Source organism: Coregonus lavaretus (genome assembly GCF_964263955.1).
Source record: "Coregonus lavaretus genome assembly, chromosome: 22".
Classification (NCBI taxonomy): Eukaryota; Metazoa; Chordata; class Actinopteri; order Salmoniformes; family Salmonidae; genus Coregonus; species Coregonus lavaretus.
The window spans coordinates 31,742,323-31,799,446 of NC_140009.1; the positions used below are offsets into that span (position 1 = coordinate 31,742,323).

Here is a 57,124-nt window from a genome sequence, read left to right on the forward strand (position 1 = left end):
CATTTGGCAAAGGGTCAGTGCAATAACATCTACTTGAGACGTCCATACCCTAAAACCTAACCCTAACCCCTACCCTAACAATAACACTTACTTAACCATAACCCTTACCTTAACCCTTTAAATGTTAACTTCAATGGGGTAGGGACGTTCCAAGGATCACGGGATAGCACGGGCCTTTGGCACAGTAGGTGGCGGCATGCACCTTATACGTTTGTTTGTGGACCGTCACTGAACCAAAGAAGAAGAAGAAGAAGAAGAAGAAGACGAAGAAGAGCATTTGGAGGCTGTACCAGAGAGGAAGAGTCGAAGCGAGAGGGATAACTGCGCCCAAAATCGGTCCCTCACCAAGCGAGGAGTTTTTGTAAGGTCAATGTGAGAGTGTCGAATTTGGTGAACAACAAATGTAATGGCTTATTTGCTACGTGTGGCTTATTTGATCAAATATACGTTTCGTAATGATTAGGTTGTTACGAGTGTACTGATATAAGTAAGAGAGGTGACATCCCGGCCACTTTGAAAAAAAAAACAGCTTTAGATGGGAGTTGTCGTCACTAGTTACCATAGTCACAAAGTAATCTTCCTAACCCTAACCTTAATCACGATGCTAACCTTATGCCTAATCCTAACATTAAATGAAGACGAAAAAGCACATTTTTGTTTTCATTAATCTTTACGATATAGCCAACTCTGAATTTGTGTCTGTGTAAACCGTTGTGCCTGTTGTTCACACGCTTCTGCCCTCTCATTGGCTAGAATGGTCCCACCTGATCTTGCCGCCTCCCAACTGCCTTCCATTTTTGAAGACATCCATTTTCATCGTTAGAGCGGGCACTAGAGTATCTGGGAAATATAATGGGTAATCTGTGGCTGTCCCAATTCTTCACACGATTTGGAATCATGGCGCAGATGACTGGAGAAGAGAAGCAACATCAAAGTTTATTTTCAGATAGGAAATGTAAACAACTTTAAAGCTTTTTAAACTATAACCCATTCGTTGACTAGAAGACGTTACATTTGGTAAGTGTATTTACTTAATGATTTATATATTTTATGTCTGGGAAGAAGGTTGTGTTTTTCCTCGATGGAAAGGAGACCGTCGTGATTGGACAGTATACTGATACGTTATAGCTAGACTCTTTGTTTCTCCTATGTATTGCTGTTATATCCCATAGATAAAGACAAGGGTAACTCGTAGGCTACCTGTCAATTTTTAATAGTTTTCCTTGTTGATGATTAACATAATCTAATGCGGATTAGGCTACTCATGGGCGACATGCACCCCAAGGTTCGGAGGGGGCACAAAGTGAAGTACGAGAGAATGGCTGGGTTGTAGCTCCCGTCCATAAATTGTAAAATGTTCCATTCAAACACCTGAAACAGCTTTTTCTTGCAATGTAGAGCCGTAATCATTATGCTTCATTCTATGTAAAAAAATAAATTTAAAAAAAGTATATTTTTCTGCATATCTAAGCATACCTCTTGAGCTTTCTGTATCCTCCTGACTGGTGGTAATTTTTTTAAATAAGAAACTAAATATGCTTATCAGCATCTCTGCTAAAATCTGGGTAAAAGTTTGAAAGGAATTTTAGTATGAATCAGTAATGTTACATTTAGCAGGGTTCGCGTTAAAACAATTCTGCGTTTTTCACACAGAAAAAAATATAAAACGCATAAGAAATATCTTGCTCGGTTTTGTAAACACAGATCTAAAACGCTTCTTATTGTAATTTCTGCTCGGCATCAGACTAATTTTGTGCTTCAGTTACACTTCTCCACTCTGATGAGAATTCACCAACTGGCATTCTATTAGCTGACAGCGCTCTGACTGATGTGTACCTACTTTTCTCTGGTACTTTTCTCTCAGTGTAGCCTACTTGTCTCCGGTAAAATGCAAGATTAATTTCAGCCAAAACATTAAGAAATGTAGCTGGCTACATTCTTTCTATGATAAACATTAGAAATATGATGGCCGTGCATGGTTTTTGCAAAAAATACCTTGCTTTTTCATTGTAAGCTCATGTGTGGCTGCTAGCCAAATAGTGATAGATAATAGAAACTAATGAAAATTAAACTATTTTCAGCCGAATGTGTTGCACTAATGTATTATGTTTGAAGGAAAATTATAGTTGCACGCCCCTGATCACTTGGTTGAAGCAAAACAATTAATAAATGATTTTTGACTTTCAATATAAAACACAGGTGAAATGGTTAAAAACATTTGATTAGCTGTTCAGGAGTTTTATGGCTTGGGGGTAGAAGCTGTTAAGAAGCCTTTTGGACTTAGACTTGGCGCTCTGGTACTGCTTGCCGTGCAGTAGCAGAGAGAACAGTCTGACAAGGGTGGCTGGAGTCTTAGACAATTTTTAGGGCCTTCCTCTGGTATAGAGGTCCTGGATGGCAGGGAGCTTGGCCCCAGTGATATACTGGGCCGTACGCACTACCCTCTGTAGTGCCTTGCGGTCGGAGGCCGAGCAGTTGCCATACCAGGCAGTGATGCAACCAGTCAGGATGCTCTTGATGGTGCAGCTGTATAACTTTTTGAGGATCTGAGGACCCATGCCAAATCTTTTCAGTCTCCTGAGGGGGAATAGGCTTTGTTGTGCCCTCTTCACGACTGTCTTGGTGTGTTTGGACCATGATAGTTTGTTGGTGATGTGGACACCAAGGAACTTGAAGCTCTCAACCTGCTCCACTACAGCCCCGTCGATGAGAATGGGGGTGTGCTCTGTCCTCTTTTTCCTGTAGTCCACAATCATCTCCTTTGTCTTGATCACGTTGAGGGAGAGGTTGTTATCCTTGCACCACACGGCCAGACCTTTGACCTCCTCCCTAAAGGCTGTCTCATTGTTGTCAGTGATCAGGCCTACCACTGTTGTGTCGTCGGCAAACTTAATGATGGTTTTGGAGTCATGCCTGGCCATGCGGTCATGAGTGAACAGGGAGTACAGGAGGGGACTGAGCACACACCCCTGAGGGGCCCCCGTGTTGAGGATCAGTGTGACTGATGTGTTGTTACCTACCCTTATCACCTGGGGGCGGCCCGTCAGGAAGTCCAGGATCCAGTTGCAGAGGGATGTGTTTTGTCCCAGGGTACTTAGCTTAGTGATGAGCTTTGAGGGCACTATGGTGTTGAACGCTGAGCTGTAGTCAATGAATATCATTCTCACGTAGGTGTTCCTGTTGTCCAGGTGGGAAAGGGCAGTGTGGAGTGCAATAGAGATTGCTTCATCTGTGGATCTGTTGGGGCGGTATGCAAATTGAGTGGGTCTAGGGTTTCTGGGATAATGGTGTTGATGTGAGCCATGACCAGCTTTTCGAAGCACTTCATGGCTACTGACGTGAGTGCTACGGGTCGGTAGTCATTTAGGCAGGTTACCTTAGTGTTCTTGGGCACAGGGACTATGGTGGTCTGCTTTTCAACATGTTGGTATTACAGACTCGGTCAGGGACATGTTGAAAATGTCAGTGAAGACACTTGCCAGTTGGTCAGCGCATGCTCGGAGTACACGTCCTGGTAATCCGTCTGGCCCTGCGGCCTTGTGAATGTTGACCTGTTTAAAGGTCTTACTCACATCGGCTACGGAGAGAGTGATCACACAGTCGTCCAGAACAGCTGATGCTCTCATGCATGCTTCATTGTTGCTTGCATAGAAGTAATTTAGCTCGTCTGGTAGGCTCGTGTCACTGGGAAGCTCGGGGCTGTGCTTCCCTTTGTAGTCTGTAATAGTTTGCAAGGCCTACCACAACCAACGAGCGTCGGAGCCGGTGTAGTACGATTCAATCTTAGTCCTGTATTGACGGTAGGTTCTGTTGCTTGTATTTTCAATCTATTGACGCATTGCACAATATTACACCTTTCAAACCAAGACGTTTTTCCGCCAACTTTAGCATCCCGCCAACTTTTTGCCGACTTTTCTTTTTAAATGAAAGGTATTGCCGGCAACAAAGCCTTTACTTTTATTTCCGCCAACTGACCTAGTCATTATTGCGGTAAAGTTCTGCCTACAGCTTAGTATGAAATGTAGCCTTACTGCTTAATTGGCACGCACTACGCTCTTAAGCTCTTAATGGTTGCTAGCCATGTTACTTCACCCATCTCTTCGTATAGCCCACCACATGCACTGTTTTCTTAACCACAACTGGATGGATCCGTAAATAATTACTGTGGGAATAAATATCACTGAATGACAAAAATATTGGATTATTAGTATTACTGAAACTCCCAAAGTCATCCAATTGTTATAATACATGTGAAGCAATAGCCTACCCGCGTGTGGTCAACTATTTCAGCGCCGTTTCACGCTGCTTTGAGACAAGCATGGGGACTCAATGTCAGATTTTTATTTTCAATGAATCTCCGTTTGGAAATTGGTTAGACTACAATTAGGCTGTAGAAATGTTAGCTAAGTTGAGGTGAGTTATGCTCATGATCATCTTGTCTAGTTGGCTCATTTATTAGCCCTGATCAGAACATTTTGCCAGCATGTTATGTAGCTTAACAAGTGGATTATTTTGCTCTTCACTTGCAGTCGCTTAGTAACCTAGGCCTACTCCTGAGTGGCGCAGTGGTCTAAGGCACTGCATCGCAGTGCTAACTGTGCTACTAGAGATCCTGGTTCGAATCCAGGCTCTGTCGCCGCCGGCCGCGACCAGGAGACTCATGGGCGGCGCACAATTGGCCCAGCGTCGTCCAGGGTAGGGGAGGGAATGGCCGGCAGGGATGTAGCTCAGTTGATAGAGCATGGCGTTTGCAACGCCAGGGTTGTGGGTTCGATTCCCACGGGGGGCCAGTATAAAAAAAATATGTATTCACTAACTGTAAGTCGCTCTGGATAAGAGCGTCTGCTAAATGACTAAAATGTAAATGTAAATGTACTCCCGACCAAAAGCCTGTGACTTGTCTTAATCAATCAATGTGATTTTGTTTAACTGAATCTCTGTCTGTATATTTGGTTAATTCTCTGAGTGGGCAAATAAGTGGAGGTGGTATTGCTCATTTATTCGTTTGCGCATCTATCTCTAATCAGAAACATTTACCATGCAATAATGTAGTCTAAATCAAGTGTAGGCCTATTATTTTGCTTGATCGCGTAAAGGCAACCCCAAAAGCCTGCAGAGGTTGTGAAATATGAATACGAGACTCACGTGCTTTTGAAAATATAGATTGCTATTATTTTCTTTCAGTATCATGATGAAGATACTCTCAATGTAAGACCCTACGCTTGCTCCATAAAAAAGTGGAGTGAGAGTAGGAAAGATGTGAAACGTGGATCAAAAAACGTGGGCTTGCCTTGGGCTCTGTTTCCAAATATCACTTTTTTATATGACAGCGGTTCCACACGTTGCCGTGATGCAAGTTGTTTGTGAAAAATATTTGTATTTTATTCTGTTATATTTCATTGTATAATATAGCCTACTATAAAATGCTGTATGTGTGACTGTGATCAGGGTGGCCTAAGTGTGTCTTGTATATTTAATGAACAAAATAACTATTGATTTCATGTGCATGGCGCAGACATGGAGCATATAGGCTGCACAGACCAGTAACATAATTAAACTCAAAATATGCCATTCTAGTCTTTTGAAAATAAATGTTATTAGTCTTATAATGTTTCTTAGGACCTGCCTAAAGCTAATTAATAATGTATTCAAATCGATGTTCTCCCACATCGGCCCACGTCTACTCTCACTCCTAAACTTGCTGGCATGTGCACGGGAGATAGAAAAGGCTTATCCCGGCAAGATTGTGGTAAAAATGGGACTGTAAAGAATTGGGCCCTAAAAAACATTCCCTGATATTTTTACAGGCAACATACCGTAATGTCTGTCTGTAAAGAGTATATGTAAACAATAGCCGAATGTAACCGAACGTAGTCGACCGAAGCACGTTTCCTCGCAATCAGCAGGAAGTGTTTGCGGTTTGGTTCGGCACGGCCATATTGTGCAAGTGTTTGTCATGTGCGAATTGCATCAGTATTGAAAATGAAAACCGGAAATACAAACCGATATACAGACCAGCGAACTGAAGGTCGGGTTGATAACACCTCCGTGTGGATATTTTGTATCAGATTACCTCTGACATAGTCAAAATTGGCGGACAACAGGTAAAGTAATTTTAAATGAAGTTTGTTCAACATTCCTGAGCCTACATGTTAGAGACAAGTGTTTAAGTATTTCACTCTTAGATTCTAAAAGAGGCTAACAAGCTGGCTACTCTAACTTGCCTGAAATAGCCTATTGGAGCTAGTTATGAGTTTGGGAGATTGGGAATCTGTCTGGGCTAGCTAAAGCCAACTTCATAAAATTGCTAAGTGGCTAGGAGTTAGTATTACAGAGAGAAAAAAATAAGTAATAAAAAAATATTATATTTTTTAACAGGACAAATCTGAGGGGCAGTTGCCTCTGCCCCCTGTGGGCATGACGCCTCTGGGCCTACCGTCTGTACTGCCAGAGTTTTGAATTTATTCATGCCATGGGGTTTATGATATTGCAGTAATGTGGACTTTTTTGTATCATAAATTGAAACACTTACATGGATTTGGGTTGGTGAACTACATTGTAAACAGAGAGAGGTTCACTGAAGTCTGAACTGGAAGCGGGGAATTGATCCAAGTGCTAAAGTATTTTTGTTGCAGGTACTGTACATGTGCATTTAGGAGGAACAGTTAGCTGTAGATATACAGTACCAGTCAAAAGTTTGGACACACCTACTCATTCATGGGTTTTTCTTTATTTTTACTATTTTCTACATTGTAGAATAATAGTGAAGACATCAAAACCATGAAATAACACATATGGAATCATGTAGTAACCAAAAAAGTGTTAAACAAAATCGAAATATATTTTATATTTGAGATTCTTCAAAGTAGCCACCCTTTGCCTTGATGACAGCTTTGCAAAACCCTTGAATGAGTAGGTGTGTCCAAACTTTTGACTGGTACTGTATATGACCCTGACTATGAACATTATTCAAATCCATCACCCATTCACTCACCATCACGCACACACCCACCACTTATGCTGCTGCCATACTGTTTATTATTATTATTATTATTATTATTATTATTATTATTATTATTATTATTATTTATCTTGCTACCAGTCTCCTAATCCCTGCCTATAGCTACCTCAATACTCCAGTATCCCTGCACATTGCAAATGTGGGATTGGCACAGACCCTGTATATATCTTCCTTTCTTATATATTGTGTTTTTAAAATTAATTTTATTTTCTTATTAGTTATACTTTTTTGATATTGAATACTGAACTGTTTGGTAGGGCTTGCAAGTTAAGCATTTCACTGTACTTGTGCATGTGACAAATAAAACATGAACTTGAACTCACCTTTATGGAAAAGTACTTTAAGGTTGGTGAGCAAAGACAACGTGCCATCAGTCAGCATACCAGGCTTTGCCCTCCACCTCTCCACCCAGTGTTACTCTTATCTAAGTAACCCCGCCACATTCAGGGCTCCAACTGGCCCTCTTCTCTCCATATTGAATGTGATGAGTGGTTGACTGGGTTTGTTGCCTTTTTTAAGCCAGGCTGCATGGGGATCAGCTGTGGAGAACCCGGAGCTTTAGCTCGCTCCACTCTGTTGGTTCTCCAGTCCCCTGTTATGCAGGCCCTGCAGCAGCTGTGTTGTCATGGACATTTGCCTACCAGGTACAATATTAGCCTGGTCCCAGCTCGGTTAGTGCTGTCTTGCCAAACCATATGATGATGTGGCAATTAGAGAGCACTAACAGATCTGAGACCAGGCTTATATTGGCCTTCTGGTGGCTAGTACTTTTTAGAATGTATCCTGGGTTTCTAATCACTGTTCTTTATTTTCTATATTATTTATAATGGGTGTCTGTGTTAGCTCAGTTTAAGTGATGACTAGGCACTTTATGGAACCATGGTTTTGGTGTTGGTTTTGAACTGAGAGTAATTAGGTATATGATGTTGCTTATTTGGTGTTTACCAGGGCCTACCAGCAGGGGCCAACAGAATATGTTGTTTTGGCTGAATAGTGAAGTAGGACCCACTGTAAGGAAAACAGTTCAGTCTGGTTTTGATTTACCCCAACCATGTACACAGAATAGGCCTAGCTTCCATATAAACATTTCATAGCTGGATTCGAGGACTTTCTGAAACCACACTTCATATCATAATGACTCTTTTGGCTGTAGGCACACATTCATGGAGATCAATGTACTTCTTTCTAGGATCACTGGGGAGAATTTTTTTTTAACCTTTTGTTTACGTTTTCACCCTGCAGCTTCAGCACGTGTGACATATTATGTTTATAGAAAAAGAGCGTAAAGAAGACTTTCAGGCTGAAAGTGAGGCCTTGTCCTCTGTAGCTCAATTGGTAGAGCATGGCACTTGTAACGCCAGGGTAGTGGGTTCGATCCCCGGGACCACTCATACGTAAAAATGTATGCACACATGACTGTAAGTCGCTTTGGATAAAAGCGTCTGCTAAATGGCATATTATATTATTATATTATCTTCTTGACAAATTGTTTGTGACCATGTGGTCTGACATTTACCTCTTGGTATTTTAGAAGGAAATGACACCTAGCAATTTGTCTATTACCACTATATTACCAAGCTTAGCTCATCAGCCATTCCCCATTTCCACCCAAGACTACTGTAAATAGTCCAGCAACCTATTAGATGACTGGCTTTTTTATTGAGAACTATGACTGACCGTGTTGGCCCTATCTTAGGGGGTTTCTCCAAGGAGGTCATACTCCCTAACTATAGAGCATGATTCAAGTTCCTAGTTCCTGGGCCAGCCACACAGGCTACTTCTGTTATGAAAAGTGGTGAGGGTGGTGGCATGCATTGTCCACGTTTGCCAATAAACATAATATGCTTCCTGTGTGGGTTGGTGGGTAGGTTCTAGTCACATGGTGCCTGATGGTCACACTACTCTCTCTGTATTCCTCTCCCGGTCCTGACATACCAGTCAGTTAGTCCACCGACCTCTGCTCTTTCCTTCCACCCACCTCTGCTCTCTCCCTCCCTCTGAGTGAAGGCTATCACTTTCACTCTGCTATTCTAGGTTGGTAAACACTACCCGTAAATTGCTTAATACCCCTCGGGGGTCTTTGGAAATCACTTACCTACTCGCTATAGTTCTAACATGTATGTTTGTTTTTTGACAATGTTGTTCATGTACAGTTACAGAGTACCCAGCTAGCACATAACGTTCGAGCTTGGTGAGAGCGTGGTTGTCCTATGGTTATTTTGCATACAACCTTCCCACAACGTTCTGGGAATGGTGCAGAATAGTTGCTTGGCTTTGGAACATTCTCAGCACATTTAAGGAACTGAAAAATATATACAGTACCAGTCACAAGTTTGGACACACCTACTCATTCAAGGGTTTTTCTTTATTTTTTACTATTTTCTACATTGTAGAATAATAGTGAAGACATCAAAAAAATGAAATAACACATATGGAATCATGTATTAACCAACCAAAAAACTGTTAAACAAATCAAAATATATTTAATATTTGAGGTTCTTCAAAGTAGCCACCCTTTGCCTTAATTACAGCTTTGCACACTCTTGGCATTCTCTCAACCAGCTTCATGAGGTAGTCACCTGGAATGCTTTTCCAACAGTCTTGAAGGAGTTCCCACATATGCTGAGCACTTGTTGGCTGCTTTTCCTTCACTCTGCGGTCCAACTCATCCCAAACCATCTCAATTGGGATGAGGTCGGGTGATTGTGGAGGCCAGGTCATCTGATGCAGCACTCTCCTTCTTGGTCAAATAGCCCTTACACAGCCTGGAGGTGTGTTGGGTCATTGTCCTGTTGAAAAACAAATGATAGTCCCACTAAGAGCACACCAGATGCGATGGCGTTTCGCTGCAGAATGCTGTGGTAGCCATGCTGGTTAAGTGTGCCTTGAATTCTAAATAAATCACTGACAGTGCCCCCAGCAAAGCACCCCAACACCATCACACCTCCTCCATGCTTCACAGTGGAATCCACACATGCGGAGATCATCCGTTCACCTACTCACCTACTCTGCGTCTCAGGATCAAGGGAAAGATGAACGAAGCAAAGTACAGAGAGATCCTTGATGAAGACTTGCTCCAGAGCGCTCAGGACCTCAGACTGGGGCGACGGTTCACCTTCCAACAGGACAACGACCCTAAGCACACAGCCAAGACAACACAGGAGTGGCTTCGGGACAAGTCTCTGAATGTCCTTGAGTGGCCCAGCCAGAGCCCGGACTTGAACCCAATCGAACATCTCTGGAGAGACCTGAAAATAACTGTGCAGCGACGCTCCCCATCCAACCTGACAGAGCTTGAGAGGATCTGCAGAGAAGAATGGGAGAAACTCCCCAAATACAGGTGTGCGAAGCTTGTAGCGTCATACCAAAGAAGACTTGAGGCTGTAATCGCTGCCAAAGTTGCTTCAACAAAGTACTGAGTAAAGGGTCTGAATACTTATGTAAATGTGATATTTCCGTTTTTTTATTTTAGCAAACATTTCTAAAAACCTGTTTTTGCTTTGTCATTATGGGGTATTGTGGTTAGATTGATGAGAGGGAAAAACAATTTAATCCATTTTAGAATAAGGCTGTAATGTAACAAAATGTGGAAAAAGTCAAGGGATCTTAATACTTTCCGAATGCACTGTGTGTGTGTGTGTGTGTGTGTGTTTTATTTATATATATGTGTGTGTGTGTGTGTGTGTGTGTGTGTATATGTGTGTCAGAGATGGAAGAGATCCACAAAAATACATCCTGTTCCTCACATGTGGTCAGGTACAGTTGATGTCGGAAGTTTACATACACTTAGGTTGGAGTCATTAAAACTAGTTTTTCAACCACTCCACAAATTTCTTGTTAACGAACTATAGTTTTGGCAAGTCGGTTAGGACGTCTACTTTGTGCATGACAAGTCGTTTTCCCAACAATTGTTTACAGACTGATTATTTCACTTATAATTCACTGTGTAACAATTCCAGTGGGTCAGAAGTTTACATAAATTAAGTTGACTGTGCCTTTTAAACAGCTTGGAAAATTCCAGGAAATGATGTCATGGCTTTAGAAGCTTCTGATAGGCTAATTGACATCATTTGAGTCAATTGGAGGTGGACCTGTGGATATATTTCAAGGTCTACCTTCCAACTCAGTGCCTCTTTGCTTGACATCATGGGAAAATCAAAAGTAATCAGCCAAGACCTCAGAAACAAAATTGTAGAGCTGCACAAGTCTGGTTCATCCTTGGGAGCGATTTCTAAATGCCTGAAGGTACCATGTTCATCTGTACAAACAATGGTACGCAAGTATAAACACCATGGGACCATGCAGCGGTCATACCGCTCAGGAAGGAGACGCGTTCGGTCTCCTAGAGATGAACGTACTTTGGAGCGAAAAGTGCAAATCAATCCCAGAACAACAGCAAAGGACCTTGTGAAGATGCTGGAGGAAACAGGTACAAAATTATCTATATTCACAGTAAAACAAGTCCTACAGTGGGGAAAAAAGTATTTAGTCAGCCACCAATTGTGCAAGTTCTCCCACTTAAAAAGAAGAGAGAGGCCTGTAATTTGCATCATAGGTACACGTCAACTATGACAGAGAAATGGAGGGGGAAAAAATCCAGAAAATCACATTGTAGGATTTTTAATGAATTTATTTGCAAATTATGGTGGAAAATAAGTATTTGGTCACCTACAAACAAGCAAGATTTCTGGCTCTCACAGACCTGTAACTTCTTCTTTAAGAGGCTCCTCTGTCCTCCACTCGTTACCTGTATTAATGGCACCTGTTTGAACTTGTTATCAGTATAAAAGACACCTGTCCACAACCTCAAACAGTCACACTCCAAACTCCACTATGGCCAAGACCAAAGAGCTGTCAAAGGACACCAGAAACAAAATTGTAGACCTGCACCAGGCTGGGAAGACTGAATCTGCAATAGGTAAGCAGCTTGGTTTGAAGAAATCAACTGTGGGAGCAATTATTAGGAAATGGAAGACATACAAGACCACTGATAATCTCCCTCGATCTGGGGCTCCACGCAAGATCTCACCCCGTGGGGTCAAAATGATCACAAGAACGGTGAGCAAAAATCCCAGAACCACACGGGGGGACCTAGTGAATGACCTGCAGAGAGCTGGGACCAAAGTAACAAACCCTACCATCAGTAACACACTACGCCGCCAGGGACTCAAATCCTGCAGTGCCAGACGTGTCCCCCTGCTTAAGCCAGTACATGTCCAGGCCCGTCTGAAGTTTGCTAGAGTGCATTTGGATGATCCAGAAGAGGATTGGGAGAATGTCATATGGTCAGATGAAACCAAAATAGAACTTTTTGGTAAAAACTCAACTCGTCGTGTTTGGAGGACAAAGAATGCTGAGTTGCATCCAAAGAACACCATACCTACTGTGAAGCATGGGGGTGGAAACATCATGCTTTGGGGCTGTTTTTCTGCAAAGGGACCAGGACGACTGATCCGTGTAAAGGAAAGAATGAATGGGGGGCCATGTATCGTGAGATTTTGAGTGAAAACTTCCTTCCATCAGCAAGGGCATTTTTTTTTTTTTTTTTTTTTTTTTTTTCACCTTTATTTAACCAGGTAAGCCAGTTGAGAACAGGTTCTCATTTACAACTGCGACCTGGCCAAGATAAAGCATAGTAGTGCAATAACAAAAAAAAACAACAACACAGAGTTACATATGGGGTAAAAAAACATAAAGTCAGAAATACAACAGAAAATATATATACAGTGTGTGCAAATGTAGCAAGTTATGGAGGTAAGGCAGTAAATAGGCTATAGTGCAGAATAATTACAATAGTATTAACACTGGAATGCTAGATGTGCAAGAGATTATGTGCAAATAGAGATACTGGGGTGCAAAAGAGCAAAATAAATAACAATATAGGGATGAGGTAGTTGGGTGGGCTAATTTCAGATGGGCTGTGTACAGGTGCAGTGATCGGTAAGGTGCTCTGACAACTGATGCTTAAAGTTATTGAGGGAGATAAGAGTCTCCAGCTTCAGAGATTTTTGCAATTCGTTCCAGTCATTGGCAGCAGAGAACTGGAAGGAATGGCGGCCAAAGGAGGTGTTGGCTTTGGGAATGACCAGTGAGATATACCTGCTGGAGCGCAGACTACGGGTGGGTGCTGCTATGGTGACCAATGAGCTAAGATAAGGCGGGGATTTGCCTAGCAGTGATTTATAGATGGCCTGGAGCATTGAAGATTGAAGATGAAACGTGGCTGGGTCTTTCAGCATGACAATGATCCCAAACACACCGCCCGGGCAACGAAGGAGTGGCTTCGTAAGAAGCATTTCAAGGTCCTGGAGTGGCCTAGCCAGTCTCCAGATCTCAACCCCATAGAAAATCTTTGGAGGGAGTTGAAAGTCCGTGTTGCCCAGCGACAGCCCCAAAACATCACTGCTCTAGAGGAGATCTGCATGGAGGAATGGGCCAAAATACCAGCAACAGTGTGTGAAAACCTTGTGAAGACTTACAGAAAACGTTTGACCTGTGTCATTGCCAACAAAGGGTATATAACAAAGTATTGAGGAACTTTTGTTATTGACCAAATACTTATTTTCTACCATAATTTGCAAATAAATTCATTAAAAATCCTACAATGTGATTTTCTGGATTTTCTTTTCTCATTTTGTCTGTCATAGTTGACGTGTACCTATGATGAAAATTACATGCCTCTCTCATCTTTTTAAGTGGGAGAACTTGCACAATTGGTGGCTGACTAAATACTTTTTTTCCCCACTGTATATCGACATAACCTGAAAGGCCACTCAGCAAGGAAGAAGCCATTGCTCCAAAACCGCCATAAAAAATCCAGACTACAGTTTGGAACTGGACATGGGGACAAAGATCATACTTTTTGGAGAAATGTCCTCTGGTCTGATTAAACAAAAATAGAACTGTTTGGCCAAAAAACACCATCCCAACCGTGAAGCACGGGGGTGGCAGCAACATGCTGTGGGGGTGCTTTGCTGCAGGAAGGACTGATGCACTTCACAAAATAGATGGCATCATGAGGAAGGAAAATTATGTGGATATATTGAAGCAACATCTCAATACATCAGTCAGGAAGTTAAAGCTTGGTCGCAAATGGGTCTTCCAAATGGACAATGACCCCAAGCATACTTCCAAAGTTGTGGCAAAATGGCTTAAGGACAACAAAGTCAAGGTATTGGAGTGGCCATCACAAAGCCCTGACCTCAATCCTGTAGAAAATTTGTGGGCAGAACTGAAAAAGCATGCACGAGCAAGGAGGCCTACAAACCTGACTCAGTTACACCAGCTCTGTCAGGAGGAATGGGCCAAAATTCACCCAACTTATTGTTGGAAGCTTGTGGAAGGCTACCCGAACATTTGACGCAAGTTAATTAATTTAAAGGCAATGCTACCAAATACAAATTGAGTATTCTGACCCACTTGGAACTACCAGTCAGAAGTTTGGACACACCGACTCATTCAATGGTGTTTTTCTTTATTTTTACTATTTTTTGCACACTCTTGGCATTCTCTCAACCAGCTTCATGAGGTAGTCACTTGGAATGCATTTCAATTAACAGGTGTGCCTTGTTAAAAGTTATTTTGTGGAATTTATTTCCTCCTTAATGCGTTTGAGCCAATCAGTTGTGTTGTGACAAGGTGGGGGGGGGGGTATACAGAAGATAGCCCTATTTGGTAAAATACCAAGTCCATATTATGACAAGAACAGCTCAAATAAGCAACGGCAGTCACAACATTACTTTAAGACATGAAGTGCAGTCAATAAGGAACATTTCAATAACTTTGTTTCTTCAATTGCAGTCTCAAAAACCATCAAGCGCTATGATGAAACTGGCTCTCATGAGGACCGTCACAGGAATGGAAGACCCAGAGTTACCTCTGCTGCAGAGGATAAGTTCATTAGTTACCAGCCTCAGAAATTGCAGCCCAAATAAATGCTTCATAGAGTTGAAGTAACAGACACATCTCAACATCAACTGTTCAGAGGAGACTGTGTGAATCAGGCCTTCATGGTCGAATTGCTGAAAAGAAACCGCTACTAAAGGACACCAATAATAAGAAGAGACTTGCTTGGGCCAAGAAACAATGAACATTAGACCTGTGGAAATTTGTCCTTTGGTCTGGAGTCCAAGTTGGAGATTTTGGTTCCATCTGCCGTGTCTTTGTGAGACGCGGTGTGGGTGAACGGATGATCTCCGCATGTGTATTTCCCACTGTAAATCATGGCAGAGGAGGTGTTATGGTGTGGGGGTGCTTTGCTGGTGAGACTGTCTTTTGATTTATTTAGAATTCAAGGCACAGTTAACCAGCATGGCTACCACAGCATTCTGCAGCGATATGCCATTGCATCTGGTTTGGGCCTAGTGGGACTATCATTTGTTTTTCAACAATGACACCTCCAGGCTGTGTAAGGGCTATTTTACAAAGAAGGAGAGTGATGGAGTGCTGCATCAGATGACCTGGCCTCCACAATCCCCCGACCTCAACCCAATTGAGATGGTTTGGGATGAGTTGGACCGCAGAGTGAAGGAAAAGCAGCCAACAAGTGCTCAGCATATGTGGGAACTCCTTCTAGACTGTTGGAAAAGCATTTCAGGTGAAGCTGGTTGAGAGAATGCCAAGAGTGTGCAAAGCTGTCATGAAGGCAAAGGGTGGCTATTTGGTAGAATCTCAATTATAAAATATATTTTGATTTGTTTAACACTTCCTTGGTTACTACATGATTCCATATGTGTTATTTCATAGTTTTGATGTCTTCACTATTATTCTACAATATAAAAATAAAGAAAAAACATTGAGTGAGTAGGTGTGTCCAAACTTTTGACTGGTACTGTATATATTTTCTTGTTATTTCATTACTTTACCACACTAATTACACGAATAGAGAACAAATTGGGGGTCAAAATCTAAAGTAACAGTCCGTATCTGGTGTGGCCACCAGCTGCATTAAGTACTGCAGTGCATCTCCTCCTCATGGACTGAACTATATTTGCCAGTCCTTGCTGTGAGATGTTACCCCACTCTTCCACCAAGGCACCTGCAAGTTCCCGGACATTTCTGTGGGGAATGACCCTAGCCCTCACCCTCTGATCCAACAGGTCCCAGACGTGCTCAATGGGGTTGAGATCCGGGCTCTTTGCTGGCCAAGGCAGAACAATGACATTCCTGTCTTGCAGGAAATCATGCACAGTACGAACAGTATGGCTGGTGGCATTGTCATGCTGGAGGGTCATGTCAGGATGAGCCTGCAGGAAGGGTACCACATGAGGGAGGAGGATGTCTTCCCTGCCTGCAATGACAACACGCTCAGTCCAATGATTCTGTGACACACCGCCCCAGACCATGACGGACCCTCCACCTCCAAATCGATCCCGCTCCAGAGTACAGGCCTCGGTGTAACACTCATTCCTTCGACGATAAACGCGAATCCGACCATCACCCCCGGTGAGACAAAACAGCGACTCGTCAGTGAAGAGCACTTTATGCCAGTCCTGTCTGGTCCAGCGACAGAGGGTTTGTGCCCATAGGAGACATTGTTGCCGGTGATGTCTGGTGAGGACCTGCCTTACAACAGGCCTACAAGCCCTCAGTCCAGCCTCTCTCAGCCTATTGCGGACAGTCTGAGCACTGATGGAGGGATTGTGCGTTCCTGGTGTAACTCGGGCAGTTGTTACCATTCTGTACCTGTCCCGCAGGTGTCATGCCTCCTTGCAGCATGCCTAAGACACGTTCACGCACATGAGCAGGGACCCTGGGCGTCTTTCTTTTGGTGTTTTTCAGTCAGTAGAAAGGACTCTTTAGTGTCCTCTAAGTTTTCATAACTGTGACCTTAATTGCCTACCGTCTGTAAGCTGTTAGTGTCTTAACGACCATTCCGCAGGTGCATGTTAATTAATTGTTTATGGTTCATTGAAAAAGCATGGGAAACAGTGTTTAAACCCTTTACAATGAAGATCTGTGAAGTTATTTGGATTTTTACGAATAATCTTTGGAAGACAGGGTCCTGAAAAAGGGAGTATTATATAAATACTTGATTTGTATCATTTTATCCCAACTCCATCAACTAAACCTACCATAAATGTCATTCATATTAGCAGGTTTCATGTAGAACTTCAACCGCTATAACTCTCCATGTTGAATCATATATCATTCAAAAGCTTGTTTTCTGCATCATCGTTAGCTAGTCCATACATGGCTATATCCTTTGTAGACGTAGTGCTTTGTGCTGAAAGATGAGTAATTTCCTGGCATCCGATTGGCTACTGGCATTTAAAGGCCCTTTCCGGCAACCTGATTTGGTTAAAATGACTCACGTGCCGCGCAGCACTTCCTTGTTTGAAAATATCTCCCGCGAAGAATCCACGTAACGAGAGACAAAATGAGAAAATCTTGAAGAATATACCTACAGTATGTGAATAAAAATAGGCGATCTCAGTTAGCCAATGTGAGAAAAGCAGTACCGTATTTTCCGCACTATAAGGCGCACCGGATTATAAAGCGCACCTTCAATGAATGGCCTATTTTTGGAACTGTTTTCATATATAGGGTGCACCGGATTATAAGGCGCATAGAATAGAAGATACTGCAGTCAAACGTTTGACTGGGGGTTGCATTATGCATCCACTAGATGGAGCTGTGCTAAAGGGAATGTCAACAAAACAGTCAGAGAAAGTCAAACTTTATTAAGCGTTCTGACAACTCCGTTCACTCCCATGGTAACGTTGTTCAAACGTTAATGTGCATATTAACAATATCTCCCAGCCTTGCTCACTCTTCTCCCAAACGTGGAGGGGAACTTTTCCCTGATTCAGTAAACACGTAGTAAAAGAAACAGTCTGATACCACTAAATCAAACGTTAGTGCATAATAATTATAATAATAATAATAATAATAATAATAATTGGTTATTTAGCAGACGCTCTTATCCAGAGCGACTTACAGGAGCAATTAGGGTTAAGTGCCTTGCTCAAGGGCACATCGACAGATTTTTCACCTAGTCGGCTTGGGGATTAGAACCAGCGACCTTTCGGTTACTGGCACAACGCTCTTAACCACTAAGCTACCTGCCGCCCTGCATAACTCAACATTGTTCAGTTACGTATAACACGTAAAGCTCACTTTTTCAGTTCATTCCCCGTCCACGAATCCCTCGAATTCTTCTTCTTCAGTGTCCGAATTGAACAGTTGGGCGACTACGGCATCCAACCTGCCCGGCTCCCTCTCGTCATTATCTGAGTCAGTGTCGCTGCTGTTGCCTGGCAGTTCAGAGTTCTGTGTTTACTGACTACGGTAGCCGTAATGCTGCAAGCGGTGCGGCTTTGTAGTTTACCAGCCGTACTGAAACATTTCATTATTATTAAATTGTTTTTATTGGTTTTTCATACTGAAACATTTTGACAGAGCGCCTTGAGCGCCGTGTACAACCAGTATGGATCAACCAATTAACCAATTGATCCATATATAAGGTGCTCCGGATTATAAGGCGCACTGTCGTTTTTTGAGAAAATTAAAGGCTTTTAAGTGCGCCTTATAGTGCGGAAAATACGGTAAATGAAATAATAAAATGAGCTTGATGAGCCGATCGAGTCATTGGCAGTGCAGGTAGAGGAGGAAAAGGAGGTAGCCGGCAGCAGCGCGCCGACACAAATGAATTGAGATGAAGATGACCGCTAGCAGCGAGCAACCGGACAGCAGCCAGCCATCCATCCAACAGTGGCTTTTATTCCACGTCACAAATAAACCAACTTGTACACTGGACTGAAAATCACCATAGACCCCACCAACCAGGGATTCTGTAATTCTGTCATGATAGAATGTGCACCATGTGAAGGTGATCGTGATGCATTTAGGAGGAGTGTTTACACTTCTTCCAGGCTGCAGGAGAGATGTGGCATTTGATATAAATGTGAGGATGGTTCTTCTAGCCCACGAACTTGGATTTGGTTATGCGGCTCTAAAGAAAATAAGTCCTAGGGATTCCTTCCTTGCATCTCAGCTCATATCAGGGACATGACAGGTAAATAAAAAGGGAGAGTAGCCCATTATTGTCAGGCGACTGTATAAATAACATTTATTTCCTTGCTCCAGCAAATGTATTCAAAGTGAATAAAACAGTGATAGGAAAACATAACTATACAATGAGACTGTCACATAGGCCTACAGTGTCATAGGGCTGTAGCCTATTGTGATTACTGAGAAAGTAGCATAACATATTTACATGCTGATATTTAGTCCTGCAGTTATGACTAATGTCGACAGACATAAGTACTTTTTCCCACCACTTTAGTTGCAGAGATTCAGGGAGAGCTACAGTCAATGGAGAGTGCTGCAAAGCTAATTAGAACAGCATACACAGATATAGACCCAGATCCACCCAGTCACAAAAACCATGGAGGCCATGCATTGTTGAATAGAGAGGTTGCACAGAAAATGGTACCACCTCAAAAGAATGTAGCACGGAGGAACACAGAATGGAAATGAATGTCTGAACTCTGTAATATGGTCACGATGCCCCAAAACTGTCTTCATGGGCAAAAGGTGCGTTGACGCAGCAGCCAGTAGCCACGTTCAATGAGGGAGCCACTGCTACATCAAATGTGATGGACAAATTGTGGCTTGACAGCACTTTGGTGACACTGGAAGCAATAAGAGAGGAGAATGCAAGGCGTGTTGTGAGAGCTGATGCTGCTTCAATGGAGTGTGCCAAGAGTAGGCGCAGGTCCCATGACACGTTCAAGAAAGTAAAGCGGCACAAGCAACAACTCTGTTACGAACCCTGTGGCTTTAAAAGTCTAGGGTGGATGGAAAAGAGACCCGTAACATAACTCATGCTAATTAGAATATTGCCAAGGAACAGTGAGAACAAAAAAATACACCAACAACCAAAAAGCTACCGTCAAACACAAAAAGGTTTATTATAAACACACGGTAAAGGTTTGGGAAAAAGGGGCTGAGCAGGACCCAAGGAATGAAACAATGTCAAAAACCCTTAAACTGATCTTGCCTGCCTCAAGAACCGCTAAGCTTACTACTAACTACACAAAAATACAGTGGGTGGTCCGCTCAGGTCTAACTAGTGTTTTTAGACAATATTTTCCTACGGGTAGTATATGCCCAATGGCGACTTGCTAAAAATCCCATTTTCCCAGGAACAAACAAACAACATAGTTACCATATGGAGTAAACAGCAAATGAGTGAGTACACAAAAAACAAGACACCACAGTATCCATACTCACAAACAAAAAGAGTCTCTCTGTCAGAAAACACAACTGACTGGTTTTTTAAACAAGGGAATGTGTGATGTGATTGGGTAATGAAAACCAGAAACAGGTGGTGCAATACAGAGGAGTCTCAACTTTTTTTCCCCCACCTTTATTTAACCAGGTAAGCCAGTTGAGAACAAGTTCTCATTTACAACTGCGATCTGGCCAAGATAAAGCAAAGCAGTGCGATTAAAAACAACAACACAGAGTTACATATGGGGTAAACAAAACATAAAGTCAAAAATACAACAGAAAATATATATACAGTGTGTGCAAATGTAGCAAGTTATGGAGGTAAGGCAATAAATAGGCCATAGTGCAAAATAATTACAATTTAGTATTAACACTGGAATGATAGATGTGCAAGAGATGATGGGTAAATAGAGATACTGGGGTGCAAATGAGCAAAATAAATAACAATATGGGGATGAGGTAGTTGGGTGGGCTAATTTCAGATGGGCTGTGTACAGGTGCAGTGATCGGTAAGCTGCTCTGACAACTGATGCTTAAAGTTAGTGAGGGAGATATGAGTCTCCAGCTTCAGAGATCTTTGCAGTTTGTTCCAGTCATTGGCAGCAGAGAACTGGAAGGAATGGCGGCCAAAGGAGGTGTTGGCTTTGGGGATGACCAGTGAGATATACCTGATGGAGCGCATACTACGGGTGGGTGTTGATATGGTGACCAATGAGCTAAGATAAGGCGGGGATTTGCCTAGCAGTGATTTATAAATGACCTGGAGCCAGTGGGTTTGGCGACGAATATGTAGTGAGGACCAGCCAACAAGAGCGTACAGGTCACAGTGGTGGGTAGTATATGGGGCTTTGGTGACAAAACGGATGGCACTGTGATAGACTACATCCAATTTGCTGAGTAGAGTGTTGGAGGCTATTTTGTAAATGACATCGCCGAAGTCAAGGATCGGTAGGATAGTCAGTTTTACGAGGGCATGTTTGCAGCATGAGTGAAGGAGGCTTTGTTGCGAAATAGGAAGCCGATTCTAGATTTAACTTTGGATTGGAGATGCTTAATGTGAGTCTGGAAGGATAGTTTACAGTCTAACCAGAAACCTAGGTATTTGTAGTTTTCCACATACTCTAGGTAAGACCTGCCGAGAGTAGTGATTCTAGTCGGGTGGGCGGGTGCCAGCAGCGTTCGATTGAAGAACATGCATTTAGTTTTACTAGTGTTTTAAGAGTAGTTGGAGGCTACGGAAGGAGTGTTGTATGGCATTGAAGCTCGTTTTGGAGGTTTGTTAACACAGTGTCCAGTGAAGGGCCAGATGTATTCAAAATGGTGTCGTCAACAGGCCCTCCGATTTGACACATTGAACTCTATCTGAGAAGTAGTTGGTGAACCAGGCGAGGCAGTCATTTGAGAAACCAAGGCTATTTAGTCTGCCAATAAGAATGCAGTGGTTGACAGAGTTGCGGAGGGTGCAGAGCTGGTGGCCGGGGTAGAGGTAGCCAGGTGGAAAGCATGGCCAGACGTAGCAAAATGCTTGTTGAAATTCTCGATTATTGTAGATTTATCGGTGGTGATAGTGTTTCCTAGCCTCAGTGCAGTGGGCAGCTGGGAGGAGGTGCTCTTATTCTTCATGGACTTTACAGTGTCCCAAAACTTTTTGGAGTTAGTGCTACAGGATGCAAATTTCTGTTTGAAAAAGCTAGCCTTTGCTTTCCTAACTGCTTGTGTATATTGGTTCCTAACTTCCCTGAAAAGTTACATATCGCGGGGGCTATTCGATGCTAATGCAGTACGCCACATGTTTTTGTGCTGGTCAAGGGCAGTCAAGTCTGAGGAGAACCAGGGGCTAAATCTGTTCTTAGTTCTGAATTTTTTGAATGGGGCATGCTTATTTAAGATTGAGAGGAAAGCACTTTTAAAGAACAACCAGGCATCCTCTACTGACGGACTGGTGGACTGATTGGTCCACCTCAGCAATCTGCTGACGAACGGATGTCGGACACACCAACGACCACCAATCAGGAAAACAAAGGACACCTGTATCCGTAACAACTCAAAGAGGGCCTTACATATGGGGCAGGCATAGATGGTTTAATGTTCTGCACATTTCAACAGCCATACAAAATCCTTGTTTGTGACAAATTGAGCAAAGTGATATGAAAATTTGCCCAAAACTACATATTTGCCCAACAGACCAGTATTCAAAGCATATGTTCTATTGCTTAAAACAAATGTATTAAACGTGCTAATGTATTTGTAAAAGGTATATTTTATGTTTATTTGTCCGTTTAGAAGTGACATATGAATAAGAGTTCAATTAATGTGACATAAATGGTCATATTTATGGAAAGTACATTTTAATTGCATTAGCCTATCTTTATCGGCCATTTTCTCAATGTTCCCCGTGTGCAAATTCATTTTTCTCAGTCTTCAAAGGACATACATTCACATTATTCCACACACAGGTTCTTAGGTCTTATAGTCAGACTTTTACATAGGCTTTTTTTTCTATCTTGTGTCGTTTTGACTTTACGTGTCATTTTATCTCTAAATATATGCAAAATATGCATCCGTCATACATGTGAACAGTGTTATTTTTTAAAAATAATTCCATGAAATGACAATATTTTGATAAAACTGATATGTAAAAGTCTGACCATTGAGTGTCTTATCACAATAAAACAAAAAGAAACGTTCTGCCTTGAAGCAATGTGTTGAAAAACTGATTATCGTAATATGCAAATTAGCACACATTTAGCCTCATTAGCATATTTTAAAAACTTGTAATACAATAATATCTTATATTTATGTATACTTTCAACTGGTAAAGCTTCAGTCTGATGAGAGTAAAGGAAAAAATATTATTTTAACAAGGCACACCTGTTAATTGAAATGCATTCCAGGTGACTACCTCATGAAGCTGGTTGAGAGAATGCCAAGAGTGTGCAAAGCTGTCATCAAGGCAAAGGGTGGCTACTTTGGAGAATCTCAAATATAAAACATATTTTGATTTGTTTAACACTTTTTTGGTTACTACATGATTCCATATGTGTTATTTTATAGTTTTTATGTCTTCACTATTATTCTACAATGTAGAAAATAGTAAAAATAAAGAAAACCCTTGAATGAGTAGGTGTGTCCAAACTTTTGACTGGTATTGTATATATTTTCTTGATATTTCATTACTTTACCAGACTAATTACAGGGATAAAGAACAGAAAATCATAGGTTTGAATCTCTGATACCATGTCACAATACATTTTAAAAAACTGTTCACATGATTAATGTCTAAACAAATTAATTTCCATGTGTCCTACAGTATCTGTTTTTTTTTGTTCAAACCAGTTAACCCAAACTAACTAGCAGTGTTATTAATAGTCTTATTGAAACATGTTCTCAGAACATTATTGATTTACCTTCAAATAACCTGTAATTTCTTTTCTCAGAACATTAATAAAACCTCCCAGGAAAACTTTCAGGGAACCATAGTAAAACGTTATCAGAACCTCCCTGCATCCTAAAAATTTACGTTCTCAGAACAGGCAGAATGTTCACCTCCGTTCTCAGAATGTTTAAAAAAGTTATATTTTACCGGTCAGGAAATGTATGGCTTCATTCCCAGAACCAATAGGAAACGAAAAACATATGTTCCCACAACTTCCAAGGAACCAAATGTGCTAACTGGGTAGGGTATCATACTTACTTGCACACAAGATGGGGTCAAGAAGGAATAGTAGTGCGGATTTATATGATATTATCCAATTGAATGTACTATAATATGATATGGTAAAATCCAATTTAATATAGAACCAGAAAGGCAGTAGCTGGCTTGTATAATAATGATGCGCTATAGGAGTTATAGCCTAACACATTGACTTCGTAGACAGATGTAGAATTGGTGAACCAGATCCAAGTACAGTACAGGGAAATGCAATTATCCCTTTCAACCTGAAATACTCACTTACCCAGAAGTATTGAAGAGCAGACACTAGAGCAGGTTTCAAACCTCTGTAGAGTATGCTAACCTTTAGGGGGCCCACTTTGTCCTTGGGGGGAGTTGGTTCATCGCTCACCGACCGACGGCTGGCTGCATTGTTGAATCCTGGTGTGGAATGTGAGCTGTGTGCTCGGCTGAGGCCCTACGCTCTGCATCTTGTTGTTTTTTCTGCCATGGAAGGCCTTTATGAAGCTCATCTCTGTAAAGACATACCTGCGTATTTTAAGCAGGCATGATTTTCCTGTAATCCCACCTGGAATCATGTTGGATACTTATAGCCATGAAGCCATCCCAAAGTTTTTACTGAGCCTTCAGATGACTGGTTGTTGTTGAAGCTCCCCAATGACATAACATGTAGAATAACATTGATGATGAGTCAACTTCAGTGTCGACGATGTTCAATATGAATTGTACAATTTGACCTGATAATCCTCTTATAAATAGGCTAAGTCTAGAAGATGACAGATTTAAAGGCAACATTAGCAATAAATAACTTTCCAGTAAGAAACCAGGGGCTTCTTTTTAAATGTGTGAATCTTGTGACATGACACGGTGACTCACAGTTTTAAATAAGCTCCTAAAATATTGTAACATTTTCCTTTGAGACTCCCTCCTTGTCATGGATGTTCTCCCTATTAGAGCAGACTTGTTATAACTTTTCAGTGCGAAACCAGGGAGCTCTCCTTATGTTGTGGCATGCTAGTTGATTAATAGCTTTACAACAGTTTTCAGAGAACCGTGATACTTTATTTTTGTCAAGGAGATATTTCTTGTGTTTGGCCTGATTAGAACAGATGGTTGCTTTAGTCTGTCCGGTGTTTGTAACAAGCTGATTTGTGGGTATTATGACAGGAAGTGCAATGTTTGGGTCTGAGGGTGACTGTCAGCAGGCCAGTGGCAGGCTGGCTTGCAGGCTGGCTCTATTTTGATGACTAACTTCGGAGGGGCTGATAGGAGGATGTACGATAGGCAGGCAGAGAAATGGGACTGGGAGTTGAGGTAATCCACAGCGTATTAGGGGTACTCCCCCCTCCCCCCTCTCCCCACACAGTGGAAATGGACACTGCCTGCCAGTGTATTTATAGACCCAGAGCTCTCTTTATTAAACACGTACAGGGAGCTGCTCATAGTCACTGGAACTGTCCAGATTGCAGTGGTACCTTCTAGAACGCAGGCAACCGTTATTTAAATGTGTTGTTTTCCTGTTTAATATGCCTAGTAGGGCTCATCATGGTTGTTATTTGTGTTGAAAATACCACCGGTTTCTGTAAGTAGCTTGCCTTGCTAATGCTAACTCTGAATTCTTACACAGTGTAAGATATGTATTAAGAGTGTGGTACAGTGAGTGAGTCTGTGAATCTGAACCCATTTAGAAGGGATTGTAAAATAAATTATAATACTGTTTTTGTTTTTCAGATTAACCCAGTCTTCTGAGTACAACCCCTTTGAGATATCCAAACAGAGAGATGGAGGGAGGAGTGATGAACAGAGGTGGGATAGAGAAAGGAGTGATGTCTGAGAAGCCAGTGATCCAGACGCAGCTGTCCACGCTGCCCTTCTTCGATACGGCCCACGCCTTCAACCTTCTCCGGGGGATCCACGAGCTCCGTGCCGAGCGCAAGTTCTTCGACGTCACTCTGTGCGCCGAGGGCCAGGAGTTCCACTGCCACCGCACCGTGTTGGCCGCAGCCAGCACCTACTTCAGGGCCATGTTCGCCGGGACACTAAGAGAGAGCGCCATGGACCGTGTGGTTCTTCATGAGGTGTCTGCTGAACTGCTGGGCCTGCTGGTGGACTTCTGTTATACAGGCCGAGTCACAGTCACCCAGGATAATGTAGATCTTCTGCTGAAGACTGCCGACCTGTTCCAGTTCCCTTCGGTCAAAGAGGCCTGCTGTGCCTTCCTTGAGCAGAGGTTAGATGTCTCCAACTGCCTGGAGATCCAGGACTTTGCCGAGGCCTACGCTTGCCGCAATCTAGCCGTCAGCGCACGCCGCTTCGTCCTCAAGAACATTGTGGATCTGGCCAAAGGCAAGGACTTTGAGCAGTTGCCCTGGAAACGTTTGCTGGAGTTTGTGTCGGACGACGCACTGTGTGTGGACAAGGAGGAGACGGCCTATCAGATTGCGGTGCGCTGGATCAAAGCGGACCTACAGAGGCGGCTCCACTACTGGCCCGAGCTGCTGCAGCAGGTCAGACTACCCTTCGTGCGCCGGTTCTATCTACTCGCCCACGTGGAGAGCGACCCCCTGGTCTACCTCTCCCCCTCCTGCCTGAGAATGGTGAGCGAGGCCCGGAGCTTCCAGTCGTGTGAGTACGACCGTCACGACAGACCCTGCCAACGCATGCGGCCACGGCCCTCAACCGGCCTGGCTGAGATCCTAGTTGTGGTGGGAGGCTGTGACCAGGACTGCGATGAGCTGGTCACTGTGGACTGTTACAACCCTCAGACTGGACAGTGGCGCTATCTGGCTGAGTTCCCTGATCACCTGGGAGGGGGCTACAGTATAGCTGCCCTGGGCAACGATATGTACGTCACAGGTAAGTTGACAATGCCCTGACATACTGTACACTCTTGCACACACTATTTATGTTTTTGTAACACTTACCATTAAGGTATACTTTATAATGGATTTATGAAGGGTAATAAGTAGTTTATTCATGTGAAAAAGTATAAAAGGTATTGGAGTTCGGTTTTACTGGATATAGCAGCATATCATCTTTCTTTTAAGATGTAACATAGGCTATATGTTCAAACACATTATTGTATCCAGCTATAATCTACATCTAGTGTTTAGGCTTAACTTGACAATGGACTGCAGTGTACATAAGTGGTTAAGTTGCTGTGTGGTGTCTTAGTCACTCTGTTACCAGAATGCTCCATTTTGCATCTTATGAAATAGCAGGCAGGCAGTGTGAGTATAAATAAACCACAGCAGCCAGCTACTCTTGCAATATGTGAGAGAGAGGAGTATTGAGGTGAGTTAGCTAGGCGGGAGGGACTGCAGCAGTGGTCCGTGGGCTCATCACTGAGAGACAGACCTGGGTTCACATCAAATATTTATATATACACTAGATGACTGATGCTGTTTAGAGCCACCGCGCCTCCATCTTGGCACTCCCCCACCATTGTAAAACATATTTTGGAAGCTATAGAAATGCATTTATTAATGTCTACATTTGTTTTCCCACGTTTATACTATTACAGAAACCTTAATTCATACTTTTAAATTATACTGAACAAAAATATTACAGTTCATGTAAGGAAGTCATTCAATTGAAATAAATTCATTAGGCCCTAGTCTATGGATTTCACATGACTGGGCAGGGGCGCAGCCATGGTTTATATACATCATTGGTTCAAATACAATTTGAAGTTTATATTATACGTTTATATTATGTATTTGAACCTGAGTGCAGTGCTAGATAGGCAGGGTTTGCCATTTTGGGAATATTCTATTGTTTTGTTAAGCCAGGCAAGCTCAATCAAGCACAGATAACACATTGGAAGTGATTTTAAATAGTAGGCTACTTGAACCCAGGTCTAAATGAGGGGCCATCATCATTACCGAGTGACCTTCAGGTTCAGGAAAATACAGTGTTTCCACTGAGAAAACATCCCAGGCCCTCGCACGCTGCCTGTAATTCTGGCCAGTGATGGGGGTCATAAATCATTAGCAGTGCTCTCATACCGCACCATTGCTGGCAGCAGGATCAGAAGGAGCATATGGCTGCAGCACAGAGCACATGGTTGGGGAATGGGCTAGTTTTATGAAAGGTGTCTTCATGCTGACAGGTTGATTTAGTAGGGTACGTCTGATTCAACGTCCTTGTGGCAATATTGTCATTACACCTACAAGGTGAAGCTACATACTGACACAGAATATGAGTACAGCACATGGCCAGGAAACTGAAAGAAGATATTGCATTTGATTAAACTATTGAAATTGTATATGTTTTTGGTATTTTATTAGGATCCCCATTTTAGCTTTTGCTAAAGCAGCAGATACTCTTCCTGGGGTCCACACAAAACATGAAACAGGACATAATACAGAACATTAATAAACAAGAACAGCTGATGGACAGAACTACATCAACATTTTTTAAAGGCTCACGTAGCCTACATATCAATACATACACACAAACAACCTACAGTGAGGGAAAAAAGTATTTGATACCCTGCTGATTTTATACGTTTGCCCACTGACAAAGAAATGATCAGTCTATAATTTTAATGGTAGGTTTATTTGAACAGTGAGAGACAGAATAACAACACAAAAATCCAGAAAAACGTATGTAGAAAATGTTATAAATTGATTTGCATTTTAATGAGGGAAATAAGTATTTGACCCCTTCTCAATGAGAGAGATTTCTGTCTCCCAGGTGTCTTTTATACAGGTAACGAGCTGAGATTAGGAGCACACAGAAGCAATCAATCAATCAGATTCCAAACTCTCCACCATGGCCAAGACCAAAGAGCTCTCCAAGGATGTCAGGGACAAGATTGTAGACCTACACAAGGCTGGAATGGGCTACAAGACCATCGCCAAGCAGCTTGGTGAGAAGGTGACAACAGTTGGTGCAATTATTCGCAAATGGAAGATACACAAAATTACTGTCAATCTCCCTCGGCCTGGGGCTCCATGCAAGATCTCACCTCGTGGAGTTGCAATGATCATGAGAACGGTGAGGAATTGCAATGATCATGAGGAATCAGCCCAGAACTACACGGGAGGATCTTGTCAATGATCTCAAGGCAGCTGGGACCATAGTCACCAAGAAAACAATTGGTAACACACTACGCCGTGAAGGACTGAAATCCTGCAGCGCCCGCAAGGTCCTCCTGCTCAAGAAAGCACATATACATGCCCGTCTGAAGTTTGCCAATGAACATCTGAATGATTCAGAGGAGAACTGGGTGAAAGTGTTGTGGTCAGATGAGACCAAAATCGAGCTCTTTGGCATCAACTCAACTCACCGTGTTTGAAGGAGGAGGAATGCTGCCTATGACCCCAAGAACACCATCCCCACCATCAAACATGGAGGTGGAAACATTATGCTTTGGGGGTGTTTTTCTGCTAAGGGGACAGGACAACTTCACCGCATCAAAGGGACGATGGACGGGGCCATGTACCGTCAAATCTTGGGTGAGAACCTCATTCCCTCAGCCAGGGCATTGAAAATGGGTCGTGGATGGGTATTCCAGCATGACAATGACCCAAAACACACGGCCAAGGCAACAAAGGAGTGGCTCAAGAAGAAGCACATTAAGGTCCTGTAGTGGCCTAGCCAGTCTCCAGACCTTAATCCCATAGAAAATCTGTGGAGGGAGCTGAAGGTTCGAGTTGCCAAACGTCAGCCTCGAAACCTTAATGACTTGGAGAAGATCTGCAAAGAGGAGTGTGTGCAAACCTGGTGGCCAACTACAAGAAACGTCTGACCTCTGTGATTGCCAACAAGGGTTTTGCCACCAAGTACTAAGTCATGTTTTGCAGAGGGGTCAAATACTTATTTCCCTCATTAAAATGCAAATAAATTTATAACATTTTTGACATGCGTTTTTCTGGATTTTTTTGTTGTTATTCTGTCTGTCACTGTTCAAATAAACCTACCATTAAAATTATAGACTGATCATTTCTTTGTCAGTGGGCAAACGTACAAAATCAGCAGGGGATCAAATACTTTTTTCCTTGTAGGTCAAATAGGGGAGAGGCGTTGTGCCGTGAGGTTTTGTTTGATTTGTTTTTTGAAACCAAGTTTGCTGTTCATTTGAGCAATATGAGATGGAACAGAGTTCCATGCAATTATGGCTCTATATAATACTGTACGCTTTCTTGAATTTGTTCTGGATTTGGGGACTGTGGAAATATCCCTGGTGGCATGTCTGGTGGGGTCGTAGTGTTATTCAGTTGCCAAGTTATTCATCATAGAAATTGTGGCAAGTATTGTGGAGGTCCACTTCCACGTAAAGCTGATACCCAGATCTCATGTCTGCTTGACCTCTTGGTGAATTCCTCTCTGCTAGAACAGCAAAGGGTGATGCAGGGGTTTTCAATAAGCACCACTTAGCTACAGTTGATACATACACCTTAGCCAAATACATTTAAACTTGATTCCTGACATTTAATCCTAGTAAAAATTCCCTGTCTTAGGTCAGTTAGGATCACCACTTTTATTTTAATAATGTGAAATGTCAGAATAATAGTAGAGAGAATTATTTATTTCAGCTTTTATTTATTTAATCACATTCCTAGTGGGTCAGAAGTTTACATACACTCAATTAGAATTTGGTAGCGTTGCCTTTAAATTGTTTAACTTGGGTCAAACGTTTCGGGTAGCCTTCCACAAGCTTCCCACAATAAGTTGGGTGAATTTTGGGCCATTCCTCCTGACAGAGCTGGTGTAACTGAGTCAGGTTTGTAGGCCTCCTTGCTCGCACACGCTTTTTCAGTTCTGCCCACACACTTTCTATAGGATTGAGGTCAGGCCTTTGTGATGGCCACTCCAATACCTTGACTTTGTTGTCCTTAAGCCATTTTGCCACAACTTTGGAAGTATGCTTGGGGTCATTGTCCATTTGGAAGACCCATTTGCGACCAAGCTTTAACTTCCTGACTGATGTCTTGAGATGTTGTTTCAATATATCCTCATAATTTTCCTTCCTCACAATGACATCTATTTTGTGAAGTGCACCAGTCCCTCCTGCAGCAAAGCACCCCCACAGCATGATGCTGCCACCCCCGTGCTTCACGGTTGGGATGGTGTTCTTCGGCTTGCAAGGCCCCCCTTTTTCCTCCAAACATAACGATGGTCATTATGGCCAAACAGTTTAATTTTTGTTTCATCAGACCAGAGGACATTTCTCCAAAAAGTACGATCTTTGTCCCCATGTGCAGTTGCAAACCGTAGTCTGGATATTTTATGGCGGTTTTGGAGCAGTGGCTTCTTCCTTGCTGAGCGGCCTTTCAGGTTATGTCGATATAGGACTCGTTTTACTGTGGATATATATACTTTTGTACCTGTTTCTTCCAGCATTTTCACAAGGTCCTTTGCTGTTGTTCTGGGATTGATTTGCACTTTTCGCACAAAAGTACGTTCATCTCTAGGAGAAAGAACGCGTCTCCTTCCTGAGCTGTATGACGGCTGCGTGGTCCCATTTTGTTTATACTTGCGTACTATTGTTTGTACAGATGAACGTGGTACCTTCAGGCATTTGGAAATTGCTCCCAAGGATGAACCAGACTTGTGGAGGTCTACAATTTTTCTTCTGAGGTCTTGGCTGATTTCTTTTGATTTTCCCATGATGTCAAGCAAAGAGGCACTGAGTTTGAAGGTAGGCCTTGAAATACATCCACAGGTACACCTCCAATTGACTCAAATTATGTCAATTAGCCTATCAGAAGCTTCTAAAGCCATGACATAATTTTCTGGAATTTTCCAAGCTGTTTAAAGGCACAGTCAACTTAGTGTATGTAAACTTCTGACCCACTGGAATTGTGATACAGTGAATTATAAGTGAAATAATCTGTCTGTAAACAATTGTTGGAAAAATTACTTGTGTCATGCACAAAGTAGATGTCCTAAACGACTTGCCAAAACTATAGTTTGTTAACAAGAATTATGTGGAGTGGTTGAAAAACAAGTTTTAATGACTCCAACCTATGTCTCCTGAGTGGCGCAGTGGTCTAAGGCACTGCATCGCAGTGCTAACTGTGCCACTAGAGATCCTGGTTCGAATCCAGGCTCTGTCGCAGCCGGCCGTGACCGGGAGACTCATGGGCGGCGCACAATTGGCCCAGCGTCGTCCAGGGTAGGGGAGGGAATGGCCGGCAGGGATGTAGCTCAGTTGATAGAGCATGGCATTTGCAATGCCAGGGTTGTGGGTTCGATTCCCACGGGGGGCCAGTATAAAAAAAAATGTATTCACTAACTGTAAGTCGCTCTGGATAAGAGCGTCTGCTAAATGACTAAAATGTAAAATGTAAAGTGTATGTAAACTTCCGACTTCAACTGTACCTGACCACATGTGAGGAACAGAATGTATTTTTGTGGATCTCTTCCATCTCAGACACCCTTCTCTCCTGTCCTTAGGAGGGTCTGACGGCTCACGTCTCTACGACGGCGTGTGGCGCTACAACTCCAGCGTCAACGAGTGGACCGAGGTGTCGCCCATGCTGAAAGCCAGGGAGTACCACAGTTCCTGTGTCCTCAAGGGCCAGTTGTACGTGGTTGCGCCAGACAGCACGGAGCGCTACGACCATGCACTGGACTGCTGGGAGGCCCTGCCCCCAATGCTGCACGCTATGGACAACTGCTCCACCACCACCTGCAAGGGGCGCCTCTACGCCATCGGCTCCATGACCACCACGGGGGAGGATAACATGGCCATCCAGTGCTATGATGTGGAAGCCAATCGCTGGACCCTGGTCAACTGTGGTGAGCTGCCGCCATGGTCCTTCGCTCCCAAAACTGTCACTCTCAATGGGCTCATATACTTTGTCAGGTGAGGAGAATATGGACAGGAATGTGGGACTGTATATAAAAAATAAAATAAAATCTCAATGGGATCAACTTAATGAAAGTTGGATGAGATAAAAAATAAACTATCTACATAATATGGAAGGACATAGAGGTCAATTATTCTATTATAATGTTTAAAAACTGCCTATCTATCAATAGCATCAGCTGTAGCTGTCAAACAGACAAAAGGAGGATGAATGGTAAATGGTTTTGGCTAGGCCTGACATTTCTCACTGTAGATTCTTGCGTTCTAGGGATGACTCGGCAGAGGTCGACGTCTATAACCCTCAGAAGAATGACTGGGACAAGATCAGTCCCATGACACAGGTATGTGACACACTCTAAGTGTTAGTCTTATGGCTTGCCACATTTTCCCTCAGCCTTTACAATAGTATTTATATCAAAATATGTAATGCATGTGTGTCTGTAATTGCAGACTACACAAGTTTTGTTTTAAGGTACAGTCCATTCGGAATGTATTCATTTACATTTACGTCATTTAGCAGACGCTCTTATCCAGAGCGACTTACAAATTGGTGCATTCACCTTATAGCCAGTGGGATAACCACTTTACAAGGTGGTGAGTGACTCCGCTGTCCTGGCGTTGTGAGGGAGCTTGTTCCACCATTGGGGTGCCAGAGCAGCGAACAGTTTTGACTGGGCTGAGCGGGAACTGTGCTTCAGCAGAGGTAGGGGAGCCAGCAGGCCAGAGGTGGATGAACGCAATGCCCTCGTTTGGGTGTAGGGACTGATCAGAGCCTGAAGGTACGGAGGTGCCGTTCCCCTCACAGCTCCGTAGGCAAGCACCATGGTCTTGTAGCAGATGCAAGCTTCAACTGGAAGCCAGTGTAGTGTGCGGAGGAGCGGGGTGACGTGAGAGAACTTGGGAAGGTTGAACACCAGACGGGCTGCGGCATTCTGGATGAGTTGTAGGGGTTTAATGGCACAGGCAGGGAGCCCAGCCAACAGCGAGTTGCAGTAATCCAGACAGGAGATGACAAGTGCCTGGATTAGGACCTGTGCCGCTTCCTATGTAAGGCAGGGTCATACTCTCCGAATGTTGTAGAGCATGAACCTACAGGATCGGGTCACCGCCTTGATGTTAGCAGAGAACGACAGGGTGTTGTCCAGGGTCACGCCAAGGCTCTTCGCACTCTGGGAGGAGGACACAACGGAGTTGTCAACCGTGATGGCGAGATCATGGAACGGGCAGTCCTTCCCCGGGAGGAAGAGCAGCTCCGTCTTGCCAAGGTTCAGCTTGAGGTGGTGATCCGTCATCCATACTGATATGTCTGCCAGACATGCAGAGATGTATTCAGACCCCTTCCCTTTTTCCACATTTTGTTACGTTACAGGCTTATTCTAAAATTGATTTAAAAAATAATATCATCAATCTACACACAATACCCCATAATGACTAACCAAAAACAGTTTTTTAAAAAGTTTTAGCAAATGTATTACAAATAAAAAACAGAAATACCTTATTTACCTAAGTATTCAGACCCTTTGCTATGAGACTTGTCATTGAGCTCAGGTGCATCCTGTTTCCATTGATCATCCTTGAGATGTTTCTACCACTTGATTGGAGTCCACCTGTGGTAAATTAAATTGATTGGACATCATTTGGAAAGGCACACACCTGTCCATATAAGGTCCCACAGTTGACAGTGCATGTCAGAGCAAAAACCAAGCCATGAGGTCGAAGAGATTGTACGTAGAGCTCCGAGACAAGATTGTGTCGAGGCACAGATCTGGGGAAGGGTACCAAAACATTTCTGCAGCATTGAAGGTCCCCAAGAACACAGTGGCCTCCATCCTTCTTAAATGGAAGAAGTTTGAAACCACCACGCCTGGCCAAACTGAGCAATCGGAGGAGAAGGACCTTGGTCAGGGAGGTGACCAAGAACCCGGTGGTCCCTCTGACAGAGCTCCAGAGTTCCTCTGTGGAGATGGGAGAACCTTCCAGAAGGACAACCATCTCTGCAGCACTCCTCCAATCAGGCCTTTTATGGTAGAGTGGCCAGACGGAAGCCACTCCTCAGTGAAAGGCACATGATAGCCCGTTTGGAGTTTGCCAAAAGGCACCTAAATGACTCTCAGACCATGAGAAACAAGATTCTCTGGTCTGATGAAACCAAGATTGAACTCTTTGGCCCTACGGTGAAGTATGGTGGTGGCAGCATCATGCTGTTGGAATGTTTTTCAGCGGCAGGGACTGGGAGACTAGTCACCAGCAAAGCAACCCACACCATCACACCTCCTCCTCCATGCTTCACAGTGGAAACCACACATGCGGAGATCATCCGCTCACCTACTCTGCGTCTCAGGATCAAGGGAAAGATGAACGAAGCGAAGTACAGAGAGATCCTTGAAAACTTGCTCAGGACCTCAGACTGGGGCGACGGTTCACCTTCCAACAGGACAACGACCCTAAGCACACAGCCAAGACAATGCAGGGGTGGCTTCGGGACAAGTCTCTGAATGTCCTTGAGTGGCCCAGCCAGAGCCCGGATTTGAACCCGATCAAACATCTCTGGAGAGACCTGAAAATAGCTGTGCAGCGACGCTTCCCATCCAACCTGTCAGTGCTTGAGAGGATCTGCAGAGAACAATGGGAGAAACTCCCCAAATACAGGTGTGCCGAGCTTATAGCGTCATACCCAAGAAGACTTGAGGCCGTAATCGCTGCCAAAGGTGCTTCAACAAAGTACTGAGTAAAGGGTCTGAGTACTTATGCAAATGTGATATTTCAGTGTGTTATTTTTTATACATTTGCTAAATTTTTTAAAAAAAAATGTTTTTTTGCTTTGTCATTATGGGGTATTGTGTGTAGATTGATGAGGGGGAAAAAAACAATTCAATCAATTTTAGAATAAGGCTGTAATGTAACACTTGGAAAAAGTCAAGGAGTCTGAATACATTCCAAATGCACTGTAGGTGTTTCTCAACTGATATTATGATTTATTTCCTTCTTCAGGTCCATGTAGGAGGCAGTGTGGCAGCCCTGGATGGTCGTCTCTTCGTGTCTGGTGGCTATGACAACACGTTTGAGCTGTCTGACGTAGTGGAAGCTTATGACCCCTCCACCCGTACATGGACCCCCGCGGGCCACCTGCCACAGCCCACCTTCTGGCATGGCAGTGTCAGCATCTTCCGCCAGTTCATGCCCGCCGTATCCAACACTTTCGAACCCATCGACCTGCCCGAGGCCAACTCCATCCACCTGCACCGACACCACCGCAACCAGGCCCTGAACAACCACAACCTCAATCTCAACCAGAACCATGACGTCAACCCAGTGTAACACACTACATGGACTAATAGTTCAGGGGATATCATCCTGATCACTGTTTCAGCCATTAGTGCCATTTTAGGTTTACTTTGAAAACAGACACCTCATTATGATACTACAGATAGGTAGAAAGACGTTACAGTGCACTCTGCTTATAGTGGATGTGATTTTAGTGATTAACTGCTTATAAAGATCAAATTGTCCTGCATGGATGAGATCACTATAGGACTGTAATTACATTACATTGTGCCACTTCTGTGACAGAGCATGTGTGCAGTTGTGTGATCCCTATGTTATTTACTTGCCTGCCACTCAGTTTGCCTATTATTGACTGGACTAATAGACTGGCTGGGTATGAAGGTCTCATGTTGGGGAAAGCACAAGCTACCCATACATGGGAATCTACGGCAGGCAGTAGTAGTGTATCGTCCTGATTATGGTTATATAATTTTTTTACATGATCAACTAACTATGGAGCTGTTTTCCACTTTCCGGTTGTTTAGAGTGAGAGCCAACATCATCCTTCAGAATCAATAACATGAGCCCAGACATTCCAAAAGCCAACACAACCACCACAATGTTTTCTAGCGCTAAACCAGATTTGATAACCGTTGAGAGATGTATCTGGAGATTTGTTCAGAGCTATACTGCTAGGAACCTGCAATGGAACCTTAGGATGGAATCAGAGCATGGTTGCATATGATGCAACTGGGACTGGGCTGATAGAACCACATCAAAGTGATCGATTCCATAGATGAGTTCTCATTCTATTTCTATATCCCGTTTATACCTGGTGCTAACATGGGTCTTTTGTCCTGATCTTGTCTACATTCTGATTGTGCCCACATTTCAAAAAATGTGTCTACACGTGGTATTAAACTGTCTGTTATCCGTCCGGGCGGCATGTAGGCTAATGGTTAAGAGCGTTGGGCCAGTAACTGAAAGGTCACTTTTTCAAATCCCTGAGTTGGCAAGGTGGAAAATCTGCTGTTCTGCCCTTGAGCAAGGCACCAACAACAACAACTTCTCCCCAGGCGCCTTAAACGTTGATTAAGGCAGCCCCCCGCACCTCTCTGATTGAGGGGTTGGGTTAAATGCAGACGACACATTTCGGTTGAATGCATTCAGTTGTGCAACTGAATAGGTGTCCCCTTTCCCAATGTGTCGGCATTGTGACCATATTTCCTGGTCCCTTCCTTTATACAAATTCTTTCATAGCTATTCTTTCAAAATAATATTTATTTATTGTAAGACATATTGATGTAATCAGTTAATGGTCCCACCTGTCAATGATTTTAGAGGGCGAAACCATTCTTATTTAAATGGTTTCTCTGTCCAGATCTGTCAAGACTTGTAAGATATCTATACACAATGCGTGTCTGACTACCTCCGGAGGTAGGCAGGATGATCTGATCACAATCAGATCACAATGTGTCTTTTGATTGTGCCCACATTTTTAGACAGGTGTAGACAATCAGAATGTGGACAAGATCAGGACAAACAACACAGGTTAGAACCAGGTATAAATGGGGCTAATGATATTATTCTATCAGATGCTGATCACCATTTTCCTCTCCCTCATCCAGACTGACTGTTTCAGACCTTGTTGGCGTGACTACCAATATAGCCTGCATGAATTACTGGTCATATATTTTCTTTGAAGATTGTCTTTATTATAGATGCTGTATTTTTATTAGAATGGTTTCATTTTATTTATGAAAATGTACATGTTTTTGTAGTGTTATTTCTGATAATGTTAGTTTTTTCCATTGCAACAGGAGGCACAGGTACACATGAAGATAGATCATGGTAAAACAACCACTGTTAACTGGAAGTAGTAACACATTCTCAGCTTATTTCTGTAACATTGTGTTTGACTGTCATTTTTAGTATTGTTTACTTACTGTAATGCTATTCAGTTTGTGTTCTTATTTTTCATACAAGTTTGTTGTTTAAAAAAAAAAAAAAAAGGTCTGCGTTGTTTGGGTTGGTATACTGTAGTGATGTCCTTACAGTGAGTTATCACAATAAAACTGCAGGCAGGACTGTTAGTTTACTCTGTTTACCGCTTGACTTGATGATGCAAGACAATCCCATTGATTTACATTCACCTCTCACAAACTGACGTGTACAGTGTAAAAACACAAACTTAATAACCTTAAAATACATAACCTTAAATTACTTAAGTATTAAATGTAACCTTTATCAAGGCGAGTCAATTAAGAACAAATTCTTATTTACAATGACGGCCTGGCCAGTGACGACTGGAAGTAGCCTAAGACAAGTTGTAGTTTTGTCAGACCCCATGCACAGGCAAAATGAATATGTCCACAGAGTAGGGGAATGTCTTGAGGGGTTTCATAGTCTACTGGGCTGAGTGGGGGCTTCCACTTGGTCAGGTTCTTCTGTACAGAGCAACTCCTCAAGTGTGCCTTTCATTTAGACAGAAAACATGGCTACTACAATACCCACTGGGCCAGGCACACCACGTCATTTCAACGCAGATAATTGCATAATATTTGGTTGTTGATCAATGACATTACAACCTATATTCACCCACTCAAAAAGACAGCCAAAAGTTAGTTGAATTTCCAATGTGTTATCACTATGCTTTCAACCATCTAACAGCAAAACCCAATTCCAATGGAAAAACAATGTCTGATTTTTGGTTGAGTCACCCAAATGTCTATCACTACGCTTTCAACCATTTAAAAGCACAGCAAAGTTCAAATGGGAATACAATGTCAGATATTTTGTTTATTTTTACAACAGATTGTGTTATCTAATAGCAGAACCAAATTACCTGGATTGCAGTTGAGATTACATTAAAAGTACATGTTGCAAGTGATCAACGCTGTTCAAGATTCTGGCAGATTATTACAGGAATTGTGAAGATCTCCACAGACCTGCAACTGCCTATGCATGCTACAGGTAACTGCCAAAATAAACTGCAACATAAAGTGTCTCAATAGGGTATTGGGCCACCACAAGCCAGAACAGCTTCAATGCACCTTGGAATAGATTCTACAAGTGTCTGGAACTCTATTGGAGGCATGTGACACCATTCTTCCATGAGAAATTCCATTATTTGGTGTTTTGTTCATGGTGGTGGAAAATGCTTCCTCAGGCGCCGCTCCAGAATCTCACATAAGTGTTCAATTGGGTTGAGATCTGGTGACAGACGGCCATGGCATATGGTTTTCATGCTCATTAAACCGTTCAGTGACCACTTGTGCCCTGTGGATGGGGGCATTGTCATCCTATGGGGGCATAGCCATGGGAGCCAAAATAATGGCCTGCCCAGCATTTTTATTCATGACTCTAAGCATGATATTTGCTAAATTAACTCAGGAACCACACCTGTGTGGAAGCACCTGCTTTCAATATACTTTTTATCCCCTCATTTACTGAAGTGTTTCCATTAGTTTGGCAGTTATCTGTTCTTAAACATGCACCCTTTATATGATTACATAAGAACAAATGTAGAGTTACAGTAACCTCAAAATGTGGCCATGGACGTGTTACTAATTTGAATGTTACATTAGTTTGTAAAATAGCCTTAACTTTAGGCTATCTACTGTATTACAAAAGTAATATTGAATTGTGTTTGGTTGACAACACAACAAAATGTCAACATTAGAAGGAGATGTATCTTCTGCTTGGATAGTTCCATATGTGCTGACTTAGTCTGGCTTTAATTCCAGTTTGTCTACAAATGAATAATTGATATGTTGGATTCACGTCTCCATCTCAACCAAAAATGCACTTTAAATCAAGTTTGCTTTGATGTAGTCCTATTATTTGACTTCGATTTTTGGTTGAGATGGAGATGTGAATCCAACATATCAGTTATTAATTTGTAGAAAAACTGGAATTAAAGACAGTGGCACATATGGAACCATAGAAATATAATGTTTTCTATTTCTATGAATGGAACTATAATCTGGGCAGTGAGCTGAACAAATAGACATAATTTATTTAGAAATATAACAAGTTTTTAAAAATCGCTTTTTAGTGTCTTAAAACAATAGCTTTTTTGGTAATCATAAAAATACACTTCAATCAAATCGTAGCCATATAACTTGACACCTAACAAAACATTCTGATTGCCAGCATTAAATATATATTTGTTTCTATGTTCATAAAGCTAATAACTTGAAAATGTGCAGGGTCCTAGCATTTTGGGGGCCCCAAGTAAGATTTTTACCCACCTCGCAGGAAAAACATTTTAGTGGCCCCCCACTTGGCTGGCGGAGAGAAAAATGTGCTACTTTGAAGTTAATGTCCTGCAATTCGACACATTTTCCATGGGGCATGGAGAAAATGTTGCAGTTTTAAAGCAGATTTTCTGGAGGTCAAGGCCTCTGGGCACGTGCCTTGGGTGCCCGGTCAGTAACTCGGCCATGTGGTCCTCTGTAGCTCAGCTGGTAGAGCACGGCGCTTGTAACGCCAAGGTAGTGGGTTCGATCCCCGGGACCACCCATACACACAAAAAAATGTATGCACGCATGACTAAGTCGCTTTGGATAAAAGCGTCTGCTAAATGGCATATTATTATTATTATTATTATTATTATTATTATTATGATTACAACAAGATTTAGATAGCTGGCTAGACTAACTTACCTAGCAATCTATAAAATATTAGCTGACATGGGCTAATTGATTGACTGTCAATGACTGACATAACAAGAGGAAAACTATTGATGCACCACCAAATTTCGAAATTGCACATTGTGTATTCTACTATGCTATCTCTAAACAGTAAGTTGAGACCCCGACTGACTTGATAAAAAAATTAAAAATAAATAAAAACACAAGCCACAGTTTGGTCAGCCCTGCTGTAGATAGATCAATTATCCAGTAGGTGCTGCCCAGCCTGTAGTTTCTTTTTCCTGATAGTGGACATAACGTTGAAGATCTGACGTTGTTTTAAAGGTACAAATTCAACATATTTTATACAAGGTTTGTCTATGTTGAAATTTGGCTACTATGATGACATAATCCTGTGGTTGACATTTCACACTCAAAACAACAGTGGATTACTTTCTTCAAATCCAATGTATTTTCCACGTAGATTCCACATCACAATACGTTGTCTGTCCTGTCCTCAGGCTTTGCTCTTAGCAGGAGGATCCTCCCGTATGTCCTCCAGCTCCACCGTGGTCTCAGGGATGTGGTAGTCTCCTGCCACCAGGAGAGTCTGGTCCATCACATCTGTCACAATGAAACCATGCCCCACCACACCCAAACCCTGGGTGGAGAGCACCTCCACCTGGCCATGTCCCTGTCCCACCCCAACCTGGGGAAAGCCCACCTGGCCCTGGGTAAGGCCCACCTCTACCCGGCCTTGGGCTACCACACCTTGGCTCTGAGTTAAGCCTACCTCCAACTGGCCAGGCCCATGCCCCGCCACAGCCTGGTTAAAGCCCACCACCATCTGCCCTTGGCTGGACACCACCTCCTCCACCAGGGGCTGGATAACCACCCTGAGGATGTCACTGGCTCCTGGTACAGTTCCAGGTCCAGACACACTGAGTCCAGGTATAGGTCCAAAGACAGGAACAGGGACACTGGGTCCAGAGACAGGTGCCGACCCCTCAGGTGTCCCCTTCTCAGTGGGTTGTGTTGGTGAGGGGCTAGTCTCATCCTCCTCCTGCAACCCCTCATCCTTTACTATCAGGTTCCGTAGCTTCCTCTCCCGCGGGTTGTAGTTCTCTGTACGATTGTGGACCTGAATATGACGTCGTAAGTGGGCCTGGAGGAAAAGAGAAGAGACTTCAGTATTCAATTGACATTTTATACAGCTTAATTTATCCCCTCAGTGGCTGGGTGAGCATTAAACATGCATGGAAATTTGAGGAACCAAGCTAGCATACTGGAAATACATGGCCTACCTGTCTGGTGAACTTGTAGCCACACTTTTCGCACTCAAATTTCCTCATGCCCTGATGGCGACGCACATGGACGCGGAGCTGCTCGATGGCTGGAGGATTTAACAAACAAGACAATAAGAAAACAGACAGTAAACTTGTTTTGTTGCATTTTGTTCAACTAAAGTCAGGATGGAATCTTTTCAGGAAGCAAACTACTGATTAGATTAAAACATGACAGAAAATATTATTTCAACTGAAAAGGTAGTATGAATCATATCATCAGTGATGCCACAATCTCTTGTCAACCATGACAGTTCCTCTCTCACCCTTGAAGGTCTTGCCACATATCTTACAGCAGTGGGGGCGGTCGTCCTGGTGCTTGCTGGCGACATGGCGGAGCATTGGGCCCTTCTCTGTGAAGCGCTGGTTACAGAACTCACAGCTATAAGGCCGCTCTCCCGTGTGGGTGCGATGGTGCTTGTCAAGACTGGCTGGAATGACATACAAACACACACATAGGCATTGGCACAAGCACAATGTTGAGTGTTGGTATAGGCAGTGTGACAGCTCACTGGATGTTAACATGAGAGTTTATGTGTTAGTCTGTGAGACAGAGTGTGTCTACTCTATCTAAATGATATCTATGAGACTAAATCATACTATATGATCTGTGCAGCTATGTTTGTTGTTAGAAATTGGTGTGTCCTGCTATGGTATCTGCAGGGCCTAGTGAGAGGATGGCAGTTTTACCCTGTGTCCGGAAGGTCTTCCCACAGAGGTGGCACTGATAGGGCTTCTCTCCAGTGTGAACCCGCAGGTGCATGTTGAGGTTAGCCTTTTGGGTGAATGCATGGTTGCAGTACTCACACACAAATGGACGCTCGTTTCTGAGAAAGTAAGACAAACAAACAGGGACATCACATTATTTGATACATTACGTCACATTATACGGCAGTAGGCTATATCGGTTGCATCAAACAATCTAGAGCCCCCACGGTAACAAACCCCTCACCCACTACCATGCCCAGTCTCAGCCCCACCTGTGAATGGCTTTGATGTGCATCTGCAGGCCGTTTCGACTGGATGCTCGATGGCCACACTCTTCACACACAAAGAGCTTCTCGCCGCGATGCTTGGATGCCTCATGCAGACGCACCTCCGTTTTAGACAGGTAGGCTTTGCTGCACAGAGAGCACTGTGGGGGAAATTCATCACAGGTTAGAGGGTGATCAGCAAGCAAGCAGTCATACATCTTGACAATAATGCAGAAGCAATAAAGGTTTGAATACATGAAAAGGCAGACCAATTAACACAAAGGCGAGAGAGAAGACTTACTGCATGTGGTTTGGGTGCACCATGGATTTTGATTTCGTGATTTCTCAAATCTTTTTTACGCATAAACTGTTCCGAGCATGACATACACTGAAATAGATACAAGATCAAGTGATAATATAAGTCAATATGAGTTTGATACAAAATAAACCAGAGAGAGAAGTCTTAAAATGTAAATTAATGACATGTTCAAAAGGGTTGGGGTCAATTCGGAATGTATTAATTTAATTTAATGAATTTTAATTGGCCACACCCCAAAGGAAGCAGATTTTAAATTGAATTTGAATTGGAGGAAGTATAATTGAAATCAAAGCAATTAAAACTAATTCAACTGAGACGTTCATTTGACAAATATTTTATCAAAAGGATATGCCACTTATTAATGCAAATAATACACATACCATTTCAAATATTAGTTTGATTATTTTTATTTGACATTAAATGTTAGATTGTTCCCTTCCATATTGCAGTGTTTGAACTAATGCAATCTGGGAAATGTATTTTTTCTGATATTTCAAAACAAATTGATGAATTATTATAGACAACCCACTACATAATCTTACAATATTTCCAGACCACTGTAATTAATTAAAATTGTTTTAGGAGTTTTACAAATGGAACTGTTTCAACCTTATGCTACAGTACATGGTATTGGTAACCATACACGATGTCAAAATAATCATTACTATGGTGATGTGTAGAATAAATAAACAATTAGAATTTTATTGAATTAAATTATACTTATTTTAACTCAAATTCAATTAAAATTATACTTATTGTGGTGTGTGGCCAATTCAAATTCAAGAATTGGATTGGAATTAAAGAGCAATTCGCAACTCAATTCAGACTTGACCACAACCCTGATGTTCACGGTACTGTGTGCTTGTTCAAGGATGTGAGGTGGTAGGTGCTGGACCTTATTAGGCATTTCCCCTGTATGGGAGACCGTGTGCAGACGTAGATCCACCACTCTGTCAAACGACATGGGGCATTGAAGGCAGTTGTGCACCTGTAGTAACAACAAGAATACACACATACAGTACATGAGGGAAACGTAAGGTATTGTATAATTTAGGGCACACAGTGTCAAAATGTTTTACAACCGAAAACGAAAATATGCATTTCTTATTGGACAAGTCATGGTAGTCCCTACCCTTTATACTCAGTTTTCTTCCTTTTGGTGCGGACATTACTTTAGTCTGATCACTCACCGCTTTTACTTTTTCACCACATTTGCAGTTCCGGGCCTGGTGGTCCAACAGATTCTCCTTCCTGTAGTACCTCTTCCCACACTTAGAGCATGCAAAGGGCTTCTCACCCGTATGACGCCTGGTGAACAGTGGAAGAACATAAATAACACACTAACACTAGTCACTCAATAATACCAGTCTTTTCATTACTCAGGTCTCTCTTGCAAGATATTTTTTTATCTCAATAGGACCAACCTTTAAAAACAAAGATTGTATAATAAAGACAGAATCAATGTAAAGTCAATGCAATGTGATAGCAGTGAGTTGCATACCTGTTGTGTACTTTGAGATAGTACTTGCTGAGGAAGGTCTTTCTGCAGGTGGGGCACTGAACAGAGCCCTTTTTGGAGCCCTTGGCCGCCCCTTCACTGTTCTCTTTATTGACAGCTTTACCTGGTCCTTTACGTCTGCCTTTGGGGCTGGAGGTGGTAGTCGGCTGAGCATGGGGCACATACTCTTCATCAGTGTCCTCATCCACCCCCTCCATCAAACCACCATCATCATCGTCGTCATCATTAGGCTGCAGATGAGAATTAGCTTTGTAGCTAAAATCTGGTACAATGCCGGTGACCATGTCTGTTACCTGTCAAATAAACAAATACAACAAATCATCATCTCTATTGTCATTCATCACATCTTCTGGCCCATCCACCTGTAACTGGGAGACACAATATTTCATGCATCATCCATCATATTGTAGCTATAGCCTAAGCACTTGCAGTAAGGTATAGGCCTACTGCAGGGGTCGACAACAGGCGGCCCACGGGCCAAAACTACTGTAAAATCACCAGGAATTCAGCAAGAAATATGTTTAATTTTGGAAAACTGTTCCCAAGTATTCCCACAAATAAAAAAAGAGACGTGATTGTGTCTTAATATAATCAAGGTATGAAATTATTGTATTTGAAAATACAATCTCTTTTTGGGCATAGTCAATTTGCAGTGTTTAATATTTTCCGGCCCCCCGACCATCTGCTCTGACAAAAATCGGCCCGCGGCTGAATCTAGTTGCCTACCCCTGACCTACTTTATAGTTCTAGTATAAAACCTACAAATCTGTAGGCCCATTCCCTCCTAACTTATTCTTACATTAACACTTTAGGATAAGGTTATGTATTCTAGCCTACCTCTGTTGTATCTGTAGGCTGAAGGAGGCTTTGTCCCTCGTCCTCAGCCCCATCACTTCTATCCATTAGGCTGATAACTAGTTGTGGTGCTCCCCTGATGGTAGTCCCCTGGGGCAGGAGCTGTGGCCTGGGGCCCTCTCCAAGCAGTCTTCTGGAGACCTTCACCTTACGCCCAGAGCGAGTTGTGGTGGCGGTTGCTTCCGTTGGATCCTTCTTACTTGAGCCACTACTAGGGGTTTGGGATTTTTTGGGCCTCCCTCTTTTTTGGGGGGGCCTCCCCCTTTTTAGGGGGACCTTGGTTTCTGTAGAAGTTACAGGTGGGATTAGGCCATCATCTCCAGCCAGAAGATCTGCAGACTGAGGTTCTTCTGGAGAGACTGTCCCTTCTGTGGCAAACTGCTGACAGAGAGCGAGCGCATCTGGTACACATAGGCTGTCTGCAGCCTGTTGCACATTCTCCAGATTCAGAGAGTCAAGCTTCAACTCCCCTGTGTAGAAAAAGTCTAGAAGCAGTTCCAGGCCGTCAGTGGGGCACTCCTCTGGGAGGGAGACCTCCTTAACCACGGTAGTGGTTGGCTCAGATTCCTGGAAAAGCTTACTAAAACAGGCCAGGATGTTGCGATGGGCATTGTACGCCCTCCCATCTCCTCCTACAGTCAGCTTGGCATCACAGAACCAGCCGAGACCCCTCTGCTCATTCAGAAATGACAACACCCGTTGGGCATGGGAGCAGCTCACCTGTGTAAGCATCTCTCACCCTTGACAGTAGATTGCTGCTTCTCAAGGGACACTGGATTCAGTGTCAGAGTTGCTTGAAAGAGTCAGAAAACAGATGACAATTGACAAGAAAATAATAGAAAATAGGCTACTGTCTGTAACTTCTATTAATATCACTAGGCTATTAGTATTCTTGCAATTGTATTGCACTCTTAAGTCTTAACTACAGCATCATCAGTCATTTATAATGCATAGTCCAGACTTCAGATACATTATTAGCTAGATATTCACTTAAACCTGGTATGGGACATTTGCACAAGGGGTTGAGTAGTACTAAATATACCAACACATATGGCTATATGAGATAATAATACTGAAATAAATAGAATTTGTTTAAGATTAGACAAATGCATTACTCAGAAATTAGTAGGTAGGCCCCTAACTAGCTACGCACCTCGACGTTTCCGACATTATACAGACGCTCCCTAAGCTCTCATCTGTCCAGTAGAAACAACAGAGACGCGACTTACCTTTTCAGGATGCTGGCAATCGTGTCACTGCTATCAGTTTTCGTAATGGTGCATTGAATTTAATATCATTTTTTAACAGTTATTTTGACTAACGTATCAGGAACATGTATTGCGTTATGTCTCGTCCAGGCCAGGCGGTAGGGACCGGATGTGACGGTTAAGCTAGCATCATGCAAGCGCGCTAGCTAACTAAACAAACGCTGTGAAATTGAATGGTGGGTAGCATGTAAGCATCACGCTCAAATTACACGATTGTGTAGTTATATCATTGCATTATTTTGGGTTTGACTAACTAATTATATTTCGAGCTAATGTTCCCTTTGAAGGATGCATGCTTAGCTGTCTACGCGAACAGCTGAGCATGCGTGAACTCCGTGAAGGTATTCACTGTCCATCCTGTTTTATCGATATCCCCCACAAAAAAATAAAATAAAATTGGGCGGTCTAGCTTAGCTACAGTTCATATTTTGTATCCAGGTCGCGTTAATGTAATAAATGCCTATTTTAGGTATATGTAACTAAGGTAGGTAACTGCAAAACGAACTTACTAACTTGGAAGCAAACGCTGTAACCGCCGCTGTGGGATACCGGTTGGCCAAATAATTTACTCAGATGGCGTCTGGCTGGCTCACATGGTGAAACCACTAAGCTAGCTAGCTAACAGTATACTGTAGCAAGACGATTTGTATTTGTTCGCTATAGAGGGCCTCCAAGCATATTTTTGAGAAGCTACGGAGAGGTACTGCTTGGGATGCAACCTTCGTCTTGCTGATCGTGGGATATACTCTCCAATACAACAGTAACGTTTGTTGGCTAGCTAACTAATGTAACAAAAGCTATCTTAGCTAGCTAACCAGAGGTTCATTGACATCACAGTAGTATTGGACAGCAGCTGTATTCATTCACCTTAGCGAAGAGAAGTTCAATTTGTTACTACTAGTAGTTAGTGTGAGCTAAGTTAGCTAGCTAGATAACTTACCTAGCTAACGTTTTATCTATTTACACTAACGTTAGCTAGCTAACAACAATCAATGTTAGCTTGCCTGCTAGTAGAGTATGTACAGCTAGCTATATCGATGCTTGCCCATTGCATTAGTTGTGTTCATTTTGTACTGTTCTCTCTCCAGGGTTCCCCCCTTACATCTTAATTGCAGAGGGAAAGCCATAAGGAACCATGAAAGTGCACAAAGCTCCCCCCAAAACCAAACAGACGTCCAAGAGGCAACAGTGTAAGGACAAGTGGTTCAAGCCCAACAGAATTCCCCAAAACTCAAACTCTTCAAACCTCAGCCCAAGCACTGCCATGGCCAAGCTAGAGCACCACGTATCTAACCTTAGAAAGGACAAGCCTAACCTGAAGCGACTGAAGAAGAAGGCCAAGGCTGTGTCCTTCAGACAGGTCAAGACTCCGGCGGTCAGGGAGAGGACCCCCTCTCGTCCCCTGACTAACGGGGGAGCAGGTGGACCAGACCAGGGCAGTGACTCAGACGAGTCCCAGGACTGGAGCTCCTTTGCCAAGTCTGTTCTACATCAAAATGGTGGAGAGAGTATGGAGGGCCAGGAGAGTTCTGTCTCAGCCAAAGCAGCGCCTGGCAGGATAGAGGAGGAGGCTTTTGTTCACTGTGCAGAGCGAGACTACATCCATAATCGCACAGTGCTGGTCATGCAACAGGGTCAGGTATTTACGCAGTCTTTTCAGCTACACTTTTGACTTTTCAGTGGCAACTACACTCCCCGCTATAAGCTACTTCCTCTGTTTTTCACTAATGCCTCCTGCCTTCAGTGTTGTGTTTTGTCTCCTATAAATGGTATTATTAATTTTGTCCATGCTGTGGGGATTAAAGTTATTCTAAGTAATCTTGATCTCTTTCTCCTGCAGACCCTGTGTTTTAGGGGGAAGTGCCTTCTGTCATGTCTGTACGGTCGGGTGGAGGTGCATGGTTTCACCCTTGAGGAGGGTCAGCAGTCCTACCCACTGTTTTCCCCTTCCTCACATTGCCCCCTCACCGTCACAGCACTGGGGGACTCCCCTAACCCCAGCAAAACCAAGAAAGCGGGACGTCTAGAGGCCAAAGCCATTGTCCGCAAGTACCTCTCTACAGGTAAGGAGAGCCTTTGAATGAGACCATCCACCCTTGAAATTATTTGCATGATACTTTCGTCAGCTGCCTTCTTTTAGTGATTGTTTCCAGTTATAGGCCTAGTTAGATCACCCTTGAGGGAGTAAATTGTGTAGTTTTGAGTTTAAATGCTGCTCGTTTGTAAGGTTGCTCCTATCTTTATTTTCTGTGTTTTGTTTAGAGACACGTAAAAGGTTGTTGAGCGAAGTAGATTCAGACTCCTGTGTGATCTTGCTGGAGCCCCTGGACACCCCTCTGACACGGTTCCTTGCAAGTTTCCCAGACCTCAAAGAGCTGTTTGAACTCAGTTCGGTGGGTTGACTCTGATAATCCGATGTTGTCATCTATCTACAGCACGTTACTACTGGCCTTTTCATACAGACTTTTATTGTACAGCCCTCTTCTTTGTAGAGTTACTGTAAAGCACCTTCTGATGTAAAAATGGCTTTATAAATACATTTGATTTATTTGATTGATAGAGGGACATCCGAGACAGTTCAGCCATGCTGGACACTCCGCTCTCTGGCCTTGGCATGATCCCACTGCGGAAAACGGCCGAAGGCATGGTTATGTCACAGACCTACAGGGAGGCTCTCAACGGCCTGGTTAACGCCTGTGCAGGTAAACACACACACAGCCCTGCTATCTTAAAGAGAAGCTGAACCCAAAAAATGACTTCTTACTAATTCTACTGACAACATTGACTACAAAGTGTAAATAGTATAATTTTGGTCATAAAGTCAGTATCTTCCAAAAGGGAGGTTTTGCGACATTTATGGAAAACTATTACGCTCCTAAATGAGGGTTGTGTTTTGATTTCAATCATTCCCAGTCTTGCCCACTAACGCAGGATGGTAATGCTTAGGGAGGATTGTTATGCACGGCGAAACGGTTGCGCTGAGTGTGCTCTATCTAATTGTAGCAGCAGAATCAACCTACAGTAAAACCATTAGCTTGAAGCGCCTCAGACTTGTTTACATGAGACAACAATATCATTGCGAATGTTATGTTGAAAGAACAAGACTTGGTGTTTATAAAGGCTTTGGGTTTTTTCCAACTCAAACATCCTCACATTCGTTAGCATCACAAACACAACTGTCATCAAAGATACTGATACCAGAGAAGGTACAGAAAGCAGGAAATGCTCTGAGCTTTGTAGTCTTGACCAATCACGTTCATATGCTGTGTCACCAGGCCGCGTTCAGCAGGACACAATCTTTTGCAATGTTCAAATAGAAATATGTAATATAGAACAAAACATGCCTCTCTGACATGTAGACCAGGCAATCATGTTGGCTCTATTCATTGCATTTCTATCTGCAACGTTCAACAACGTTTGTCAACTGAACGTGGCCCAGGTTACTAAGCCATTTGTCATGCGTATGGTGGCTGTGTGGGATATTTCAAGTAAAGAGCACACAATGTTAACGAACATAACACACCCACTTCAAACTCGCATTGCTTCTAGCATTTCTTAATGAGGACGTGGAAAAGTGAGGCGAAATTAGTGAGTTCAGCCCCCCTTTTAACATGACGAACAGGTCCCCTTCAGTTATTTTCTATAGACAAGCATGTTATGTTTCTGTTGTATTCCACATGATGGAGACCAAGATATTTCAACCTGATGACCTATTGACTGTTTGTTTTTCATCTACAGAAGAGCTAGATGGCTGTCCAGTTATTCTCGTATGTGGTGCTAAGAATGTTGGAAAGTCCACCTTCAACCGTCACCTCATCAATACCTTACTTAACCAGTGAGTAGTGTGTTTTTGATATGTTTGTTTGGTTGAAAGGTTCTGCAGTGATACAATGCTTATAGCAATAACCCACCCTGTGTGTCTGTGTGTGTGCAGCACTGCAAGTGTAGAATACTTGGAGTGTGACTTGGGCCAGACAGAGTTCACTCCCTCAGGTTGTCTCTCCCTGTCTACTGTCAGAGAGCCACTGCTGGGTATGTATTGTAACGCCTTCATTACAATCATGTGTTCAATACATTTTAGTGCAGTGAGTAAGTGAGTTTCCAATGTTTTCATTACACATGGCAAATACACTAGAACTACCTGTATTTCCCAATATTTTCATGGGTCCTATTAATGTTTGGGGTCTTAACTAATCCAAACTAACCCTGGTCTGTCTGTCATGTTGTTTCCAGGTCCCCCCTTCACACACCAGTGGGCCCCAGAGCACATGATCTTCTATGGCCAGTCGTCCTGTGAAACAGACCTGGACCGCTATCTGGAGTCCCTCAAGTCCCTGTGGCGCTTGTACAACAGAGAGACGCCCATCGTCATCAACACCATGGGCTGGGTCAAAGGTCAGTAACACAGTTTCCTGGCAACCTGGGGACAAAATTCCTACATTTGTTCCAAACTGCCATGTTCATGTATAGCCCAATCTTTAAAAAGAGGGGAAAGCAAGCACACATTTAAACAAATAAATAATGCATAGTAATTCATACTTTTATCATTTTCATACTGCCATGTTATGTGCCTGCTTCTTCAGGTTTTGGCTTTCAGTTGCTGGTGGACATCATTCGTCTCTTCTCCGTCTCTCACGTGGTGCAGCTCAGTAGTGGGGATAAAGTCATGTGCCGCCAACTCACCCCTGAGTTCCTGAGGTCATCCCATGGCTGGCAGACACACCCTCCTGTCCAGTCAGCTCTGGGGGAGGACAACTCTGGAACCCATCCTGCCCAGCGGAGTTACACTCTATTCAGTATTCACTCAGAGTTTGAAGGAGCGGGGCGCTCGGGCGAAATGTAAGAGTCCTAACAACACAAAAGCTTTCTTGGTTGCCATGGATATAAATGTTTCTGCTGAAGGAAGATACTTGCCCTTTTGTTTAGAGAAAAGACAAACCCACTCTGCACTTCTTGCCAGGAACACTTGTTCATTAAGCTGACGTATCAGCCTTCGTCTGAACTTCTCTTACCCTTTTCTTGCCCTACTTCTCTGACTTCACCTCTCTCTCCTCTGCTGTTTGTGTTATTCTTCCGCAGGAGACTCCAGCGCAGCAACGAGCAGCGTGACCTGGCTCTGCTGGGCTACTTCAGCCAGCTGCAGTCCCCTGAACCAGCCCCTGTCAGACCCCTACACTGCTTCATTCCCTACCAGGTAAGAAATCTAAATCACTTTTTTAAGAAGAATGTTGCCACAATCGGAAGCTCTGATGCAACCCATTCTGAAGTGTCGTGTTCCGCCGGCCTGCTTGCGCCAAATCAGGTTTATTTATGATAAGCATAGGATTGAACTCTAATGTTTTTATCGTTAAATGCTAATTCCACTACGTCCATCCCTTGTCCTCTCCTTGCAGGTTCCCCATTCAGCAGTGGCTGTGGGTGTGACACACTGTGAGGTGGCACCAACTCACGTGCTCTACACTGCTAATGCCAGTCTAGTGGGGCTGTGCTGTCTGAATGAGAAGGTATCAGGCAGGGGAAGCCCAGTACTGCTCTCCCAAACCCCTGTCTGTCCCTGTGTGGGCTTTGGTACGTGTATATAAACTATTACCTATATACACATTATCTCTCAGTCTTCTGATGTTTGGTAACAGGAATACATGTACACTACTGTTCAAAAGTTTGGGGTCACTTAGAAATGTCCTTGTTTTTGAAAGAAAAGCAATTTTTTTGTCCATTTAAAATAACATAAAATTGATCAGAAATACAGTGTAGACATTGTTAATGTTGTAAATGGCTATTGTAGCTGGAAATGGCTGATTTTTTAATGGAATATCTACATAGGCGTACAGAGGCCCATTATCAGTAACAATCAGTCCTGTGTTCCAATGGCACGTTGTGTTTGCTAATCCAAGTTTATCATTTTAAAAGGCTAATTGATCATTAGAAAACCCTTTTGCAATTATGTTAGCACAGCTGAAAACTGTTGTGCTGATTAAAGAAGCAATAAAACTGGCCTTCTTGAGACTAGTTGAGTATCTGGAGCATCAGCAATTGTGGGTTCGATTACAGGCTCAAAATGGCCAGAAACAAATAACTTTCTTCTGAAACTCGTCAGTCTATTCTTGTTCTGAGAAATTAAGGCTATTCCATGCAAGAAATTGCCAAGAAACTGAAGATCTCGTACAATGCTGTGTACTACTCCCTTCACAGAACAGCGCAAACTGTCTCTAACCAGAATAGAAAGAGGAGTGGGAGGCCCCGGTGCACAACTGAGCAAGAGGACAAATACATTAGAGTGTCTAGTTTGAGAAACAGACGCCTCACAGGTCCTCAACTGGCAGCTTCATTAAATAGTACCCGCAAAACACCAGTCTCAACGTCAACAGTGAAGAGGCGACTCTGGGATGCTGACCTTCTAGGCAGAGTTGCAAAGAAAAGCCATATCTCAGACTGGCCAATAAAAAGAAAAGATTAAGATGGGCAGTCTGGGATGTGGCTTTTTCTTTGCAACTCTGCCTAGAAGGTCAGCATCCCGGAGTCGCCTCTTCACTGTTGAAGTTTCAGAAGAAAGTTATTTGTTTCTGGCCATTTTGAGCCTGTAATCGAACCCACAATTGCTGATGCTCCAGATACTCAACTAGTCTCAAGAAGGCCAGTTTTATTGCTTCTTTAATCAGCACAACAGTTTTCAGCTGTGCTAACATAATTGTAAAAGGGTTTTCTAATGATCAATTAGCCTTTTAAAATGATAAACTTGGATTAGCAAACACAACGTGCCATTGGAACACAGGACTGATGGTTACTGATAATGGGCCTCTGTACGCCTATGCAGATATTCCATAAAAAATCTGCAGTTTCCAGCTACAATAGCCATTTACAACATTAACAATGTCTACACTGTATTTCTGATCAATTTGATGTTATTTTAATGGACAAAAAATTGCTTTTCTTTCGAAAACAAGGACATTTCTAAGTGACCCCAAACTTTTGAATGGTAGTGGATATCAAACGTAGAACAGTAACAAAGTTTGGCATCTCCACATGGATGACTACCTCCTTGGATGGATGACACTGGTGAGAGCAATCTATTAAGTAGTGTTTCTCTCTGTTCTGCAGGTGTCCTTCGAGGTGTGGACATGGCACGGGGCCTGTACTTCCTTGTTACACCTATAGCTCCCTCAGTCCTCCGTCAGGTCAACTGTCTTCTGCTGGGGGCTGTCCCACTGCCCAACACCCTCCTCACAGGCCAGGTAAGACGAGGGGATACCTCCCACACACTAAGCACTCTGAACACTGCAGCGTCGTACTCTCTGCTCCTCAGTCCTCTGTCTTTGTTTGACTTTCGCACACGAATATCAGCTATAATAAAACATGAAAAACTGTAAAATCACAACTGCCCCAAACTATTCAAATATTTTTCAGACTGATTTGTTGTCCTGTTCCTCTCCATCGGTGTAAGCTTTTACCTATCAAGGTATTTGGGTTCAGTCACTCATGCTTGCTTCATCTTAGTCCACATCCTCTTTCTGTTACAGACAGGAATTGTGGGAGAGCCTCCCTACGTCACAATGGACTACAGCTTTGAGCTAACCGGGGCCGGGAAGCTTCACGTCTTCAAGGGGCTTGCAAGACCTGGCCAGATGAAAAACGCAAAGTGATTGTTTTTGTTTTTATGGTTTCACAGCAAGAAATCAGATTTTTTTTGTTTTTTTTTGTTTACTGACTTCAAACACCAAGGCCAGAGTCAAGGCCGTTGAATGTACAGAACAGAAGAGAAGGTTCAGGAGACGGGTGGACCGTAGAGTTGGCGTGAGTGATTCGAGGCGTACTCGCGCTCCAGACCAGACTCTTGAAGACGGCCCAGGCTGTGGAGGTCAACTCCCTCTTGTATGCGTCAATTGGGTTGACCTTGGTCTACAATAATGACATCATTTTTGGTGGCGATATTCAATAGTTTAGGATGTTAGAAACACGTTCAATCACATGGACAATATCTAGACATGCAGGTAAACCTCCGTCTGCATCTGAAATGGCGCCATATTCCCTAGTGCACTGGTCAAAGGTAGTGCACTAATGTAAGGAATAGGGTGTCATTTCAGACATACTGTGTTTGTCTATTCCTTGTGGGTGACATTTCAGACACATACTGTGTTTGTCTATTCCTTGTGGGTGACATTCCAAAGCCAAGATTGTACACATGATCAAATATAAAAAAAAATTGATATACTTTTTGTTGTTGAAAATGTGAGCTTTTCTTGTCACTGTCAGGACTTCCTAAAATCTGTTTGTTAACCTTTGGTCTTTTTAAATGTGGCCCATCTTATGACCTGTCCCTAGCAGATGTGGTATCACGGTTAAATGTTCGAATTTCCATGTCATAATATACATAGTCTTGAAAAGTGGTTGGAGGACAATGTGTGAAGTTATGAATCCATACCCCCCACCCCCCAGTAAAAGTGATGATAAACAATTTGAGTTCATGTTAAATGTCTGATTTGGCCATATTACAGATTGATTCACTCTACAAGTGATATTAATGAATAGCCTGGAGTAGGACATGAAAGCGCTTGCAGGGGTATTCTCTGACAATGAAAATCATTAAAACAAAAGAAAATGTAATGTCACTTGCTCAACAATCCATCTATAGTGCTATTGGATAACACCTGTCAATATAGCCCAGAGCAAAAAAGAATTGAAACCTGTACACAGATTGTAACTGAATGGTAGTGCACTACGAATTGTTACACAGTATTCCATCCATGTCTTATTTACCATAGTAGTGGCTATAGATGCTTCAAGTAACTTCTGCATTTCTGAGAGTACTAGACATTGATTTACCTATTTATTCATCTGACCTTGGGACAAAAAATTAACTATGGCATTGATGGTGCGATAAAGGACCGAGTGGAAATGAGAACTACAGGCAAGAACTGTTACCAGTCCTCTCTTCTTTTTTTTCCCATTTTGTTTGTCTTTCTCTCTTATCCCTTCTGTTCCATCAGGACTTGTTTGACAGAAGTTCGTAAATAAAACTTCCTTTAAGTTCTTTGTTACTTGGGTGTGTAGGATCTTTGTGTCCTGAAGAAGGCAGTGATTTACAGGGTCACATTTTTTTCTCTTAACTTTTTATGGGGGGTTTACGTTTCAAGAAACCTCATAGTCATACCAGAGTGGATCATACAGTGAAAGGAGATCCAGTGTGGGAAAAAAGTATTTAATCCCCTGCTGATTTTGTACGTTTGCCCACTGACAGAGAAATGATCAGTCTATAAATTTAATGGTAGGTTTATTTGAATAGTGAGAGACAGAATAACAACAACAAAATCCAGAGAAATGCATGTAAAAAATGTAAATTCTTTATTTGCATTTTAATGAGGTTAATAAGTATTTGACCCCCTCTCAATCAGAAAGATTTCTGGCTCCCAGGTGTCTTTTATACAGGTAACAAGCTGAGTTTAGGAGCACACTCTTAAAGGGAGTGCTCCTAATCTCAGCTTGATACCTGTATAAAAGACACCTGTCCACAGAAGCAATCAATCAATCAGATTCCAAACTCTCCACCATGGCCAAGACCAAAGAGCTCTCCAAGGATGTCAGGGACAAGATTGTAGACCTACACAAGGCTGGAATGGGCTACAAGACCATCGCCAAGCAGCTTGGTGAGAAGGTGACAACGGTGCGATTATTCGCAAATGGAAGAAACACAAAATAACTGTCAATCTCCCTCAGCCTGGGGCTCCATGCAACATCTCCCCTCGTGGAGTTGCAATGATCATGAGGAATCAGCCCAGAACTACACGGGAGGATCTTGTCAATGATCTCAAGGCAGCTGGGACCATAGTCACCAAGAAAACAATTGGTAACACACTATGCCGTGAAGGACTGAAATCCTGCAGCGCCCGCAAGGTCCCACTGCTCAAGAAAGCACATATACAGGGCCGTCTGAAGATTGCCAATGAACATCTGAATGATTCAGAGGAGAACTGGGTGAAAGTGTTGTGGTCAGATGAGACCGAAATCGAGCTCTTTGGCATCAACTCAACTCGCCGTGTTTGGAGAAGGAGGAATGCTGCCTATGACCCCAAGAACACCATCCCCACCATCAAACATGGAGGTGGAAACATTATGCTTTGGGGGGTTTTCTGCTAAGGGGACAGGACAACTTCACCGCATCAAAGGGACGATGGACGGGGCCATGTACCGTCAAATCTTGGG

At 42.9% G+C, this 57,124-nt stretch overlaps 3 protein-coding genes across 5 annotated transcripts; 2 read left to right on the top strand and 1 right to left on the bottom strand.

The window, feature by feature from the left end:
• The first annotated feature begins 272 nt into the window (after positions 1 to 272).
• Positions 273 to 38,113, top strand: LOC311149696 (kelch-like protein 21). Its single transcript, XM_084186905.1, has 6 exons — positions 273 to 361; positions 754 to 1,017; positions 25,662 to 26,786; positions 32,337 to 32,748; positions 33,020 to 33,092; positions 35,743 to 38,113. The coding sequence occupies exons 3-6, from the start codon at positions 25,712 to 25,714 to the stop codon at positions 36,067 to 36,069; spliced, it is 1,887 nt and encodes a 628-aa protein (XP_084043031.1). The 5' UTR covers positions 273 to 361; positions 754 to 1,017; positions 25,662 to 25,711; the 3' UTR covers positions 36,070 to 38,113.
• Positions 38,114 to 41,165: 3,052 nt separating this feature from the next.
• LOC311149761 (telomere zinc finger-associated protein-like) lies at positions 41,166 to 47,035 on the bottom strand. The gene is made up of 11 exons (XM_084186980.1): positions 46,889 to 47,035; positions 45,642 to 46,452; positions 44,787 to 45,097; positions 44,476 to 44,593; positions 44,181 to 44,273; positions 43,268 to 43,354; positions 42,973 to 43,127; positions 42,683 to 42,819; positions 42,259 to 42,423; positions 41,954 to 42,042; positions 41,166 to 41,814 (listed from the first exon to the last, which is right to left on the bottom strand). The coding sequence occupies exons 2-11, from the start codon at positions 46,389 to 46,391 to the stop codon at positions 41,167 to 41,169; spliced, it is 2,553 nt and encodes an 850-aa protein (XP_084043106.1). The 5' UTR covers positions 46,392 to 46,452; positions 46,889 to 47,035; the 3' UTR covers position 41,166.
• Positions 47,036 to 47,301: 266 nt separating this feature from the next.
• LOC311149762 (polynucleotide 5'-hydroxyl-kinase NOL9-like) lies at positions 47,302 to 55,962 on the top strand. 3 transcript variants are annotated; one of them, XM_084186981.1, is made up of 13 exons: positions 47,302 to 47,687; positions 48,016 to 48,566; positions 48,768 to 48,990; positions 49,190 to 49,320; positions 49,488 to 49,629; positions 50,666 to 50,762; positions 50,862 to 50,959; positions 51,161 to 51,322; positions 51,511 to 51,766; positions 52,007 to 52,121; positions 52,321 to 52,495; positions 54,026 to 54,159; positions 54,445 to 55,962. In XM_084186981.1, exons 2-13 carry the CDS (start codon positions 48,063 to 48,065, stop codon positions 54,565 to 54,567), a joined length of 2,160 nt encoding a protein of 719 aa, XP_084043107.1. In that variant the 5' UTR covers positions 47,302 to 47,687; positions 48,016 to 48,062; the 3' UTR covers positions 54,568 to 55,962. The 3 variants fall into 3 exon arrangements, with proteins under 3 accessions (XP_084043107.1, XP_084043108.1, XP_084043109.1); XM_084186982.1 differs by having other exon boundaries at positions 47,304 to 47,411; XM_084186983.1 differs by having other exon boundaries at positions 47,503 to 47,627.
• The last annotated feature ends 1,162 nt before the right edge of the window (positions 55,963 to 57,124 follow it).

Bases quoted from the DNA above. Each gene is read 5' to 3' on its own strand.
- LOC311149696 (XM_084186905.1), top strand. From the start codon at position 25,712: ATGGAGGGAGGAGTGATGAACAGAGGTGGGATAGAGAAAGGAGTGATG. The intron at 32,749-33,019 runs GTGAGGAGAATA...CTTGCGTTCTAG, and splicing joins GGGCTCATATACTTTGTCAG to GGATGACTCGGCAGAGGTCG. The intron at 33,093-35,742 runs GTATGTGACACA...TTCCTTCTTCAG, and splicing joins AGATCAGTCCCATGACACAG to GTCCATGTAGGAGGCAGTGT.
- LOC311149761 (XM_084186980.1), bottom strand. From the start codon at position 46,391: ATGCTTACACAGGTGAGCTGCTCCCATGCCCAACGGGTGTTGTCATTT. The intron at 42,424-42,682 runs GTAAAACTGCCA...ATGTCATTCCAG, and splicing joins GAAGACCTTCCGGACACAGG to CCAGTCTTGACAAGCACCAT. The intron at 41,815-41,953 runs GTAGGCCATGTA...CTTTTCCTCCAG, and splicing joins GCTACAAGTTCACCAGACAG to GCCCACTTACGACGTCATAT.
- LOC311149762 (XM_084186981.1), top strand. From the start codon at position 48,063: ATGAAAGTGCACAAAGCTCCCCCCAAAACCAAACAGACGTCCAAGAGG. The intron at 51,323-51,510 runs GTCAGTAACACA...CTGCTTCTTCAG, and splicing joins CACCATGGGCTGGGTCAAAG to GTTTTGGCTTTCAGTTGCTG. The intron at 51,767-52,006 runs GTAAGAGTCCTA...ATTCTTCCGCAG, and splicing joins GCGGGGCGCTCGGGCGAAAT to GAGACTCCAGCGCAGCAACG.